The following is a 72,089-nucleotide window of genomic DNA, read 5'->3' on the forward strand; positions in this document are numbered from 1 at the left end:
TAACTCAGTACCAAGATTCATTCTTTGCTGACAAACATAAAGGCCACTTGCCAAAGGCCCAAACAGAATCTCTTACAGATTCCTCCCAAGAAAAGGCAAGCTTGTGTTAAGAGTTCGGAGGTATTGTCCCAGGTAGCTCACTAGTGAAGAGTTCTTCAAACTATCAGGGCTTATGTTTAAAATCCATCTGAATCATATATGTTATTACCATAATGTCTTTGCTTTAACATAAACATTTTCCCCTATGTATACTGTGGATTAAATCAGGAAGTAGGCAGATGCTCCAAGTTTACCCTATGGCCCTGCCAAACTCTCTGGAATAAAATTGAATATCCACAGGTTATGGTTACCACAGCTTGAGAAGAATAGACTTAAAAATAGACATGGGGGGCTTCTCTGGTGGCGCAGCGGTTGAGAGTCCACCTGCCGATACAGGGGACGTGAGTTCATGCCCCGGTCTGGGAAGATCCCACATGCCGCGGAGCGGCTGGGCCCGTGAGCCATGGCCGCTGAGCCTGCGCGTCCGGAGCCTGTGCTCCGCAAAGGGAGAGGCCACAACAGTAAGAGGCCCATGTACCACAAAAAAAAAAAAAAATAGAAATGGGGCGGTGGAGTCAAGACGGCATACTAGGAGGACATGGAATTCGCGTCTCCTCACAACTAGGGCACCTACCAGGCACTGGTGAGGGACCACAGACATCTGATGGGATGGTAGGAACCCCTAGAAACCAGCTTGCAGGATCTTTCTTCCCAGGTTGGAGGTCAGGCCCAAGCTCCTACGGTGGGAGCTCCGAGTCCAAACCACTGGACTAACAGAGAACCTCAGACCCCAGGGAATATCAATCGGAGTGAGGTCTCCTGGAGGTCCTCATCTCAGCACGAAGACCCAGCTCTATACAACTGCCTGCAAACTCCAGTGCTGGATGTCTCAGGCCAAACAACTAGTAAGAGAGGAATACAACACCACCCATCAAAAAAAAAAAAAAAAAAAAGAAATGACAAAAAAATTGTTACAGATGAAGGAGCAAAGTAAAAAGTTACAACACCAAATAAATGAAGAGGAAATAGAGAACCTACCTGACAAAGAATTCAGAGTAATGATGTTAAGATGATCCAAAATCTCGGAAACACAATGGAGAAAATACAACAAACATTTAACAAGGATCTAGAAGAACTTGTTGGACAGCTTGGATAGCTACATGTAAAAGACAACTTGGACAGCTACACGTAAAAGAATGAAATTAGAACACTCCCTACCACCATACACAAAAGTAAACTCAAAATGGTTTCAAGACCTAAATTTAAGGCCAGGCACTATAAAACTCATAGAGGAAAACATAGAACACTCTATGACATATATCACAGCAAATCCTTTTTGACCCACATCCTAGAGGAATGGAAATAAAAATGAAAATAAACAAATGGGACCTAATGAAACTTAAAAGCTTTTGCACAGCAAAGGAGAACTTAAACAAGACAAAAACACAACCCTCAGAATGGGAGTAAGTATTTGCAAATAAAGCACCTGACAAAGGAATAATCTCCAAAATTTACAATCAACTCATTCAGCTCAATATCAAAAAAACAAACAACCTGGGCTTCCCTAGTGGCGCAGTGGTTGAGAGTCCGCCTGCTGATGCAGGGGACACGGGTTCGTGCCCTGGTCCGGGAAGATCCCACATTCCGCGGAGCGGCTGGGCCCGTGAGCTATGGCTGCTGGGCCTGCGCGTCCAGAGCCTGTGCTCCACAACGGGAAAGGCCACAGAGGTGAGAGGCCCGCGTACCAAAAAAAAAAAAAAAAAAAAAACCCAATCCAAAAATGGGCAGAAGTCCTAAATAGACATTTCTCCAAAGAAGATATACAGATTGCCAACAAACACATGAAAGAATGCTCAACATCACTAATCATTAGAGAAATGCAAATCAAAACCACAGTGAGGTATCACCTCACACCGTTCAGAATGGCCATCATCAAAAAAATCTACAAACAATAAATGCTGGAGAAGGTATGGAGAAAAGGGAACCCTCTTGCACTGTTGGTGGGTATGTAAATCGATACAGCCACTATGTAGACCAGTATGTGGAGATTCCTTAGAAACTAAAAATAGAACTACCATATGACCCAGCAATCCCACTACTGGGTGTATACACTGAGAAAACCACAATTCAAAAAGAGTCATGTACCACAATGTTCCTTGCAGCTCTATTTACAATAGTCAGGACATGGAAGCAACCTAAGTGTCCATCAACAGATGAATGGATAAAGAACGTGTGGCACACATATACAATGGAATATTACTCAGCCATAAAAAGAAATGAAATTGAGTTATTTGTAGTGAGATGGATGGACCTAGAGTCTTTCATACCGAGTGAAGTAAGTCAGAAAGAGAAAAACAAATACTATATGCTAACACACATATATGGATTCTAAAAAAAAAAAAAAAATGTTCCTGATGAACCTAGGGGCAGGACTGGAATAAAGACGCAGATATAGAGAATGGACTTGAGGACACAGGAAGGGGGAAGCGTAAGCTGGGACAAAGTAAGAGAGTAGCATTGACATATATACACTACCCGATGTAAAATAGATAGCTAGTGGGAAGCAGCTGCATGGCACAGGGAGATCAGCTTGGTGTTTTGTGACCACCTAGAGGGGTGGGATAGGGAGGGTGGGAGGGAGATGCAATAGGGAGGGCATATGGGAATATACATATGCATATAGCTGATTCACTTTGTTATACAGCAGAAAGTAACACAACACAGTAAAGCAATCATACTCCAATAAAGATGATAAAAAAATAAAATAAAATAAAGGGGAAAATTACTTAATGGAGAAGTAAAATGAAGAGCTTGTTATTTTTAAAAAATAAAACCAGACCTCTTTAAGTCAGGCCAAGAAGAAAAGAGATCTAACACAAATAGCATTAGAGATAAGAAAGGATAACACTCATACCTGAGTTTGACTCTTATTGCTCCAATGGAAGGAATTTTGCAATAATAACCTAAAAAATACATATTATATTTTATTACATTATATTAAAATTTATATTATAAAATTATTTTTTGGCTTGAAGCAGAAAAGATCATTTTTCACTTCTAATTGAGCAATCATCAATAAAATATCAATAACTGACAAATTCGGAAAATGATTAATATATTTACAACAAATGCAAAGGTTTTATGAGAGATTTAGTTACATTTCTTAGGTTGCATAAAATAAATGTACAGTAGTATGGAAACCTACAAAGTACAGTAGTATGGAACCTGGCATCTCTAAAGATACTTTTTTCATTCGAGAAATTATTAAAGATGCATGATGATGGGTATATGATACTTATTATATTTATATCAACTATTTGCCTAAATATAATGTTCAGAGTAAATACAGAGTCTTTGTAATGCTATGTGATCAGTTTATTTTTCAAATAACACCTTGCTTTTTTCTGAGTACAAAGGAAACATGGGCTCACTACACAAAATTTGAATGTCCTATGAATGTATAAGAAGTTTTTGTTTAATTCAACCCCTCAGAGAAAGATGTACATGTATGTCACACTTGCTTATATCTGTTTTACAAAATTCATGTATTCTTTCATTCTAAATTTTTCATATAAGATTATATTCGATACATATTGAATCATTATGCAGTATACCTGAGACTAAAATAATGTCGTATGTCAATACCTCAATAAAAAATGCAAGGAAATGGGAAAAAAATAGACATGGTGAAGCCACTTCTGACACAACAGCATGATGAGCCCCACAGACCCATTCCTCAGTGAAACAGGTGAAAACTGTAAAAATGACAACGACTTAAAGTCTCTGAAAATGGCCCTAAAACTATACAGTAAATATAGATATATTTAAGTAAACCTACAAAATTTGGTAAGAACTGTGACGTTCTGTGATATTTGAACCAAACCCCTCCCTTCCTTCCCCACAGATAAAGAGATGGAAATTCTACTCCACACTGTTTCAACTAAGAGCACACACCATCACCACACAACTCCCAGTCAGAGGTCTGTCTTCCTGGGAAGGGAGAATATTAGCATTTCTCATCCTGCTCCCAGCTATCTGTTAATAAAGTGAAGTTCCAGGTGGGTGTGGCAAGGAGTGGGTGATACCTTCTTCCACTTAGGTCCAGTTTATGGTATGGAGGCTCTTGGGTGCAGCAATGCCTGCCCTGGCTTATGGGGTGGGGTTTCCACAACAAGAGAGTAAGTCAAGGAGACATGGAACTGCTGCTCACCCCTTCCACCAAGCCCTCAGCTCCTAAAGTCACACAGAGAAAAGCACTCCATTGTCCCTAATCTCAGCTCCACGGTCATGACTCAAAGATTCTTCCAAGGGGTGGTGGTGGTGAGGGGGAGAAGCCAAAAAACAGGGAGCTCCAAATCCTCCCCCAAAGGAACTGTTCTTCATTTGTAACAGCATAAGGGCACTCTTCAAAAGAATAGAGGTGTAGGGAAAAGTAATTAGGACTTGATTGAAAGATTTACTGGAGATATTGGATAAACTATAGACTCATCAGGTTCCCAGAAGTAAAAGGGGAAAGAAATAGCTGAGGAGAACCCTCCTGGAGTCACAGCCAATTATCAAACCGTGGCTTCAGGGACTTTCCCTTCAAAGGAACCAGAATTTGATTGGCTTAGTCTGTGAATTCAATACATGTCTCAGGGCACTGTTGAAAATAATAGAGCAACCCTCCTGTAATCAATAGAGGTTAATATCTGGGTGTAGTCAGGGAAAGAGACACTCAGAGATGGCCTTGCCAAAACCACAGACATCACAAGGTAACAGTGGACTTTTCCAAAGCTGCATCCCCTGGGGAGCAACATCAGAGACTTACCACCATGGAAGGAAAGATATCAACTCCCCTAAAATAATCCAACCAGTCACTAAACAAGTAAAGGAGAAAATAATAATAACAAGCTTGGGGTGCTATTATATATTATCAAAAATGTATAGTTTCCAACACAAAATTATGAGACAAGCAAAGAACTAGGAAAGGATGCCCCATACATTAGGGAAAACAAAAAACAACAACAACAAAAACAAGCAGGCAACACAAAGAGTGCCTACATGTCAGAATTAACAGGCAAAAGTTTAAGTAACCATTATAAATACGTTCAAAGCACTAAAGGTAACCATGATAAAAGAAGTAAAGGTTGATATGATAACAATGTCTCATCAAATAAAGACTACCAATAAAGAGATTGGCAATGTATAAAAGAACGAAATGGAAATTCAGGAATTGAAAAGTTGTCATCTCCAGTATTTTCACAGGTGGAGGGAGCCATGCCAGAGGCTTCCAACATAATGGCTCTTCCAGGGAGCCACCAGGGGGAACTGAGGGGCCAACGGGTCTAATAGGGCTGTGTAGATTTATGATGCCCTGATTAAGGTTTGCTTGCACAGTTGAGAACGTCTACTGCTACCACAGATTCTCAATAAATTTTGAGGGTCCTGGAAGTGCACCATGAAAATGATTGGGTAGTTTTCTCAATCCACAGTAGTAAAGGTTGGAGGCACATGTGTAGTCTTGGTGAAGGAAAATTTAGTCACATGCTTTCAACAGTCAAATGTTTGGCCTTGTATTACCAGAGATGGGTCTGAACTACATAAGGCTATCAGCTAGTTAGGGTTGCAATTGGGGCAGTTTAATGACCAATGCCTGGGATTATTTCCACTTCCTATGGGGAGGTTTATGGTTAGGAGAAATAAGCTATTCACTAAAGCCACTATACATTGGAATTTCAGCTGGAACTTGCATATCAAGTGGGTAGGTGTGGTCCAGCAGGGTCAGGGAAGTCTATGACCTGGGGACCATAGCTAACCACCTGATGGGGTCTTCAATGAATATTGAGAAACAAGATGATCAACATTATTTTTCCTTTATTCTTTTGACTAGTTTAGTGATTATGAAGATAACCAGTAAAATATATGACCGGGGTGGTGTTATGAAATTGAGTTAATTAAGGAAAAATAGCATAATACATGAATCAAGAATGGCAAAAAATGAGGAATCAAAAAATCAAATATTTTTAATGTGCTGGTTATATGTCAATCATCTGTGCTTTGTCTAGAATAAAGATAGCAATGTAATACTCTTGCTTAAGGAGCAAATACCATTACTGAGATCCAGAAATAACCCTAAGACATTTAGGCATGGCCGTCTTCATCTCTTGGTAATTTTTTATTAGCACCAGAAAAATACAGGCCATCATTTTCAAGTGTATTTGTAGCCAATTACATAGATTTATCATGGAAACGGCATAATTTAATTATTTTCAAAAATAAAGAAAATAAACATTCTGAGACTATTTCTACATAAAATATTCATAGTTCCTCTTTATTTCAGTAGCTACTACTGTTCTTCAGACAGCCTCATTACCATTACTGTATGCTCAAGAAATCCTTTCCTATATTCTTAATTCATATTCTAGAGTTAACGTGTATTGCTGCTATGTGTCGCATCACACCATATATTTAAAGTAAGGGACCAATTATGTCCCTGGTTATGAATAGTTCTAGCCTTTTCTCTGCAGGAGAGTTGCTAGAATCAAGATAAGACACATATTCTGTTAGGTATTTAATAACAAATATTTTGTTTCTTAGGCCAAAAAGTCTTAATTCTCTTCCAACTATGTTCAACATGTAATTTTAAATAATATTAAAAATGTAAATCAAGTTTGAGAACTAATTTTTTTTTCTAATTGGATGGCAAAACTGATTCAGCTTTGCCCTTAGGTTTGTCCCAACATATTTTTATTATGAAACATTCCATGTATTCAAATTTTAAAAATGTAAGGGGGCTCAAATTATTGGGAAACATGTAAATAATATTATCCCATAAGATTAAGGCATCAAATTCCCCTCGATAACAATCATAGGCAGCATGGCCAGGTGAGCCCAGTTGGTGTGAGAAGAGCGGTGGCCATATGGTTGAGAGTTTAAAGTGGTAAATGCCCCTGGCAGCAAGAAAAGCCATTTAGGAGTCCATTTACTGCCCTGTAACTTAAAGAACAAGGATTTTAAAAGACCATTGTTCTGTTCAATAATGCCAGAGGACCACAGGGAAAATGGGAGTCCCATTGGATACCCTGTTGGAGATCCCAGTGCTGTCTTATGTGGGCAGTAAAATGGGATCCTTGATCTGAGTCAATGATGTCAGGAGGGCCAAATGGGGGCAAGATACACTTAGAAAAGAAAGAGGGTTACCTGCTTTGAAGAGGTGTTCCTGGTGGATGTAACTGGCAGTAGGCCCATAACAGTATCCATACATGTAATGGCTGGCAAAGCAGGTATTATCCACAGATAGAGGAAGCTGCCCTCTGAAATCAACCTGTAAGCAGCTAAAAGGGCAGTCCCCTCCAGGAACCGAAGCATAACAGCACAGTTTCCAGTGCACAGTGAATATATATATATATATATATATATATATATATATATGTATGTATATATGTATATATATATATGTATAAAGATTGAATTATATACTTTAAATAGATGAATTGTCTGCTATGTGTCAGTAAATCTGTTACTAAAAACAGACATGGACCTGAGAAGAAAGGGTAATATGGTCAAAAAAGGGCAATTTATTTTTTTCTCTACCTCACTCTCTCATTTCAGCTTCCCACTTGTGTGAATCCATATATGTAGTATAAACATTCTAATTAGTATTTGCAAGGTATGTGCCCAGAAAGAATCTTCAATGAAGACTATAATAAATTCCTTGTAGTCTTTACTAGGATGAAGTACTTCTCTTTCCACTGGAGAAAGATTCCCATACTTAAGGCAGGCATATACACTTCTTTTTCTTATTTAGAAATTCAGTAGAATGTTAGAAGTTATGTACATTGTAAAGGAACCTTCAGATTTTGAACCTGTTTCTTTATTTCATAGTGGTCAGCAGAGTAATAAAGGTTAGGACTGTAGAGCAAAGCGGCACCTGCCACTCCGTCCACCATCTTAACCCAACCCATAGAGAAAAAGCTTCTGAGAGAGAAAGAAGGACCTAGAGTAGAGAAGCAGTGTCAGCCCCTCCCAGATCCAGCCTCTCTTCGTGAGGCACCACCCTCGTCCTTTTCCTGGCAGTCCACATGGACACATGCTTTTATTTCACATCGGGATTCAAAAAGTTTCCCATAAGAATCAGAGATTTTCCAATTAGTGACTCAGGCTGAAAGGTGACTATTTATAATGTTTGTACCCTGTGTTAACTGGAGAAACCTGATTTATGTGGGTTTTATGTCCCAACGAGAAATGATCTGATTGTTTCTGTTAGAGTGAGAAAAATTTTGCCTACTGTAACTGACATGTGAAAGGCAGGGCACTAAGTACAGTGACTGGAGACTTGAAAGGAAACAATGCATTGAATCTGTTAATAGGATGGTTGAAAATATACATGCTATATATACTAGGTTACATACAAGGAGGATGGTCATTCCCGGGTAGTTATTTTTCATGTTTTTTCACAACTCTAAAATATACACATGCACAACAACTCAGGCTCTCAGAGCATATTTATTTTTCCAAGGAAACTATTTATCACATTGTTTTGGTGTATAATTTATTCTAAAATTATTTGCTTTGAATATATTGCTATTCTATTTTATGTTTCAGGGTGGTAGCATAGACTCAGAATATTTGTAGATTTCTAATATAAACCATTTACAATAAAAGTCTCTTTTTCTGTGGTATGCATATAATTGACTTTACCCTGTCTTCTGTCAGATCAATGTGTTCTCTTTTAATCAGGATATTCTTTTTAAAAGAATAATAAGGGACCAAAAGTAGGACATGACATTACATAATTATAATGTGTAGAAAGCTATGTCTTAGACGCCACAAGCCAATCAAAAAAAGAAGATTTCATCTCCTTTCAATATTGAAAATTGGTTTCCTATTTAATTCTTTTCCTGACAATTAGATACTAAGGAATCAACCCAAGAGGGGCAAAAATACTCAAAAGACATTATTTTTCTGAAACAGAGTAAGAAGGGAGAAGTTTCCTAAGTAGAAATATTCATATTTTCAAAATCAGATTAAAATTTTTTATAGGTATTACACTATTCCTGTTATGAAGTCAGAATTTCATCCTATAGCTTTTGACAATATGTTATTTTACTATGTTTGCCATTAATATTTCTATAGCATCAATATATTTTTAAAAATCATGGCATGTTTGGAACCCACATAATTTGAACTGTTGTTTCTCCTAGAAGAATAAGTATTCCAAAGAATACGTAGCAACCTAATTTAAAAAAAAGAAAAGAAAAGGAACATATGACAACTGGATTAAGAAACTTAGGAGAAAACTAGGAGCAGAATTATTTCATCTATAAAATTTGATTAGTGTATTTAATATTGATTTAAGGTAAACGTTGATTAAAAATAGGGAATAGTCACCTTTGTTAGTAGAAGCATAAGAGAAATATAAGATAAGCAATCAAATACTTGAGGGACTTAAACATTATGCTAAGCTGTGTTGATAGGATATGCAGGTATTAGGGAGCTAGGGATGCTGTGGGGATGGAAATTGCAATATTTAGTGAGAATAACAATATTTCACAGTGTTAAAATATTAAACATATTACAAATATGAAACAAATCAATATTTTAAACACAATAAATTTTAATATTCTTTTTATTAGACCTGAATCTGACGTTTGGCAAATGGTCCTTTTATTACGTTGTTAAATAGTTAGCATTAAATCAATTCAGTTAAAGTAATGTATAAAAGGAATGAGCAAATCATGGTACAGCCAGAAAGGAGGTTGGTGTCAGAGCACAGAGAGATAGATGGTAAGCAATGCATTTAATTTATTTTTATCAAGCTTTCATTGCTTTGTTGTTTGAGTTATTATTTCAAAATACTTCATTAAAAATCTCAAATAAATTTGACTCCAAATGAAATTAGAGCTCCTTAACACCAAAGGAAAAAAAAAATCTCACCTCTTTGATATGAATTAGCTTCAGTTAATAATGTCTTTTGGCATTTTTCTTCAAGATAATTAATTTTATTTGCTTTTGTTTTCATCTTGTTGAGTCTTTTATCTATCAGTTGAATATGCAGACCCATCAACTGACAAAGTTTTATCAACATTTATATTTGATGAGACTTAGACAAAGGAATATAAAAAAATACTTGTCTAAATTCAAGCAGACATAAACCTTACTAGGATACAACATTTGATCTTTCCGACAACTTTGCATTTTTCTGTAGACTCCTACACACCTTTATGATCTCACAGTGGCTAACACAGAGCTATGCACCTGGTAGGTAAATATATTTACCTCAGTAAATATAGGATTTAATGGAAATTTATAACAAATTAGTAAAATGTTAAAGGATTATTAAAGCAATGTAGAAAAGCCATCTAAAATGTCTAAATAGCTCAAGTATGATTCTGCTAAAGTCATTACCTGATAAAGTGGGGGAAGGGATTAAAAATCCTTGGCATAAATTTTGAGGATTTGTAACCAGAAAATATTATTGCAACCTTAGGACTTTTGTAAATGTCCAAACATCTGTTGGCTAACATATACTTATGGTTCATTGAAAAGATGCAAAAGTCACATAGGGGACAAGTTAATGATGCAAAGAAAAGAAAGTCTGACTCGTTAGCAATCATTTAAGACTTGGGCAATTGTCAAGAATTTATCAAAATATAGTGTTTAATATATTTTGGCACACTTTGTAATCACTCAAAATAGACATCAAAACAAGCAACATTATTTACTCTACTATATTTTTATTATTCAAAGCTGAGTGGGAGGGCTTCCCTGGTGGCGCAGTGGTTGAGAGTCCGCCTGCCGATGCAGGGGACGCGGGTTTGTGCCCCGGTCCGGGAGGATCCCGCATGCCACGGAGCGGCTGGGCCCGTGGGCCATGGCCGCTGGGCCTGTGTGTCCGGGGCCTGTACTTCGCGGTCGGGGTGGGGGGGCACAACGGTGAGGGGCCCATGTACCGCAAAAAAAAAAAAAAAAAAAAAGCTGAGTGGCATAGTTATAAACATCCAATAAATTTTGTTTGCCATATGAGTAGGATCTTAGATCTAACTAATTCACTAAACTTTCACTGTAAAATGTCAATCATTCAACAGAGGAAACATAGATAAACTCAAAATTTTTCTTTTAGTATTTTACTGCATAACTTCATTGAGGATATACATGATTGATTTAAGTTCTCCCCACTATCTTTTCTTTTTCACTTTTTGAATTAAGAAATACATGTGAAAAGGTAAAGAAAACATAAATGCACTGTTTAATAAAAATATAAAGAACATGCCTATGTGATACCATCACTGGTCAATAGGATAAATAGAATATTTCAATCAGTCCAGGGGTCTCCTATGTGTGCCTTGGACATCACAGCCTACATGTTTCCCAGAATTGCTTAGAAAACAATTTGGCAGTTGCATATAGCTAAACACATACATAATATTTAAGAAAGCAATTTCATTCTCATGTATATGTCCAAGGATAAGGAAAATATGTGACCATAAAAAGACCTGTATGTGAATGTTTATAGTTGCTGTATTCATAACAGCCTCAAACTGGAAACACCATAAATGGCCACCAACAGATGAATGGGATAAGCAAATTGCAGTCTATCCATGTAATAGAATTCTACTCAGCAATAAAAAGGGTGAACTACTGATATATACAATTAACATGGATGAATCTCAGAAGCATTATGTTAAGCAAAAAAAGCCAAACATTAAAACTGTTATTCTATGTATATGTATAACTGATCCACTTCATTATAAAGCAGAAACTAACACACCATTGTAAAGCAATTATACCCCAATAAAGATGTTAAAAAAACCAAACTGTTATTCTATTTATATAACATTCAGTCAAAGACAAATCTACAGAGGCAGAAATCAGTGGTTGTCAAGAACTGAGAATGTGGGAAGGACACTGACTAAATTAGGAATAGGAGGAATCTGTGTGGTGATGGAAAATATCTCACATCTTGATTTTGGTGATGGTTATAAGCTGTTTCACATTAGTCAAAAATCATAGAACTGTATACCTAAAAAGGGTGAATTTATTGTAGTGAAATTATACCTCAATAAACAACCTTAAGTGGGAAAAAAGCCTGAAGAACACCAGAAAGGTGAGGAACACAAGAAACAATCGGCAAATTTGCCTTTGGTCCTAGGAGAACGACGGCCCACCCACCCCCATGGCAGGAAACCTTCCAAGTGTGTTTACTCCAACACAGGGTATCAATGGCAGTCACACCATTCATTAAAGAAGACTTAAGCCTCCTTTCTCTTGGGACAGAAGAAGCTTATAGTCTCTGTCAAAAGATACATTTCTTTCTTGATAGGAACTATAATTACAACTCATTCATTCCACAAATAGTTACTGAGCACTTAAAAAGTGTCAGCCACTGTTTCATGTACTGGCATTTCAGTGGTAAGCAATATAGGAAAGCACATTATTCTCCAGGAGCATAAATACCGGTCTGACTCAGTTTATGAACGTGTTACCAGACAATGGGCTGAGTGCTTTACAGAATCATCTCCTTCTCATTTTTTCCCAAAATAGAAAATACTTTAATTTTTTTATGATGATGTAAATATGGTCATTTCAAAAATTTAATAAGATCCTAAAGAATCATAAAGAAAAAAATTATAATCACCTGTATTTCTACCACTCAAAGGTAGCCTCTGTTACTATTCTGGTACATCATTTTACAAACACACACATACACACACACTCATATATTCACTTAGCAAAAATATTACCTTGTGTATTGATGACTGATAGGTAAATATGATAAAAATATGGAAAATATTAGCAATCATGGGATCTAGGTTAAAGGATATTTATCATGTAGCTTTTTTAACTTGAAAAATTTCGTACCAGTTTTGGTAAGTTATTTTTTTCCAAGAATTTTTCCATTTCATCTAAGTTGTCAAATTTATTTACAAAAGGCCATTCATAATACCCCTATTATTTTTTTTTCAGTCTCTAGACTCAACGTGTTATCTCTTTTTTAGTCTTTAGGCTGGAAATTTGTCTTGTCCTCTTAAGATAAAGATCGGCTTCCCCCTAGAAAGAGAGAATTCTATCAGCAGCCTGCCTTCAAACTCAAGCTACAGCAGTAACTCCTTCCTGGATATATTCAACCTCCCAGTCTGCTTTTCAGATTTTGGATATATATATATATTTATTCAATTTATATATATATTCAATTTATATATATATTCAATTTATTTATATATATATATAAAGACTATATAAACTCTATAGTCTTTTGTGTATGACTCAATGCACTTAATATTTTTGATATTCACCCATGTTGTTGCATGCTTCAATAGGTTTTTTGTTTTTTGTCTTGCGGTACGCGGGCCTCTCACTGTTGTGGTCTCTCCCGCTGCGGAGCACAGGCTCTGGACGCGCAGGCTCAGCGGCCATGGCTACGAGCCCAGCCGCTCCGCGGCATGTGGGATCTTCCCGGACTGGGGCACGAACCCATGTCCCCTGCATCGGCAGGCGGACTCTCAACCACTGCGCCACCAGGGAAGCCCTACCACAGATTTTTTTTTTTTAATCCATTCACCTGTTGATAAGTATTTGGGTTGTTTCCAGTTTTTGTTTTTCTATTTTGAAAAAAAAAATTCTAGGAATTTTAAAATCCAAGGCTTTGTGTAAATGCATGTTTTCATTTATATTTTTGTGTTATATTTAGGTCTATGATATATTTTGAGTTGACTTTTGAGTATATATGAGGTAAGGTTTGTTCTTCACATTTTTGTATATGATAATCCCATTGCTCCAGCAAAATTTGTTGAAAATACTGTCTTTTCCCTATTGAACTATCTTGGCATGCTCACCCCAAATCAACTGACCACATCTATTTGGGTCTATTTCTGGATTCTCAGTTCTCTTCAATTGATCTGTGTTTCTATCCTTATGCCAGTAGCATGCTATCTTGATTAATGGAGCTCTCTAGTAAATCCTGAAATCAAATAGTCTAAGTTCTCCAACTTTATTGTTAATTTTCAAAATTTTTGTCTATTATAAGCTCATTGAATTACCACATACATTTATGAGCAGTTTGACAGCATACACGAAAAGGTATATTGGGCTTTTAACTGGACCTATAGATGAATTTGTGGAGAATTCAACAATGCTGAATATTCCAACCTATGAACACAGTATATTTATCCATTATTTAGATCATCTTTATCTTCTCTCAGGAATAGTTTGTATTTTCAGTGTACAGAACTTGTGCATTTTTAGTTAAGTTTATCCCTAAATTCTTTATGCTTGATGATATTGTAAACAGTTCTTTTTCTTTTTTCAATTTTGAATTATTCTTTGATAGAATGTAAAAAATAACTTCTTATGTAAGATCTGTTCTTTACAATGCATTGACTCAGACTTCCTACTCCTTTAAAACAATACTTGCACTTCTCTAAAGTTATAACTTACTAATAATTCATTCATTTAATTTACCAAAATTTGCTGCAGCAGCCAGAGGAAACTAATACACTGACGTTCTCATCCTTTCTATGCCCATATAACATGATAAATTCAACACATTTTTCAGAAATCAGTATGATTATCACAGCAGAACATCAATTAATTATTCAAATAAATGTTAAAGAGTGATAAATCATGCAAATTAAAATTCACATTACTGAAGAGGATGTTAATGACAGAGAAATAAATTTATTAAAGTAAAAATATATAATTTAAGTGGTTTTCATTGATTTTTCTATGTAACAATTTAGAAAAAATATTAAACTGCATCAATACTTCTTTTCCATTCATGGAATTCTAATTTCAAATGATTTTTTAAAATGTGAAACCCAATAATTATGTTATTTCTTGATATAATCTAATTAATTTTGTATTAATGAATTTTTTTTTACATCTTTATTGGAGTATAATTGCTTTACAATGTTGTATTAGTTTCTGCTGTATAACAAAGTGAATCAGTTATATGTATACATATATCCCCATATCCCCTTCCTCTTAAGCCTCCCTCCCACCCTCCCTATCCCATCCCTCTAGGTGGTCACAAAGCACTGAGCTGATCTCTCTGTGCTATGAGGCTGCTTCCCACTAGCTATCTATTTTATATTTGATAGTGTATATATGTCAATGCTACTCTCTCATTTTGGCCCAGCTTACCCTCCCCTGCCCTCCGTGTCCTCAGGTCCAATCTGTATGTCTGCATCTTTATTCCTGCCCTGCCCCTAGGTTCATCAGAATCATTTTTTTTTTTAGATTCCATATATATGTGTTAGCATATGTTATTTGTTTTTCTCTTTCTGACTTACTTCACTCTGTATGACAGATTCTAGGGCCATCTACCTCACTACAAATAACTCAATTTTCTTTCTTTTTATGGCTGAATAATATTCCATTGTCTACATGTACCACATCTTCTTTATCCATTCATCTGTCGATGGACACTTAGGTTGCTTCCATGTCCTGGCTATTGTGCATAGAGCTGCAATGAACATTATGGTACATGACTCTTTTTGAATTGTTGTTTTCTCAGGGTATATGCCGAGTAGTGGGATTGCTGGGTCATATGGTAGTTCTATTTTTAGTTTTTAAGGAACCTCCATACTGGTCTCCCTAGTGGTTGTATCAATTTACATTCTCACCAACAGTGCATAGAGTTCGCTTTTCTCCACACCCTCTCCAGCATTTATTGTTTGTAGATTTTTTTGTTGATGGCTATTCTGACTGGTGTGAGGTGATACCTCACTGTGGTTTTGATTTGCATTTCTCTAATGGTTAGTGATGTTCAGCATTCTTTCATGTGTTTGTTGGTAATCTGTATATCTTCTTTGGAGAAATGTCTATTTAGGTCTTCTGCCCATTTTGGGATTGGGTTGTTTGTTTTTTGATACTGAGCTGCCTGAGTTGCTTGCATAATTTGGAGGTTAATCCTTTGTTAGTTGCTTCATTTGCAAATATTTTCTCCCATTCTGAGGGCTCTCCTTATGTCTTTTTTATGGTTTCCTTTGCTGTGAAAAAGCTTTTAAGTTTCATTAGGTCCCATTTGTTTATTTTCGTTTTTATTTCCATTTCTCTAGGAGGTAGGTCAAAAAGGATCTTGTTGTGATTTATGTCATAGAGTGTTCTGCCTGTTTTCCTCTAAGAGTTTTACAGTGTCTGGCCTTACATTTAGGTCTTTAATCCATTTTGAGTTTACTTTTGTGTATGGTGGTAGGGAGTGTTCTAATTTCATTCTTTTACATGTAGCTGTCCAGTTTTCCCAGCATGACTTATTGAAGAGATGGTCTTTTCTCCATTGTATTTTCGTGCCTCCTTTGTCATAGATAAGGTGACCATATGTGTGTGGGTTTATCTCTGGGCTTTCTATCCTGTTCCATTAATCTATGTTTCTGTTGTTGTCCCAGTACCATATTGTCTTGATTACTGTCACTTTGTAGTATAGTCTGAAGTCAGGGAGCCTGATTCCTCCAGCTCCGTTTTTCTTTCTCAAGATTGCTTTGGCTATTGGGGGTATTTTGTGTCTCCATACAAATTGTAAATTATTTTTTCTAGTTCTATGAAAAATGCCCTTGGTAGTTTGATAGGGATTGCATTGAATCTGTATATTGCTTTTGGTAGTATAGTCATTTTCACAATGTTGATTCTTCCAGTCCAGAAACATGGTATATCTCTCCATCTGTTTATATCATCTTTGATTTCTATCAATAGTGTCTTATAGTTTTCTGCATACAGGTCTTTTGTCTTCTTAGGTAGGTTTATTCCTAGGTATTTTACTCTTTTTGTTGCAGTGGTAAATGAGAGTGTTTCCTTAATTACTCTTTCAGATTTTTCATTGTTAGTGTATAGGAATGCAAGAGAGTTCTGTGCATAAATTTTGTATCCTGCTAATTTTCCAAATTCATAGATTAGCTCTAGTAGTTTACTGGTAGCATCTTTAGGATTCTCTATGTATAGTATCATGTCATCTGCAAACAGTGAGAGTTCTACCTCTTCTTTTATGATTTGGATTCCTTTTATTTATTTTTCTTCTCTGACTGCCATGGCTAAAACTTCCAAAAGTTTGTTGAATAATAGTGGTGAGAGTGGGAACCCTTGTCTTGTTCCTGATCTTAGAGTAAATGGTTTCAGTTTTTAACCATTAAGAATGATGTTGTTTGTGGGTTTGTCATATATGGCCTTTATTATGTTGAGGTAGGTTCCCTCTATGCCCACTTTCCGGAGAGTTTTTATCATAAATGGTGTTGAATTTTGTCAAAAGCTTTTTCTGCCTCTATTGAGATTATCATATGGTTTTCATTTTTTATTTATTTATTTTTTTTGCAGTACATGGGCCTCTCACTGTTGTGGCCTCTCCCGTTGCAGAGCACAGGCTCCAGACTTGCAGGCTCAGCGGCCAAGGCTCAAGGGCCTAGCCGCTCCACAGCATGTAGGATCTTCCTGGGGCATGAACCCATGTTCCCCTGCATTGGCAGGTGGACTCTCAACCACTGCACCACCAGGGAAGCCCTATCATATGGTTTTTATTCTTCAGTGTTAATATGGTGTATCGCAGTGATTGATTTGCCTATATTGAAGAATCCTTGCATTCCTGGGATAAACCCCACTTGATCATGGTGTATGATCCTTTTAATGTGTTGCTAGAGTCTGTTTGCTAGTAGTTGTTGAGAATTTTTGCATCTATATTCATCAGTGATATTGGCCTGTAGTTTTCTTTTCTTGTGACATTTTTGTCTGCTTCTGGTATCAGGATGATCTTGGTCTCACAGAATGAGTTTGTGAGCGTTCCTCCCACTGCTATATTTTGGAAGACTTTGAGAAGGATAGATGTTAGCTCTTCTCTAAATGTCTGATAGAATTCACCTGTGAAACCATCTTGTCCTAGGGTTTTGTTTGTTGGAAGAGTTTTAATCACAGCTTGAATTTCAGTGCTTGCGATTGGTCTGTTCATATTTTCTACTTCTTCCTGGTTCAGTGTTGGAAGGTTTTACTTTTCTAAGAATTTGCCCATTTCTTCCAGGTTGTCCATTTTATTGGCATATAGTTGCTTGAAGTAGTCACGCATGATCCTTTGTATTTCTGCAGTGTCAATTACTTCTTTTTCATTTCTAATTATGTTGATTTGAGTCTTCTCCCTTTTTTTCTTGATGAGTCTGGCTAATGTTTTATTAATCTTGTTTATCTTCTCAGAGAACCAGCTTTCAGTTTTATTGATCTTTGCTATCATTTCTTTTTCATTTACTTCTGATCTGATCTTTATGATTTCTTTCCTTCTGCTAACTTTGGGGTTTTTTTGTTCCCCCTTCTCTAACTGCTTTAGATGTAAGGTTAGGTTGTTTATTTGAGATGTTTCCTGTTTCTTGAGGTAGGATTGTATTGCTATAAACTTCCCTCTTAGAATTGCTTTTGCTGCAACCCATAGGTTTTGTGTCATCGTGTTTTCATTGTCATTTGTTTCTAGGTATTTTTTAAATTTTCTCTTTGATTTCTTCAGCAATCTCTGGGTTATTTAGTAGCGTATTGTTTAGTCTTCATGTGTTTGTATTTTTTACAGTTTTTTCCCTATAATTGTTATGCAGTCTCATAGCATTGTGGTCAGAAAAGATACTTGATACAATTTCAATTTTCTTAAATTTACCGAGGCTTGATTTGTGACCCAAGATATGGTCTACCCTGGAACATGTTCCATGAGCACTTGAGAAGAAAGTTTATTCTGTTGTTTTTGGATGGAATGTCCTATAAATATCAATTAAGTTCATCTGGTCTAATGTGTCATTTAAAGCTTGTGTTTCCTTAGTTATTCTCACTTTGGGTGATTTGTCCATTGGTTAAAGTGGGGTGTTAAAGTCCCCTACTATTATTGTGTTACTGTTGATTTCCCTTTTATGGGTGTTAGCATTTGCCTTATGTGTTGAGGTGCTCCTATGTTGGATGCATAAATATTTACAATTGTTATATCTTCTTGGATTGATCCTTTGATCATTATGTAGTGTCCTTCTTTGTCTCTTGCAGTTGTCTTTATTTTAAACTCTATCTTGTCTGATATAAGAATTGCTACTCCAGCTTTCTTTTGATTTCCATTTGCACGGTATATCTTTTTTCATCACCTCCACCTCACTTCCAGTTTGTATGTGTCCCTAGTTCTGAAGTGGGTGTCTTGTAGACAGCATATATATTGGTCTTGTCCCTCTGGTGGGCAGGGCTGCATCCAGTGATTTGTTTTTGTTTGTTTCTTTTGTTTTGTTTTGTTTTGGTACACGGGTCTCTCACTGTTGTTGCCTCTCCCGTTGTGGAGCACAGGCTCTGGACACGTAGGCTCAGTGGCCATGGCGCATGGGCCTAGTCGCTCTCCAGCATGTGGGATCTTCCCAGACCGGGGCATGAACCCGTGTCCCCAGCATCGGCAGGTGGACTCTCAACCACTGCGCCACCAGGGAAGCTCCAGTGATTTGTTTTGAGGTGTCTGTGAACTTATGATTTTAGGCAGCCTCTCTGCTAATGGGTGGGGTTTTGTCCCTGTGTTGCTAGTTGTTTGGTATGGGGTGTCCAGCACTGGAGCTTGGTGGAAATTGGATGGAGCTGGGTCTTAGCATCGAGACGGAGGTCTCTGGGAGAGCTCTCGCTGATTAATATTAGATGGGGCCAGGAAGTCTCTGGTGGTCCAATGTCCTGGACTCAGCTCTCTCACCTTGGAGGCTCAGGCCTGACAGCTGGCCGGAGCACCAAGACCCTGGCAGCTGCATGGCTTGGAAGAAAAGGAAGAAGAAGAAGAAAAAAAGCGAACAGACAGAACCCCAAAATAATCGGTAAAAGCAAAACTAAACAGACAAAATCACACTAAGAAACACACTCACAAAAAGAGAAAAAAGAAAAAGGAAGAGAGTAACCAAAACAATAAACAAAACCACAAATAAAAACAATCGATAAAATCTAAACTAAGATAAACATAAAACCAAAAAAAAACCAAACACAGAAAGAAAACCCGAAGTCCACAGTTGTCCCCAAAGTCCAGCACATCAATTTTGGCAACACTCCTTGTCTCTTCAGGTATTCCACACACGCAGGTTTTATCAAGCTGATTGCGGGGATTTTGTCCTCTGCTACTGAGGCTGCACAGAGGAATTTCCCTTTCTTTTCTTTGTCTGCACAGCTCCTGGGGTTCAGTTTTGGTTTTGGCTCTGCCTCTGCAAGTAGGCTGCCCTCAGGCGTCTGTTCCCTTCCCAGACAGGAGGGGGTTAAAACAGCGGCTGATTAGGGCTTTCTTGCTCACTCAGGCCAGGGAGAGGGAAGTATATGGTAGTCACAGTTGGAATGTGGGGCATGCCTGTAGCAGCAGAGGCTGGCATGATGTTGCAACAGCCTGAGGCATGCTGTGTGTTCTCCTGGGGGAGTTGGCCCTGTATCACAGGACCCTGGCAGTGGCGTGCTGCACAGGCTCCAGGGAAGGTGTGGGTAGTGACCTACGCTTGCACACAAGATCCCTGGTGGCAGCAGCGGCAGTGGTTAGCAGTCTGTTCCCGCCTATGGGGTCTGAGATGATAGCCGTGGCTCGCGCCTGTCTCTGGAGCTCACTTAGGCAGTGCTCTGTCATCTGTGGCACACAGCAGGAATCCCCTCTCCTCACGTACCCCAAGACAATGGTCTCTTGCCTCTCCAGCAGGTCCAGACGTTTTCCCGGCCTCCCTCCCGGCTAGCTGTGGTGCACTTTTCAGGCTGTGCTCACACATCAACCCCAGTCCTCTCCCTGGGATCTAACCTCCGAAGCCCGAGCCTCATCTCCCAGTCCCCACCCATCCCGGCGGGTGAGCAGACAAAGCTCTCGGGCTGGTGAGTGCTGGTCCTCACCCATCCTCTGTGCGGGAATCTGTGCTTTGCCCTCTGCACCCCTGTTGCTGCCCTTTCCTCTTGCTCCAAAGCTTCCCCCCCACCACACCCCGTCTCCACCCACGAAGGGGCTTCCTAGTGTGTGGAAAGTTTTCCTCCTTCATAGCTCCTTCCCAGAGGTGCAGGTCCCATCCCTATTCTTTTGTCTCTGTTTTTTCTTTTTTCTTTTGCCCTACTCAGATACGTGGGGATATTCTTGCCTTTTTGGAAGTCTGTGATCTTCTGCCAGTGTTCAATAGGTGTTCTGTAGGAGTTGTTCCACATATAGATGTATTTTTGATGTATTTGTGGGGAGGAAGGTGATCTTTACGTCTTACTCCTCTGCCATCTTGGAGGTCTCCCCTTTATTAAAGAATTTTAAGACTAAGAAGCAAAAACACCAGCCCTTTTCATTTACAGTTAACTACGAAGTATGCATAGATTAAAAGTGATGAGTTAACAAAAAGTTAATACATATTAAAACCATGGTTATCACTCAAACTTACATAGCCTAGTTTGTTTTAAAAGCAATTTACATAAGCACTCATGGACTAAAATAGGTGGTAATAGTTCATGAATTGATATTTCACAAATTAGCAGAAAGTTAAATTACGCTTTAAAGTATATACATCAATAAGTAATTTTATTTGTGTTGTAAAATCTAAAGGAAAAGCTAAGAGGGATTTCTCTTACTTAGAATATAGAGAGAAAATTTTATTTTTAAAGTATTTTAAAGTGTCATAAATACATAAAATTAAAATTTGTAAATATGACTTATTTGTTTCTTTAACAAGTATTTACAAATCTGCTTCTATGTGACAAGCTTTGTTGGGTGTTGATGTAGACACATCAGTATACCAAACAGAGCACGTGCTTGTCCTCATTGTGTTTATACTGCAGTGAATTACAAAACCAAAATGAATCTTAGAAGCATAAAAATTAGATTTACTTCACTGAGAAATAATTTAAAATCTAATCTCAAAGGACATTACTCTTTCTGTTAATATCATTATAATGTTTCTTTTAAGATAATTGGGATTTTTAAATGATTCCTTTATATTGTATGAATGACAACTAGACCACTCATTTGTCACACATCTCCCTTTTCTACACTAAGCCCTACTTCAACATATATGGAATAATTACTTTCAGAGACATGGCTGACATTAGTGCAAATCAGTGTCACTGAGCTAAAATCAAGGGAATGGCAAAAATGCTCTTCTACCAGAGGCTCTAGGGGAGAATCAGTTCCTTGCTTCATACAGCTCTGGTGGCTACCATCATTCCTTTGTGGTCGTTCCAAATTCTCCCTGTCTTTATAAAAACAAATTTTCAGTAAGAAAGAGATCCTAAGACTTCATAGACAAAAATAGTGGCTAGGTGGTAATGAGCTAGTCAATGACAGTGAATGGGACACAATCATCCTGACAGCAAGATGTAAGTGGAAAAGGGGTTAGTTAATTGGAAAAGGCAATTAAAACAGCAACACTAAACATAAGTCACCTACTTCATTCTTCACTTGAGAAGTACTCACTCCCCAGCCTGGTTACCAAACAGTTTTAAAAGAACAAAAGAACAAAAATGAAGATTATCACTGTTTCAGTCCTGTTCATTTGGTACACTGACATTTCTGTTAACCAGGGGTTTGAAGAAAAGTCACTATTTTGCATTTTGTGTATGCATAAAGTTTCATCTAAAGATGTAGGTTAAACATTTTAATAATGTTATATTCTCTAGATTCAGAACTGTATTAAATATTCTTCTAATAATTTAGTCATGTGTTCCACATCTTTTTATGTAGACAAGTAACACCATGCTGTATTTAAAATTCTAATCATTCATAAAATAGTAAGAGTGCAATAAAAACTTGTTGGTTACATATAAATAAATCTTAGTTGTGGCTCTTTATTTCCTAGGAACTGTATTTTTTGTTTAGTTTTGTATTTCTTTGTTTGACTTTGTTTTTATTATATTTTCCAAAAACCTGAAAAATTATTGTTAAATCATATAATCATTTATGTATCTTAAAGGATTTATAAAAGGTTGTTTTTGCAGGGTCTCAGACAAGCGGCTTGTAATTGTCATTGTCTTAGAAAAGGGGGGAGGGAGGCTTCCGATAGGCATGAAGTCAGTTTCATTTGCTGCTGGCAGTTCTAAGCACAACACTGAAATATAGGACTTAATCAAATAGACTGAAATATTTATAAATTTTGTTGAACAAAAGAAAAACTATTGGATGTGCTATGTACTATTATTTAAATATTCTATAAAGCAAAGCAAAGAGGATTTCATGTAGAATTAATTAATAACACTATTGCAACAAAAAGTCAATTTATTCCTTCAACCGTAGCATATTTCTCTCAAGCCTCTTACTCAGTCCCATAGAAGATTATGGGGAAGATGAGACACAATGATAAGCTTATTCATTACCTCTGAAAAGCTGATCTAAGTAAAAGAGATATCGAGATCAAATAATACAATGGATTCACTATATTATACTCCTGTGATTTGTGAGGAAAATTCTACTAAATGTTTTTGTATTAACATTTAAAATAGTTATCCTTAATATTGAAAATGGAACTTCTATTTTTATTAGGCTTCAGATTTAAAAAGCAATATTCAGAGCTCAGTTTAAATTGATAACTAGCAGACAGTCTGATAAAACTTCTCTTAAGTTCTAACCATAATGCTTATAAAAACAAAAAGAGAGTTGGGTTCCCACATATTTACCTCAAACAAAGACTGCCACAGCCCATCACCAGAATGGAGTAGGATTGTCCTGGGGGGTTTAAATTCCATGAGATTAAATTTTGCGATACAAACTGTGACCTACTCATGGATTTTCATGTGAAACAAAATAGACCTGTCATACAGAAAGAAGACAAAAGGCATTCAATCCATTCTACCTTGCTTTTCCTTTGGCTGAAAGACTTTCAGTCTTTAATAACCAAACCCTGGCCATTCATTCCTGCTTTTCACCTACACATATGTGGTGAAAGGTAAGTATCCATTCATTCTTTCTCCCTCCATTCAGAGAGGGAAAGTTTCAAAAATAACTAGCCGTAAGGAAATAGACTGGGAGAATGGTGAACTATATGATATTGATTCCAGTTTCCACATACCCTTAAATTAGTAAGTTAAGTAGAAATGAAGCTATAGGAAAACCAAAACACAGAACAATACAGATGAAGAGATTTAATGCTGCTATTAGATCTAAAATGGGCTGTAGCCTCCTCACTGTAATATTCTGGGTTTTGCTGTTGTTGTTATTGTTGTTGATAGGAAAGAGATATATCAGCAACAATGAAGACAAATGATAAGGATCAATGTAAGTTAATATTTGTTTGGAAAATCTGAAGTTCACATAAAGCTTTTCCCTTTTCAACAATGAGTAAATAGGGGAAAAACAAAGCAAACACAACAAACAATCTTAGAATTAATACCATCCCATTATGAATTAAAAAAAAAATAGAAAGAACAGTCTACCATGAAAAGTGAAATAGTGGAAAAATAAGCAGCAAAAACACTAAAATATGAGACATAATTAAAATCATCCTCATAGACAATAATGTTGGAAAAGGCAGAGTGGTATATTAGAAAATCAAACCAAATTTCACTCAAAATGCAGAGAAAAAGGATATTAGGGTGAAAACAATGAAAGTAAAAATAACAGATATCAAGGGGAGAGAACTGATACTTAAAGAAAGTATTTTTCTATTACTGAGAAGGAAAATAAAACTGTCTAGACCATAAAAGAAAACAAAGAAACATTAAACAAAATATTCTAGGCTTTAGAAGAGACATCTCTAATTATTTTTTAGATTTTCAGATACTGTCACAATATTATAGAACTTGTTACCAGACTTGTTACCTTTTCTTCCAAAAGGAAGGCAAGGCTTCCTTCAGTTAGGATGGGTCAATTTTTTTGAAGTAACACATTTTAGGCAAAACTAACGAAGGACACCCATTTTATTTACCAAAGGTAAAATTTTGAATTCTAATATTAAGAAACAAGTTATAATCACAAGAGATAGGAGGAAAGTTACCAGTAGAGGATAAAAAGCAGTCTGGCCTTAAACCTGCTATCTTAAAGCTTAAAATGAAGAATTATTTAAGAAGTATTGAAAGGGAAATTGTGATTCTAGAATTGTATATTTCACCAAGTTGTCATTCCTCTATGACAACAACAGGCATGTAAAGGCTTAGACTTACGCATTTTTGAAAACAGTAATAACAAAAATGAATTCTACTTGAAAATGTACATTTTAACAAGCTGAAATTCTGTATTTCAAATAATATAAAGTGGCTTGCGGTTAACACTGACACTATTTACTTTCAAGATTAAGTTAAATGTGAAACAGTGTCTAAAAAACTAAATAAATATACCAAAATAGTTTCTGAAATGGAAATTTTATAGATCAGGAAACATTAAAATAATAATATATGTGGAATGTACACTTACATGCATAAACTAAAGGAAAATATCATTTAATGTCAAAGAAGGCATAATTTGCAAAAAGAAATACCATGTATGTCACCTAAAATTTCTGACCACAAATCAATTACAAGTAAGATTTAATGATAGGGCTTCCCTGGTGGTGCAGTGGCTAAGAATCTGCCTGCCAATGCAGGGGACACAGGTTCGAGCCCTGGTCTGGGAAGATCCCACATGCTGCGGAGCAACTAGGCCCGTGAGCCACAACTACTGAGCCTGTGCATCTGGAGCCTGTGCTCCGCAACTAGAGAGGCCGCGATAGTGAGAGGCCTGCACACCACGATGAAGAGTGGCCCCTGCTTGCTGCAACTAGAGAAAGCCCTCACACAGAAACGAAGACCCAACACCGCCAAAAATAAATAAATTAATTAATTAATTTAAAAAAAGATTTAATGATAAAATATTAAATCTAATCCTTCTGTAGATTTCATATTTAAAAATATTTTATAAATCTATTCAATCACAAGATATTGTGCAGTAATGGGCTATGTATAAATCAACTTATCAAACATTATGGAAAACTATAGAAACTGTATTTTAGTCCACATATTCATTCCATAGATTTATTGGTTTACCAAATACTTTTAAGTACATACTGTATTCCAGGCATCATTCTAGATTTTCCTATACCGTGTTACGGAATAGAATAATACTATCTTGCCTGATACAGTGGAAACACATAAAATAGAAATTATAATTCTGGGCCTAACTTAAGTTTGGAACTTGGAAAAGTAATGTGTATGTTGTGAAAGGTCAATATTAACAATGCAGCTTTTTGCTGGTATTACTTTTTCTTTCTGAAAGTTCACAGAAATGATGGGAAATAATTTCAGATACTGTCACAGCATTATGGATATTTGTTGCTTTTTCATTCCATAAGGAGGGCAAACCTTCCTTTAGCCAGGAAGAGTCAATATAATTGCACTTGAGCTGGAGTTTTATAATAATAAACCATACATAATTATGATGTTATGTAACTGGTGGACTTTGTAAAATAACAACCTATATGAGCTCAAACTTCCTTCATAGGGTCAATTCAAGCTGTTTCCTTTTTTGGTTCAAGTTTCTTAGGGCTTTTGTTTTGATGTGAAATAGTAATAAACTACAAAACAGTGTAAAAGTATTATTTTTATTACCAATTTAATTGTTGTTAATAATAGCACAAAACAACACAATACTGTGTTGCATTACATGTGTTGCAATATAAACTCTTACATCAGATGTGAATGCAAGCCTTCTAGGACCTTGAAACTGGCCTATAAGGATAAGTTGAATTTGAATAAGACAGAGAATGTAGGTTATTTATATCCAACAGAAACAAAAACTATAATAAAAACCATAAAAAGGGTCAACCAAATTTGAATTAATGAAATTGACCTTAGATTTAAGGAAAGAAACTATTAATATGTTAACTATGTGGTGACCATGTTAATGCCCCTTGCAGAATTCTTACTACAGTATGCAATAATCCACTCTTAGTGCCTGTATCAGAGGACAAGAAGTGAAAGAGATAAGTAGAATATAACTTTTTAAGGGAAAAAATGTTTAAAATAGTAGGGAATAGAAAATTATTCAAGATGATTCAATTATTCAAGATGAGCATTATAGTGATGAGATAGATTCATTTTAACTAATTGAATTTTCATGATAATAACTGTAATACATATTTAATATAGAGAACTTAGAAAACAAAAGAATGAGAAAAGGCCAAAAATATCAACAAGAAAGAAGAGTCATCATTAACATTTTGGTGTATTTAATTAGTCTTCTTATAAATGCACAGTTTTTGAAATCAATTTCATAGTACAAAAAATACATTTTACTGAAAATATGTTTCAGGAGTAGGCTGCAATAAAAAGCATGTAAGAAGAATTGGGAAAAACAAATAACGTGCAAGAAGTGAGAGTTTTTTAAGGCATTGTTAATTTTTCAGATTTCGTTTAGAAGGTTTAAGAATCATTTTATTCTTTATGGAAGATTTGATCATCATAATCATAGTAGAAATGTAGAAAATTGAAAGATAAAAAAGAAAAGATTGGTAGAAAAATCTTATGTCCTTTTCTTATGAGCTCTGAGGAATAACTTTGTAATATATAATAAAATTATTTCCACTCAGCTCCCAAGGAGGGTAGATTCAAGTTCATAGAGCCATGCATCATAGAAGTGTTGGTGCTCTGTGGGTAAAATGATGACATTTGTTTCAAAATGTTGTACTGTCAGTAACAAAAAAAAAAAGTTTTGGGGTTTCCCTGGTGGTGCAGTGGTTGAGAGTCCGCCTGCCGATGCAGGGGACACGGGTTCGTGCCCCGGTCCGGGAAGATCCCACATGCCATGGAGCGGCTGGGCCCGTGAGCCATGGCCTCTGAGCCTGCATGTCCAGAGCCTGTGCTCCGCAACGGGAGAGGCCACAACAGTGAGAGGCCCGTGTACCGCAAAAAAAAAAAAAAAAAAAAAAAAATTCTAAAAGGTATGCTTGAGAAATAGTTAGTTAGGGATATAGATTCATTTGAAGTAAGCCTATGACTATTAATTATGCTACAGATAATACTGACATTGACTTCCTCAAATGAAAGCAGTCATTCTAATTCTAATATTATGACTGTCTTAAGAATGAATGACCTTTTAAGTTTAATTAGGTCCCACTTGTTAATTTTTGTTTTGATTTCCATTACTCTAGGAGGTGGTTCAAAAAAGATCCTTCTGCAATTTATGTCAAAGTGTGTCCTGCCTATGTTTTCCTCTAAGAGTTTTATACTGTCTGGCCTTATATTAAGGTCTTTAATCCATTTTGAGTTTATTTTTGTGTATGGTGTTAGGGAGTGTTCTAACTTCGTTCTTTTACATGTAGTTGTCCAGTTTCCCTCACATCTCTTATTGAAGAAGCTGTCTTTTCTCCATTGTATATTCTTGCCTCCTTTGTCATAGATTGGATGACCATATGTGTGTGGGTTTATCTCTGTGCTTTCTATCGTATTCCACTGGTCTATATTTCTATTTTTGTGCCAGTACCATACTGACTTGATTACTGTAGATTTGTAGTATAGTCTGAAGTCAGGGAGCCTGATTCCTCCAGCTCCATTTTTCTTTCTCAAGATTGCTCTGGCTATTCAGGGTCTTTTGTGTGTCCATACAAATTGTAAAATTTTCTGTTCTAGTTCTGTGAAAAATGCCATTGGTAATTTGATAGGGATTGCATTGAATCTGTAGATTGCTATGGGTAGTATAGTCATTTTCAAAATCCCACACCTCCTTTCCCCCTTGGTGCCCATACATTTGTTCTCTACTTCTGTGTCTCTATTTCTGTTTTGCAAATAAGATCATCTATACCATTTTTCTAGATTCCACATATGTGTTAATATATGATATTTGTTTTTCTCTTTCTGACTTACTTCACTCTGTATGACAGTCTCTAGGTCCATCCATGTCTCTACAAGTAACCCATTTTCATTCCTTTTTTATGGCTGAGTAATATTCCATTGTATATATGTACCACATCTTCTTTATCCATTTGCCTGTTGATGGACTTTATTGTAAATAGTGCTGTAATGAACATTGGGGTACATGTGTCTTTTTGAATTTTGGTTTTCTCTGGGTATATGCGCAGGAGTGGGATTGCTGGGTCATATGGTAGTTCTATTTTTAGTTTTTAAGGAACCTCCATACTGGTCTCCATAGTGCCTGTATCAACTTACAGTCCCACCAAGAGTGCAGAGGGTTCCCTTTTCTCCACACATTCCCCAGCATTTATTTTTGGTAGATTTTTTGATGATGGCCATTCTGAAAGGTGTGATTTGATACCTCCTTGTAGTTTTGATTTGCATTTCTCTAATGATTAGTGATATTGAGCATCCTTTCATGTGTTCGTTGGCCATCTTTATGTCTTCTTCGGAAAAATGTCTATTTAAGTCTTCTGCCCATTTTTGGATTGGGTTGTTTGTTTTTTTGATATTGAGCTGCATGAGCTGTTTGTATATTTTGGAGGTTAATCCCTTGTCAGTTGCTTCGTTTGCAAATATTTTCTCCCATTCTGAGGATTGTATTTTCATCTTTTTTACGGTTTCCTTGGGATGAATTGAGAGATTGGGATTGACACATATACACTATTGATACTATGTATAAAATAGGTAACTAATGAGAACCTAATGTATAGCTCAGGGAACTCTACTCAGTGCTCTGTGGTGACCTAAATGGGATAGAAATCCAAAAAAGAGGGGATATATGTATACGTATAGCTGATTCACTTTGCTGTACAGTAGAAACTAACACAACATTGTAAAGCAACTATACTCCAATAAAAATTAATTAAACAAAAGAATGAATGAACTTGATTGCATTCCCTAATCATTGTACTCTTTAAATGATTCAGAGAAATTGTATTAAAAAACAAAAAAAAGATGGATGTATGGTAACAGCTTTGTGTTCTTTAGATACAATTAATACATAGTTGAACATTTTAGTTATCAGAAAATTTACTTTAAAAAAGCTAATAATGATATTTATTAGACTTAATGAAGGATAGTATGAAAATACAGGTGCCATTAGAACTAGAAACATTATGTGCAGTGTTCAAATAGAGCAGTGAACGCAAATTGGAAAAATCCTAGTGATATATAAATATACTGTATTCTGTGGAGGTAAGTGTTATGAAGAATGTAAGCTTTCTTTTCAATCTGATTTGATTCTTTCCTAAACAGGTTTTTTTCTTTTTTTCCTGTCACTTTGGCTTTAGAAGTCATCTTTCATCCTTGAAGTGAGAGTCATAAATTTTGGGATGAATTTTAAATCTCCTCAACAATGACATCTATTGAGTCTTCTTATTTGAGAAATGATCTTGCAGCTTGGAAGTGTAATAACTAAAATAAATGAATCTTGAAAGCCTTTAACAGGCTTTTGGAAATTTGGCTTTCCTCAGTGTAGAAATGCCATTCCACTGATTAAGCACAAACAAGGAATATGAAAAAAATACATAGCTTTTTCTAATACTCTACATCTAAAATCTTTATTGTTTGAAAATATGGCACTTTACTGACCTTTTCATAGGTACTTTCTACTTTTCTTATATCAGATTCTTGACTCCGAAGTTTTCAAAAAAAATTTAATGTTATTTACCAATTTTTCCCACAAGCAAACAGAAATACCTCCACTAGTTAATTTAACAGAAGGAGAAATGTCTGGTTAAAGAACTGGTTAAACAAGTGTAAGAAGACCAAAAAATCAAGAAGAGGGTCCTGAGGTAACACAGATTATAGCTGCAGGAAGCAGTTGAACCTCTAAGAGTGGAATATAAAGGAAAATGTTGCTCTTTCAAGAACCTAGAACATGAACACAGGTTCCTTCGGGGTTGAGGTCCAGATCGCTGAGAATAGAGGCTGCCTCTCTGCCACTGGAACTTCAGAGGGTCTAATGGTGAGAAAGGTTCTGAAAGTTTTCTAGCACTAAATGTTAGATCTGAATGCTGCTGACAGGAGGAAGTGCTTGTGTTAGGGCAATGCCTACAAGAGCTCAAAACAGGAAAAGATTAAAGTTGTCCCCCTCATCTTGCCTTCTGGTCCCTTATTGGCAGGTAGGCAAGAGGTAAAGGAGAAATCTAGTTTACAGAGTCCCTTCTCCAACATCTCACAGTAGAATCCAGATGATAGATTTGGGCTGAAAGACAATAGCTTATGACTTTATCCAATTCCTTTGAATTACTATTATTATTCACTGTTTAAAGTAATAAGGCATGCAGTTTTTCTGCTCAGGCTTCAGTGAAAGGGATCTTCCTAAGTCACCCTTGTTATTTCAAGATTTCCATCAATTTACTCTGGAGCTGCTTGTTAAATTATACCTATTTTAAAAAAAAATCTTATCTGTTAATCTTCTTTCTAACTTAAAACAGATGAAAAATGTGACTCCTTGCCAGGAAATTTGGAAGCATATGCTGTGTTTTCTGGATACTCTTTTATTTTTTCCGGCAAGTAAACGCATACTTTCAAGCTTTACCTATTTGCAAATATCACCAAGTATAAAATCAAGGGCAAAAATAGACTCTGCCCTGGTAAAAAAAACTGACACTGGTGTCTTCTCTTCATTAGTGTCACTCAAATTAACTCAGTCCTTCAAACTTCTGGATTCACCTGCTTACACCCTGGCATTCACGCTCAGCTGGTTTCCCTGTGTTTGAATACTGTCTTCCTACCCTTATAGTACTTGGAGGATTCTTCTCTTCCATGCCACTTCCCGGGACTTCAGAATTTCCCTTTTTATGTCTTCCAGTCTTCTGCATAATCACTTTTATTCCAAGTCTCTCTTGCATCTCCTCACTCCTCTGTAATGCTAGTGGGAGAGACGCATTCACTTCCCACTCAATCAGGCAGGTGTTTAATTGCTTTCTTAGCACTTTCAAGTAGCTATTTTCCTATAAGAATTTCCCTCCCATTTACTCCTACTTGCTAATATATCTCTTATCTTGTGGAAAAGCAGAAAGACAAGGACATTTAAATCACCATAAGGCTGCTGATGTACATAAAACAATTGATAATTCTTTCCCTAGCCAAAAATAAATCTCTTCCTGTTTTCATGGAGAGGAAACCACATACCTTCTATTAGATACTGAGTGCAGGTTCCCTAAATGGTTGAATTAAAACTAAAACCACAGCAATAAACATTTTAATTTAAGTATGTTATATAGTAGTTTATTGGCAATGACCTCGACATCTTTTCACTTTACTTACCTAGCTATTGCTGGTCTACTTTTTTTTCCACTTACAACAGTTCTTGACCAGCAAATAAGATTTTAAAATAAAATGGAGAATAATTTCTTAGTGTGCATGTGTTTATGTATGTGCTATTTGTCTGAACTGTGCTAAATAATACATATTATACATCTAAACTATATATTTGCTTTGTATTCATTTTCATTTGTCTCTGTGCTATGTAGAAGGGCTATAGGTTATGATTAACCTACAAATGCTTACTAAATGCATTAACTTATTGAATCTTACAAATATACAGTGTTGAGCTGTTCTTGATATTTTAAAGCACCATGCAAAGTAGCAGCCATGATTCACGGATCACGGTCCTAATAGGCAGAGGGCCAAACACTCAATAAATGTGAAATCTCTGCTCTAGATAGTAAGTCAGAATTCATTTCTTTCCTCTATTCACCCATTAAAACCTTTAGCTACTAGTAAACCATTTCTCACTTTTCTGAACTAGATTTGCATTCTTTTGTTCTCTAGTCTCTCCTTGCATCCTTTTGTGAACCTGTGAAGACAAGGACCATGTCTGATATTTTTAATCCCCCGCAATTTCTAATCAGTTTTCCTACACATACTCAGTATTTACTGGCTTTAGCTGCAATAAGACAAGAAGACATGATGGGACTGTTTAGCATTCTTGGATATTTTTCTATTTTCATACATGAATTTTAGAATACTTATATATTAGGCAGTATCTCTAACCACAAAGTTGCTACTTTATTTGGAATAGCTTGATAAGTTAAAATAATATTAAAATCTTTCTATTGAGAGGAATATTGTTGATCTAAGTAGCTAATTTTACAGTCCTTTATCTTAGCCCGACTAAAATGTTCATATTAGAAAAAACATTTGTGGTTGAACTTATAATCAGAGAGTTTATCCAATCAATTCAAGTAATAATAAATAGCAAACTATTAAATAGAGCTTATAATGGCCAGGTACTCTTTTAAGCACTTTTCATAAATGAATTCATTTAATCTTCAGGACAACTTCATGAGGTAGATATTATTATTATCCCCATTTCGTAGATGAAAAAGCCAGCTCTCTGGTGACAAGTTTGAATCCATGTGTCCAGGTTAATAGGCTATGATCTTCTGCATAACATGGGTTCTCTTAAAATGATAAAATTATTTTGCTTATTGCTATAGAACATCCAAATTGGAATAAATAGTAGCATCCTATTTATATTCTAGCATTTTAAGTAAGCTTCAATTTAGCTCCATTTTCAAAGATTCCAAATATGGAAATGGAGCGGGCAGAGGTTAGGAGAGAAAGGGCAACAGAAAACTAGAGGTTCTTGAACTCCTTTTGCCCTGGGTTCTTCTACTGGGTCCTATGCCCTCAGCAATATTCAGTGAGTGAAAGATTTATGACTGAAATTATGAAAAGAACAGTTTCTTTGGTCCCAGCAGTCACTAAATTGGGAATTCAGCTTTCCAAATATTTTGCCTTAACTCTCACCTTGCAAAAATACCAATTCTGAATATTAAAAAGCCTCTCTGAAGAGCATAGACTACAGCCCGAGAAACAAAAAGGAGAGACAAGTAAGCATATTTATATCCTACAATGAATTCCTGCAGATTTTAAATGTTTCTATAATTTTCTTTTGTGTAGTAATAAAAACAAATTAGGCTCATGTTGTTTTTATTGACTTAGGGCTTAATGGAACTGCCACTTTTCAATAGGGTTTCACATAGGTGTCCAATTAACTATTCACTTAGACAGAAGGTTACTGCACAAATGTATGTAACCTTACCCAGACCATTTGTTTAATGTTTCCTGCCATGTGACAGCACTTATCTGATTACCAGCAGAAAGCAAGCAAGTCATGATGACCAAAATAACCCTTCATGTGTTCTTAATAAATGCTACTCTTACGATTCTGGTTTTAGATAAAACATTGTGAAAATTACTATATTGCACAATGACTATATGTACACATACACCCACTCGTGTATACAAATACAGGACAAATTACCATTTATTTTATTTTTCCATAATAATAATATATGAGAGGAAAGAGTGGAAGAGGTTTATACGGAATCTCCCTTATTAATTCAGATAAACACTGTATTGCTTCTAATTTCTGGATACGTAATTCAGTAATTAGAATTTGATATATCATTAACACACAATTGTATAGCTTTAGGGAACCTGAAACTTACTTTTTTTCTTTTCCTTCCTCCCTGTCTCACTCTGTGTTTGCCTCTTTCTCTCTTTATTCTTTTATTTTCTTTATTTTAAATGATTGTATATCAACATAAACCAATTAAATATATACATTTGCATCCAATAAATCATATAGAAGCTATGAAATTTTACATGTATTTCTTAGATTGTTGCATTCATTACAGAGATTAGAAGCTAGTCACAGAAAGTGTCCATATTTACATGAACTACTGAAATCATAGGAAATTATCACCATACATTAAAATTAGTACTTATATATCTCTCACATATGTGTCATTAGAATCAAGATAATAAGAAGCATATACAGATTTATAGAGATTTATCATTAGAATAAACTTTAAATAATTTCTTGAAAGGAAAGGTGCTTCTCTACAGATATGTGTGTAGATAAATTCATATGTCCATATGTATACATGTTTTGACTTTTGATAATCACAGAATTAAGCCTGAGTTTATGAGAAACCCTAATATTTTCTGAAAATAGAGTGAAGCTTAAGAGTAAAGAGAGCTATTTCATGTTCACTATATCCAGAATTGTTCAGTAGCACAAGGAAAAAAAAAAGAAAAACAAAACATTAGAGGAGTCTAGGTGAGCTCCTGAGACTGAAGCCTGTCCAACAGCAATTAAAAAGTCTCCAATTTGTAATCATTCAAGTGCAAATATGAAGTTTTATTTTTTTATTTCATTGGATATTTTAGGTTTTATAAACTATACAAAGAATGCCTTATATAGGAATATCTCTGTATTCTTACATATTAAAGAAAGTGATTTTTTTGATTAGACAAATAAATAGGTTCAGGGTTATATTCAGAAATAGAATCAGCTGAAGTGTAGAAATACTATTATTTAACAAGTAAAGGCTGTTAATTCTCAACTCTATCAATACCAATATCAGATATAACTATCATTTTGGCACAGGTATAAATCAGCAATTATAATATCTATATTTCCTTAAACAAAAGCTCTGTTTAGATGGTCTGCTTGGGGTATTTAAGGACTTCTTTAAACTTTAATTACTTCTTTTCAACTTTTTAGTTAGAAATTAATTTCTTTTCAGAAGAAAGATATAATTTGAGTTTTCTCAGAAATAAACAGAATTAAATAGCCTAAATATATACTTCCTTTGGAACTCTCAATTCAAAATTAAGCTTGTTGAAATGTATTGTCAGTTCCTTATCTATATATTCCACAAAAGCATGCTGATGGGCTATAGATATCATTCAGAGCACAAAGGTAACTTTAAAAATGCTCTTTGTGAATTCTCCTGTGAAACCCAAGAGAACAAATAGTTATTTAAGATAGAATAATTTCAAAACACACATTCTACACTTCTTCTGTTTTGATAACACATTTTCATCATGGAACTTTTAAAAAGATTATTTGAAACATATTTTTAAGTAAACAGCTTTTCAATTATTTTTAAAATTTTTAATAAAAACATGGAATCCCTCTCTTCTATTCTTCTAATTCAAGCTGCTACATAGATTTTTAAACAAAAAATAGAATCCTTGCATTGGAGTTGGGAGACAGGAGTCAAAGTTGAGGATATTAGTGATAAAAAGCCCAAACAGTCTAAAGAGTGAGTCTAGAAAAGTACATGCAGGTCTAACTTCTGCAATGATTGTAAACCTCATCGACAAACTTTAGCCAACAACATTTATGCTGGTGAGACTAGAATTATGCTAAAATTAACACAATTCAAAGCAATTGTAGGGGAAGAAAGTACTAACAGGATGAGAATTGTGTGCTTTTTTTTTCTCTCCAAAAATCCAAGAGAGGGGAGCTTACAACAAAAACAATATTATAGTATGGAGAGTTGAGATACGTAACTGACAGTAAGCATCTCACCATGGATGGATATTAACTGATATATAAATTTTTTACTGGCATCCTCCCAAAGCAGCTCATGAGAGAGGAGAGGGAGAGGAGCATAGGGACCTTCTTCATGTTGGCAGGGTTATTTTCCAAAAATTCAACAAAATGCCTCAGGAGATAAAGAGCCAGGGATGATGGATATATCACAACAATGAATTTGGGAGCTAAAAACAAACAAACAACGAAAATCAACAAACCCAAAAAGCAAAATCTGGTAAGTAAAAAGATATTTCTTCTTGCCCTTGAATGCTTTCCCCCATCTAGAAGCAAAAAGGAGAGAAGATATATCAAGAAGAGTAAGAAACTTACATGCCATAAACTAGAATCATGGTGGTAGAAACAGGGATGAGAATGGGAGATTAGGGAAAAGAAAGGGAACAATTTTGTATGTAACGGGAGATTGATTTTGGGTTTGCTTGTGTTTGGCTTTTAAATACCTGAAATATTATTCCAAAAGACAAAGTGACTGGAAGAACTTTAAAAACTGCCTCACATATCTTCCAGACTTGGGGAAAGGAAATCCAACAGAATGTGTTTAAGGGCATTAAAAAGAAAATAAAGTCTCTTCATTATAGTCACTGAGTTCTATCCATTTAAAAGCCCTTTATATTTTCTGAAGTCAAATTAGGTTCAAAGGATTTGTTGTTGGGCTTGTTTTCTAAGAACCCATTCTCTCTTCTCTCTCTGTCTCTCTCTAGTCATTTTTACCTGGTTTCTCTCCCTTTATATGTAACACAAAAGCTTTCAGGGGAAGATGGCACCATCCCTGGCCCTAAACATTGTACACAATCCCACTTCTCAGTCACAGTCATTGGTTCAAGCAAAGTTATGTGATCAAACTTGTCCCTGAGATGCAAAGGGAACAAAATGGGGGTGTCTGGGAAAGAGGCTTTCTCATTCTCTGGCCAGAGCTTCCAGAAGATGTCTTTCTCTCTAGATGAGGATGAGAATGAATGTACGTTCAAAAATATTGACAGTCATCCTGCAACCAGCTTAGGGCAAAACTGACACAGCAGAAGGAAGAAATGGTATGAGATGGGTCTTTAATAATGCTGTTGAGCTAGTGAATCAGATTAACAGTGAATCCTATCCTAAATCAAGACTGCTCTCCAGTGTGAGCCAATTATTTCCCTTGACTAAATAGTAAGTTACTAGGGTTACCTTTTTAGTATCTCACTACTTATTATACAAACAGAAAACCCTGCACTCTAGCCACAGAGTCAGAATCCTCTACATTTTTGTTGTGTCTCTTTCACCGCTGAGATTAGTTAAACCAAGAGAGATCAAGCACTGAACACTCCAGTTCTCTGATTACATTGATTAGAAGCAACTTGGCCAAACAGTTTTTTTGGGTTTTGTTTGTTTTGTTTTGTTGGCTTTTTTCCCAAAAGTTTGAGCTGGATTTGGTAGAAGAATAATATTATCCTCTTTAATTTCCAAGTATAAAGCATACAACCCTGGAGTTCTTGGTGGACATGGCGAAACCTTTAAGACAATGACCCCAACACTTGGAGAGAAGCAGGGACCAGATAAAAATAAGATTCATGATGGCCCCACAGTAACTGTTACCAGGAGTTTTTGACTTTTGTGAGACTTGAATTTGCAATTCTTTTTTCATTTCTTTGGTCTGGAATAATACTTTGAATATGTCTCTGCTTGGAATAACTCATCAAAGTTATTTTTGGTCTCTTGCAATTACAGACTCCTAGTACTCTTGCTAAGCAATGCCCTTCAGACTTCTCTGCAACATTTTTTTCACCTATGTGTATGGCAGCAAGGTGTAACATTTCAACTATAATCTCCTAATAGACAATACAGTTTTACCCCAATTTAAAAAATTGCTTCAGCTTATTTTAAATATTGCCACACTTATTATGCTAAACATTTAGTTATTTCTAAATATTTGATATTAGACACAGGATATGTTGAATACAGTTGACTATAAATATGTATATTTTTACATGATAAGTACCCAGTGTAATATTTGGAGGTCAAAAATCATTTTAAAACATTTATAGAAACTTCCAGGTTGCCTCAAATATTTTTTTAACTAAATAACAATGAACAATTTGTAAAATGTCCAGTTTCTGGAAACATTAGCAACACTGGAGATATATGTATATATATATATTTTTTCCCCCTCTTATATCAATCTGATGTGTTAACAATAGTATCTCCTTTAAATTTGAGATCTTCTGATATGCGTATTGACCATTTATATTTCTTATCATGGGAATCATCTCTACTTTATCAATATTTACTGGAGTTTTTAGGCTTTTATATGTGACAGAATGTTTAGTATTTTCTCCTATTTTTATTCTTTTTCCTTTGATTTTATATCTCCTATCCTATATATATTTTAAATATTTACATAAGTATTTTGATATTTTCACTTACGGGTTATGGTTTTCTCTTATTCTTGAACTGATGAAGCACAGTACCAAATCATTCATGCATTCTCCTTTATTTTGTTTCAGTTTTTTACTTTATTCAGTAAAAAAAGGCTAAGCTCACATACATTTCATTGGCCAATCCTTTTGGTTCATTTATTTCATTTTATTTCCTAAAATTTTGTTTTTAATTTTTTTAATCTTTAATTTATATATATAAAATACTCATGTGCTTTCAAAATCAAATACCAAGAACAAGGTATATTCAAAATCTAACCATTCTATGTAATTTCTCTACCTGATTGCCACCCTCTACTTAGAGGTAACCATGTTTTTCCAGTATAAAATGCATAATGTGGTGTGTAATGTACACAGATCTCAAACACAAGCCCCACATAGATGTACAACTTTGTGTTACTATCTCCAGATTGAGATATTCCTTCTAGTATTTTAGATGTTTTAAAATAAAATTAAGATAACTATTATTAAATTTATCGATAGTTAAATAGATTTAAAATATGATCTGAGGATTTTCTATGAATATTTTCTTGGCAATATATAATGAAACACATATACATTTACTGCATAAGATATATAATGCATATTAAATATGATACAAAATAGCTCTATTACTTTTTCTTTCCATTAGCTAGTTAAGTGTTTAAAAAAATATAAAGAATAATCAATAATCTATTCTTTCACCCATTGTTATGAAATGCCCTCTTGATCATTTCTTAACTACCACATACTGCTATATTTCTTTCTGATTTCCCCTCCCCTTCCTTTAAATTATTTGTATGTTCCTTGGTCAAGATCATTTATATCATTTCCATTACAGTAGGTTTATGTTAAATATTAACATCTTCTAGGCAACTGTCAAATCATTAATTTTCAAAATTGTTTTCTGCATTATTACCCATTTATTATTTGCCATAAATGTTAAATAAATACTTAAGGGTATTCTTCAATGGGATTTATTTTAATATTTCTTATTTCAAATAATCAGAAAGTTATTAAAAATAAGCATCCACATTCTTTGTTCTCATCAAAATAATAACATTTTGCTATGTTTCTTTTTGAATTGTACTTAAATTTTAAAGTATATTTCTTGTTTAATTGTCTTATACATCCCTCCTCATAAGCAACCACTTTTATGAATAGGATTTGGATCATTTGGATGTATTTGTATAATTTTATGGACTGCTATAAATGTATGTATTCACAAACAAAATATGGTAATTTTGCAAGTTTTTAAACTTTAAAAATGCCTGCACATATCATTCAGCAACTTGGTTTTTAAAATATTTTTGAAATGTATCCTTTTTTTATATGTGTAGCTCCAGATTCTGTAACTTCTGCATAGTATTTTCTATCACGATTTCTACAGCATAATTTACTTGTACATTTCTTGTAGATGAGAATTTAGTCTGCTTTAGCTTTTCTGTTTCTATTTTGAACCATCTTTACTTAACAGGAATCCATCAGCTTTGTTCTTTTTGGAAATTATTTGCTCAAAATGTTTTTGTCCATTTATACTCCTAAGGACACAACAGTTCTTGTTACTCTCTATCTATGTTAACCCTTGATGTTATAAAGATTTAAAATTTTACCAATTTGATATATGTGAAATAAAATCTCAAATTTCTAATTTGCATATTCTTGAGTATTAGTGATATCAAACATTTTCTTTATAATTTTTTCACTTCCCAACTTTATGAAAACTCATTTTCATATATTTCCCCTTTCTTCAATTAGGTTGTTTCTCCTTTTGATTTTTTGGCAATATTATTGAGTTGTAGCAGCTCTTCTCTTATAGATCTGTAGGAATTCTTCATAAATGTTTCATAATAAACATAATTTGACAGTTAGTTACACTATCTTCCACCAATTGTAATTTGTCTATAAAATTTATTTATAGTGTTATGTTGACCAGTAGTATTTATTTTTTGTAGTTGAGTACAGTGCTGCTTTTACATTTTTTAAGGACAAAAATTGACAAAAGAATACCACACTATGAAGTATGCAGAAATAAAACTAACATGGACTTTAAGAGGCTTTCTATCAAAGACTTCATATATGATTTAAAATGATAGGGATGAATTACATTCTTCTCCTTGAGAAGTAATAGTATATATAGCATCAAGATAAATGTGGCAAAGGGGATAGCTTCAACACTTTATTAATATATTGCATGTAGTACTTTTTATAGTCAAATTATGAGTCATTTTTATGATAATTGTATATAGAAATGTTACCGTATAGTAAGCAGGTATAAATCTGACATAAACACTCTTCTTGATATTAAATCAAGTATCTTCCAAAGATTTCCAGTTTTAAATCATATCAAATAATCTATAAATGACAATACTTTGCATTGTCATGTCTCACCTTCACACATCAGTTTTTATCCTCCTGAATTTTTTTCATTAAAAACTGCTAATTAGTAGCTTTTACTAATATTTATCTACAGCAGTTGAAACTGTCATAAATATGAAATATTTTCATACTTCAGGTTCATGTATAAATTCTCCTATTTTATTCCAAAGACAGTTATGTCTTTAACTTCACTGTAGAAAGTACAGAAGAAATATGTATGGTAAGCATCTAAATTTATTTGTTTTTCCTATGATTAGCCAATTGTCCATGTACTGAATAGTCACATACTGTCTTTGCTGATTTATAAAGGCACATTAGTATATGCTAGGTGCTCTCTGCAACACTGTTAGTCACTTTGTCCACACCTGTACCAGCACTGTAATTATTATAGTTTTCCGTAAGTCAGGCAATTGCCCCACTTCATCCTTGTTCTTCAAAACTGTCTTGATCACAACTGGCACTTAGTTTGTTGCAATGAGTTTTGAAATGGGATTGGATTTCTAGTTTACCTTAGAGAGAATGTGTCACACTAACAATTCTTCCAATCTGAATTTAGTACAACTCTCTATTTAGATCTTTATTTATCCTTCAGTACGTTTTTTTAATTTTCTTCAAAAATTCTTGCACATCACTAACCTCTTTCATTAGGTCTAATAGTATATATTTACATTCTCTTGCATTTTCTAAGTGGACCATTATGACGTGAAAAAAAACTGACTTTATTCTTCTTTTCATTTTTAGTGTTTCTTTATATATTTTCTTCACTTGTGCAGGAATGATGAATAGTTGTACGCATAATATACATAATTCTCTTATCCCAGATTTTAGTGAGAATGTTTCTACTCTCATAATTAGTATTTCATTTGCTGTAGAATTTAAAAGATGCCCTTTATTAGATTAAGGAAATTTTTTTTATTGTTTGTAAAATTTAAAAAATAGTTTCGATCAAAAGTGAAATTGTATCTTTTAAGATGATCATTAAAATGTTCTTTATTTTATCAATATGATATATTATTTTAACAGATTTTTTAAATGTTGAACATCCAAACATTCCTGGATGAACTGTAATTGGTCCTGATGTGTTATTCAACCTACTTCTGCTTAATCTCAGATTTTTCATCTGAGAGTTGTAAGTTAGCTTGATTTGTGATTTTATTTTTCTGTACTGTCTTTGGTTTTAGTTATAAGGTTAGCCTTGTAAAATGGATCAGATAGCTTTGTTTATTTCCCAGAATCAGATAGGAAAAAATTCTAGAATATCTGTTGGAATTTTTAAGAAAAATAGGCCTGAATATTTGTACTTGTGTATGTATTTGAGGCAAGAAATTTTGAAATTTTTGAGTACACATTCAATTATCTTAAAGTAATTGCTTAACGAAAGCTTAAAACTTTTCATGTTGATTTCATCTCTATCCACTGAGTTATTTAAGTGTATATTTTTAAATTTCCAGACACATGTGATTGGGGTGGGGAGCTATGTCTGTATGGCATTCCCTATTTAATTGTGTTGTTGTCATAAAACATATTTTGTATGACATTGATTTTTTGAAATTTGTTGAAATTTTTGTGACCTAGTACTTAGTTTAATATACACTCAAAAGAACGTATATTGTCTACTGGGAGCAAAATATGCTTGTCTCTTTGATAACCTATTTTTATGAGAAACAAATACCTTACTCCATGAGATATCTATTATTTGGTACCTATTATTTTTTTGGTACCTATTATTTTTAATACTCATTTTCACTTTTACTTTATATATGACTCTAAGAAGTAGCATAGAACTGATTTTCTAAAACCAATATGATTAAAGTTTTAACAGATGCATTTAAAATATTTTTATTGATTTCTTTACATATTTCTACCTTATTATTTTGTATTTAATATTTATTATCCTGTTTTTGTGCTTCTCTTTTTCTTTCCCCATGTTCCATAGGATTGATTAAATACACTATAACCCTTTATTTTCCTTGACTGCTTTGTGAACAAGATTTTATTTCTATTTATTTGTATATTTCCTTAATTATATATTTAAGTTTAATATAATTATTTAGAGGGAATTTTGCATGCTTAACAACTTTCTCCATCATACTATTGTTTATATTTTAACTTTAGCTTTCATAGACTATACATATGTGTAATTATTAAATATATTTACAGTCTATCATTAATTTCTGAAAACATTTTATCAAGTATTATTGCCAGTATTTTGCCTATAATCCATACCTCTCATCATTGTATCTTGCTACTGGTGCACAGGCTTCTCCGGTGATTTTAATGATGGTCTTTGGGTGATAAACTTTCTTAGCTTTTGTCTGAAAACATCCTCACTCACCTTGTCCTCACTCATGAATGAAAGTTTTACTGGGAATAAATATTTGGTTGCTGATTGCCAACAGAGTTATTTTCCTTCAGCATTTTGAAAATATTACTAGTGATATGGGTAATTTTCCTTCTTTGAAGGGGAGGTGGGATTTTTTTCAGTGCTATCTTTTAAGAAAATTTTTTTATTGTTGATGTTATATAGCTTCATTATAATCATTCTAAATGTGGATTTACTTTTATTTGTCACAATAATCATTCAAAGTGCTATATTTACGCATTGATCTATCTCTTGCCTTTGCAGAATTTTCAACAACTATTTAATCAAATATCACTTCTAGCCCATTCTCTCTAATGTCTTCTTCTGGAACACCTCTTAAACGAATGTGTTTTTTTGTTAATCTACATTCTTTGTACTTTGAATTCTTTTTCTAATTCATGTCTCAACCACTCTTAGTTCAATCTTCTGAGATCACTAATTTACCTTTGTGTACAATATCATCTATCCTATGGTTCATTTCAATGACTACATTTTTCATTTTGAGATTTCTAAACTTTTTTTTAATTCCATTTTGTTTCATTTCTGATGTTTTTGTTTCATATTTATTTATTTTTAAAATAAATCTAAGGCCTCATTATATTTTTACTAACTCTTTGTCAATTTTTTTCTGTAAAAGAAATTTAACTTAGATGTGACAATATGTATTATTTTTATTTTGTTGACTCTCTTTCTCAGCCTTATATTTCTTTGTGCATTTTGGAATTTTGATTTGGAGGTGAAAAGATGGAAAGATTTTATGATATGTCTCCCTTTTCCTGTACCTTGCTTTTTTCTCTTGTTCTTGCTCTGCTACATGTTTCCTCAGGTATATCTCTTCCCTCTCTACTTGTTTTGGGTTTCTAAGTGGAAACAGGAATTTAAGATTGATTAGGAATTATTGTCACCTGGGTTACTAGGGCTATGGTAGAAATAAGCTAGGCCCAGAGCTTCTGAAAATGGCACAGTACCTGGCAGTAGGTTGCACATCTTTTGTTTGGTCCCCTTTCACCAGCAGAGTAGCCCCACTCAAACCCTCAGCCTCAGTGTTTTAACCTGGCTCCCCCTCCAATCTCCCTTCACCATGCATGAGCCAATCCTCTTGCTCCCAGTGCTCAGGAAGTCTGTAGCTTTGGTCCTCGTTAGTGTTCAGTGTTTCTCATTTCTCATCCACAGACACATTCTGCTGACTATGCCTTTACTTATTAGTTAGCTTACTTTTGTTTTGGTTTGATGTTTGGTTTTCTCCTTATGTTTGTTAAGCTGTTGTTATATTATTGGATTAAAGGGAATTTTCAAAATGCATATTATTTGTACCATTTTTTAAAGAGTTTAATTTTTTAGAATATTTTTAGGTTCACAGCAAAATTGAGAGGAAGGCTCTGTGCTATTTTTAAAAACAATTTTCCAGGTTTTTTAAAAAAAGCATTCTTTTTCATGTTATTAATTCTATTTATTTCAAAAATATGATATATTTTACTTATTTATAGTCAGTTTAACCCCATTAAAGGACAATTTTCAAAAAAGATAAAATCAAGACTCTCAAACAAATATAAAATAAACTCATAAAAGAATTGTCTTACTCATTAATTAACGAAGGAACAAGTAAGACATTACAATTTGTTCAAAGAACAGTTAACAAAGAAATATTAGGATTATAATTATTGCTGGGTAAGATGCAAAAATGGTTGCATCCCAAATGAAGTATAACTATGATGGCTAGCAGGGCTATAAACAGCAAGCACTGGTCTATCTCTTCTACCAAATGGAAATTACTTGCTTCTCCACCAGATAAAAACCTACAAATTCACCTCTGTTCCTGTAGATTAGCCAATTAGCCAAGACAGTACCATATCGATTCCAATACTCTGCTAAAACAATACTCAGAAGTCCATTTTGTCTATTCAAGATTCTCATGATTTTTTGATACCTGTATATATTTGCTTTGCCATAAAGATTTAGTTACTGATGAGTAATCTTTATGCTATCTGGGAGTTTTCCCTCTATGTCTATCCTTCTTAGTACTGTAACAGGAATGGCTGGCATAGTTTGTCAGTGTTTTTAGCGCATCAATGATAATGCAATTCTGTTTTTCTTTTCTTCCTTTATGTATCAAACTTTATTACAATGAGAGATTTGTCTATTGATGAAAGATCTTGCATTTGAAAGAGAACAAAAAATAAACCTACTGGATCACATTGCATTATTCATTAAAACAGAATGAAAGAGGGGAGGGTTGAATAGGTCAAGCACAGGGGAAATTTTTAGGGTGGTGATACTATTTTGTATGATAATATAATGGTGAATACAAGTCACAAGTATTTTTTAAACAATAGAACTTAATAGCATACAAAACAAACCTTAATGTATGCAATTAAAAAAAATAATTGATGAAGTCTGGGGATCCCAGGATAGAATGCAGAATGTGATAAAAGACTCCACATACATTACAAATGTATGAAATAGTCTTACTAAGGGTGGTTGGTGATTGAGGTGCTGTCCTAAATAACTGTGGGTATGAGTGGAATCTGTAAGGCTAAATGCAAAAGAAAATGTTCTTAAGCCCTATACTCTAGTTGGTAAAGTTTCTTCCAATGGGGATGGAGATTTATGTTTCTGAAACCAATATACATGTGTACCAAATTGAACAATTAAATAAATAGATGGTGAATAGAGGGAGTCAGGTTTCTCACTTCTGCAGAGGGAATTTACAGAGAAGTAAGGAGTATAGGTGGGAAGGATCCTTGTGGTAATGGATGAGAGTATCAGTATGAACTCATGTTTAGCTTACTGAAGATACTGATGGTTACATATAGAAGCACTTATAAATAGGTATATACACACAGATTAGTGTACACATATCAACCGTGCTCTGTCAGCTTAGAGGGCCTAGAAGCAATGACACTTCAGTTGTAAGAAGGATACCTAACATACATATCTTGTTTCTAATACCGCTCTCCAGTAAAAGGAACCAGAGCTATTCGGAGAAACGCCTGATAGGACAGGGGAAGGAAATATACAAGATGAATCTGGAACATCTTGTAGTATCAGAGAGTTAGAAAGTGCTCAACACACACACACACAAACATACATACAATAACGCAAGTGTGCCAAAGTATGTCAAAATAGTCAAAGTGTGTCCAGAAAGCAGTATTGATTTATAAACCAAAGTACAAAATAAATGACCATGAGTCTACACTCATATAAGTCAATTATTGAATAAGTAAACAAATGAGGGAGAATAGTCAAATATCCCATGCAGAAGAATACCAAATAATTTATATAGATATTCTACTACAAAGAGCTGAAGCATAATCTCATACTCCTTAAATATGGGCACTGCATAATTATTTCTTCCACTAAGTTCAGTAAGAAAAGAGAGAAAAAGACTAACTTTACAGTAGAGAAACCTGAAAAACTATTTCAAGCCAGGTGATCAAGGTTAACATTAATAATAATGTCCTGCTGATAGTAGGCATCCTTGATATGATACTTTTACCTTTGTGATCTTCCTCCCCAAAACACATTTGACTAATTTCATCATAGGAAAAACATAAGACAAATCCCAATATAAAGACATTCTACAAAAGACCTGGACACTAATCCTCAAAAACATCAAGATGATCAAAAGCAAGCAAACTTTGAGAAACAGTCACAACTAAAGGGAGTCTAAAACTAAGGGAAGAAACAGTTATAACCAAGGGGGTAGGGGGGAGATCTGGCTCTTAAATGTGTTTCCTAAATGGGATCCTAGAACAGAAAAGGGACATTGAGTAAAAACTAAAGAAATCTAAATAAAGTAGGGAATTTAGATATTAAGTATCTATTAATACTGGTTCGTTAATGTATTACATTAAATGACAAGTGTACCACATTAATGTTAATAATAGAAAAAACTGGGTATGAGGTATACAGGAACTCTCTGTACTATCTTTACAATAATTCTGTAAACCTAAAACTGAGCATTAATTCCAAGGGGCTGTTCTGGCTGTTTAAGTACAACTTCAATACAAGTCCCTTAAAACTAATTTCCAGCTAAATTACTACTATTAATTCTTTTATGTACAAGTTCTGGTTTTTCCAGTGGATGTTAAAATATAGATAATTTTTCACATTATTTTCCAGTACTAACCTGAATTACACGGTCTTTTCTCCTCTTTGTTTATAATATCTGGTAAAGTTCAGCAATTTTTTCTGTAAAGGGCCAGATAGTAAATATTTCAGATAGTAAATATTTCAAATTTTGCCGGCTATACAGTGTCTGTTGCAAATATTTAACTCTGATATTACAGCTTAAAAGTAACCATAGACAATATTTGAACACATAAATGTTATTTTGTTCCAATAAAGTTTTATTTCAAGAAACACATGGCAGGCTTGATTTGGCCTGCAGGCTGCGGTTTGCTGACTCCTGCTATATGGAATAAATATTTGATTCTCTTACCTCAAATATTAGATATTTTTAGTTCTCTTAAAAAAGTATTATTTCTTTAAAGTCTCATACTAATAAATATATGGACTCTAAACATACGATTTTGAAAATGTATAGTCTTTAATTTTTGAATATTTATTGCACAAAATGTGTTTACAGAGAAAAGTCTGAGTCTGGGATGTAGAGACTTCAAAACTTTTATCAGACTCTGCTGAAAAACCAGTAACACTTTCTAACATTTATAATAAAAATAAATAAGAAACCAAGGCAGTTTTCACAACTGGTGGCAATTTTATAGACTTTACAATTTTTAATAGAATAATAATGTTTGATCAGGTGGATGGATTAATACTCAGAGACGATTTAATCTAGTCCTTTCATTTTATACAAAAAGTGAACTCAGCCCAGGGAAGGTATTGTTAAGATACTTATTCAAGGCATTTGAAAAGATTATTCTATATTTTTCTAGATTTTATGTTTAATAATACATTTCATTAGGATATCATTTATGCAAGATTTCAGGATCCAGTGACTGTTATTTTTGTTTCCTTATAAACTGAAAAAAAAAAAAAGAAAGAAATAGAGATTTCCATGTACAATCATAAAGTTCTTACAACTCTGGCCAATTACAATATATTACTTCTAAGTTTTATTAACATATACATGAACAGCCCTGAGTTAGTGTGGATCTACAGTAAAAAAAAAAAAAAAAAAAAAAAAAGTCTGTTTTCCTTTTTCTACTCTTTGTCCTGGAGATCTGGTGTCATGAACATTAGGATAAAACACAGTGTTTGTTCCCAAGTTTATTAAATGTATGCACTAATGAAGTTTCAAAATCTAACTGTGGGATATTTTATTAAGGTAGTCAATTTTTGATAGATGTTTCTGAGGAAGTGAAATGGTTATAGTTTCAAAATGAAAGACATGATACAAAAAATAGTCTCATGAATTTACAATGCCATCGTCAAGCCTGTGCTGAATAGTTTTGATTTGAAGTGGTCATGTAGGCTGTGCCCTGGAGACTCTGAAGCTTTGACTTTTGCCATCTCTGCTGATTCATGGTTTTGTGCAAATTGAAGTGATTTTCCCCCATGGTTCAAGAATATGGTGGTAGATTACCTAACTTGGAGGTAGAAATGTGTAACCTCTTCATAAAATTTTGGAAAATATAAGAATTTCTACTCTGAATTAGCACCATGTCTCTCCAGCTCAAGAGAAAGGATAAGTATGAGGGAAAATACTGAGCTAAAAATCAGAAGTATTGGATTCTAGATCCCTCAATTGTGACTTTGAACAAGTTGTCAAAATTTATCTGTAACATAAGTTAGCAGTACTTGGTGACAATCACAGGTTCTTTCTAACCCTGATACTTACTAAATACGATATGTTAAATTTTACCTTTTTTAAAAAGAAATCAATACCTTTATATATGCCAAAGCCAACTGTAGCTTTAAAGTTTTACTGTTATATCTTACAATATGGTTCCACCAGCTCTGAGAAAAACCCAACAGTATGTTCTGAGTAGTTTCAAAAAGTCTTTGAATACAAATCAGATTTATTTTCAAAATGTGGGCAGGTAAACTAGTATAGAAAAAGTATAATGGACATATTAAGAACAAATAAAATCATGAGTTAAAATCTTAACTCACAATTCCAAAATTTGCATTTTGAATGGTTTAAGATAAAACTTACATTTATTAAATTTTAGCTATTTCATGCCTTTTAAACCAGGATTTTGCCATCATAGTTATACTTCATTTGTGAATATAATAAATTCTGACTAGTAGAGTGGAGAAATCTCTCATTTTTCCTAAACATATGTTTTGAAGGGTTGAATACAGAATGGTCTCTATATAATCCATGATGCTTTGGAAAGGCTATGGCAGAGGCTTTGAGTTTTTTCAATGAGACAGTCAAGCTGACTCTTAGGATCATAGGAGAAACAAAGACTCTAATTGTTCTTGCAAGAGAGGTACACATAGCCACAAGACTTCACTGAAAATAATATCCTGCTTTGTTGTTTGAGACCTCCCTCAAATTCTCTAAGCTCTGTCATATGATCACCAGAACGCTGAATGAGTTAGACATACCATTTGGCTCTTGATTTAGGCCAATTACTTGCACTCTAAAGAGGGCACAGATAGACAGCTGAACGTAAGGGGGGCCCCAGCCACACAATAAACAGAATGTGGCCTTAGTTTGGGGAACAGAGGGGCTTATTAAAAGATGAAAACTTGTAGTGAATAGGAAGCTTAGAAAAATATGTAGCCATGAATCCTCTCTCTAGTGCTTTCTGCAGTTTCCATTGTATTTTGTTTTCTGCATAACCAAGTGACCTCTAAACCCTGTAAATAGCACACAGAACTTTTCTCTTTCTTCTCTGAGTGAATGACTATTATTATCCTTTCATCTTGAAAGGTCATGGGGTATCAATTGAAGAAGTACACCACTTTGCTTTTGAGTGTCTTCTCTGTTTGAAGTGATTTGTCTGTTTGCTTTATAAATGGTGGCCTGTCCCCAAACAAATGGAAAATTAATTAATCATCTTTCCATCTCTAAATCATAGATATTTTGACCTGAAACAAAACTAAACATACAATAGAATAGAAATATTTCAAAATGTACATTTCAGTGATGCAGTAATTAGTAAAGTTATTAAAACATTTTACTAGAAACTGATAAAGAATATTTTTATACCGTACAATGAGAGAGTAGGCAAGAAAGTCTATCAATTAAATAGTAGGATAAAAATTAATATTTAGATAAAAATAACATGTGCCTGATTTTGTACATTTCACATTCTGTGAAAGGATATTCCCAAAGCAAAATCTAGTCATTGATGAAGACTCTGAAATCCAATAGCATGTTTATGAAAAGAGTGGAAAACAATAAGTCTTTTATAATTGTTTTCAGTATGGAGGTTATTCTCTGATTTCACATTTTAAATCTTAAACTTTTTAAAATCAAAATTGAAAAAGTGTATACTAGAACCTCAGTATAGAAGATGAAGGCTGAGAAAAGATATGACAAATGAATTCAGGAATGATGGATAATTGAATATGGAGGGACCTGATTAATAAATTTTAGAATCATAACCCTAGGGCATAATCATTGAGGGAGGCAACGTTAGGAAAAACAAAATTAGTAAAACCTAATTTGTTCTTATTAAGTTCATAAGCAATGCTTTTAAAGAATACTTTTTCTAAAGGAATATTAGAAAATCAAAATATAGATACTTGTGAGAAATTCAGATATTAATGATTGATTGGATTTTGGCTGATTGGTAAGGGAACCTGACAATTCTTTATCGATATCATTGTCTTTGTAGCAGTGGGAACAGATTCATATTAAAAAACATTGCTTACAAAGTAAAAATGAGGTCATTATTATGGGCCCTAATTAAGTATGACTAGTGTCCTTATAAAAGAAGGAATTTTGGACACAGAGAGCAGGCACAGAGGGAAGACAATGTGAATAGAAAGAGAGAGAAGATGGCCATTTGACCTGAGTGATGCATCTAAAAGCCAGAGAATGCCAAAAACTGCTGACAAACCACCAGATTTTAAAAAGAGATAAGGAAGGATTCTCCCTCTACTGATTTCAAAGGGAGCATGGTTCTGCTGACACTTTGATTTTGAATATTTATGTGTTCAATTTCAGCCTCTGTAAGTTCTTAAATTTAAAACAAGTCTTTTGTATATAGCATTTAGTTGGATCTTGGTTTTTTTTTTCTCCATCTAGTCAGTGGCTCTATGTCTTATGACTGAGGAGTTCAATCCATTTACACTAAAATTGTTACTGAGAGGGACAAACTTATTGCCATTTTGTAAATTGTTTTCTATCTGTCCTATAGCTCTTTGTCCCTATTTTCCTACTTGCTCTCATTCGTTGTGTTTTGTTGATTTTTTTGTAGTAGTGTGCTTTGATTCCTTCCTTATTTTTAAAAATATCATGTGTAGGTATTTTCTTCAACATATTACCATGTGGCTTACATAAAACATCTCATAGTTATAACAATCAGTTTTAACCTGATAACAATTTAACTTCAACTTCATACAAAAGTACACTGGTTTACTTCTTCCCCACCCCACATGTGCTCTATATTATTAGTCACTTATTTTATCTTTTTACATTGTATATCCATTAATTTGTTTTAGAGTTATAGTTATACTTTTGTCTTTTAGCTTCTATACCAGAATTAGAAGTGGTTAACACACTACCATTACAATATCACTGTGTTCTGTATTTCTCTATGTATTTATCTTATCAGATCTTATCAGCAAGCTTTACACTTTCATATGCTTTCATGTTGTCTAGCACCTTTTGTTTCAACTTAGAGGACTCTCTTCAGCATTTCTTATAGGGTTGGTCTACTGGTGATGAATTTCCTCAGCTTTTGTTTTTCTAGGAAAGTCTTCATTTCTTCATCATATTTGAAGAACAATTTTGACAGATATAGTATCTTGGTTGGTAATTTTTATCTTTCAGCACTTTGAATATATCATCCCACTCCCTTTTGACCTGCAAGTTTTCTCCTGAGAAACCTGCTCATAGTCTTATGGGAATTCCATTGGATGTGATGAGTCATTTTTCTCTTGCTTCCTTCAAAATTCGTTCTTTGTCTTGGTGTGGATTTCTCTGGGTTCTTCTTAGTTGGATTCCATTGGGCTTCTTATATCCAAATGTCCATTCTTCCCCTAGATTTGGAAAGTTTTCTGACATTATTTCTTCACATAAGCTTTTAGCCCTTTACGCTCTCTCTTCTCCCTCTGGGACTCCCATAATTTGTTGGCTAAGGAGTGTCCCATAAGTTCTTTAGGCTTTCTTCATTCTTTCTTGTTGTTGTTGTTGTTGTTCCTCCACAGGATAATTTCAAATGACCTCTCTTCAATTTCACTGATTCCTTTGTCTGCTTGATCAAATCTGCTCTAGAAACCCTCTAGTGGATTTTTCAATTCTCTAGCTCCAAAATTTCTATTTTGTTCTTTTTACATTTTCTGTATTTTGGTTGTGACTATCATTTTGATCATGCATAGATTTCCTGAGCTCAGTGAGCATCTTCATGATATAGCTATTTTTAATTCTTTGTCAGGTAATTCAGTACCTCCTTTTCTTTGGAGTCAGTTTCTGGAGATTTATTTTGTTCCTTTGATTGGGCCATATTTCCCTGTTTCTTCATGTGCCTTGTAACTTTGTGTTGAGATCTGTGCATTTGAAAAAAAAGCCACCTCTCCCAGTCTTCACAAACTAGTTTTAAACAAAGAAAGGCTTTCATCAATCAGCACAGCTAGAGATCCTTGTGGGGGGGGGGGGCGCCTCTCAAAGCTATTCTTTGAATGGAGTAGATTCTCTGCACTTGTGTGTGCAAATTCCCAATTAGAGATTTACTGGTTTATTTTTTTCTAGGTGCTCATAATCTGTTGTTCCCTCTAGTGTCTGTGGTACCACAGGTTCTCTGGAGTTGCAACAAGTTGCCCAGCTTTCTTTGTTCTCAGTGGCCCCAGGCTTCCATAGTATGCTGGGTCACATCATTGCTCTAAATCAGTGAAGCAGAAACCAGTCTCTTGGTCAGCATCTTGAACATGTGCTCCAACTTTCCCACCCCAGGGAGAAACTTGGAGTTGGGGATTTTCTCCCACTTATTATATGCTAAGCTGGGGGGAGGAACTTTGGTGAGTGAATATGTGCTAGTCCAAAGTATTGCCTTTGTTCTCAGTGGCCTCTAACCTACCACGCTTTCTTATCATTGGTTAGCAGGCAAGACAGAAACCAGTCCCTCAGGCTGTCCCCTGAAAAGTCTGAACATTGAGCATATGTTTCAGTCTTGCCTTTCCCTCCCCAGGAAGAAGCCAGGAGCTGAGAGTTTCCTCTAGATTGTGCTGTCCTGGGAGGAGGAGCTATGGCAAATGAGTGCCACACATTTTCCTACTGGCTTTGGCAATACTAGTTTCATGCTTGCCTTGGCTACAGGAGCCTCTTACCTGGTTTCTGAATTTCTCACAAAAGGAATTGGTCCATGTATTGCTGTTGAGTTGGTGTCTCCTTTAGGGAAAGGAGGATCTGGGGCCTCCTATTCTACCATCTTCTAGATTAATTTTTAAGTGGCCATTTTTTTTTTTTGCGGTACACGGGCCTCTCACTGTTGTGGCCTTTCCCGTTCCGTTGCGGAGCACAGGCTGCGGACGCGCAGGCTCAGCGGCCATGGCTCATGGGCCCAGCTGCTCCACGGCATATGGGATCTTCCTGGACCGGGGCACGAACCTGTGTCCCCTGCATCGGCAGGTGGACTCTCAACCACTGCGCCACCAGGGAAGCCCTAAGTGGCCATTTTTATGATTGATTTTTAAAACTAACATCTTTTTAAAAACATTCCAACCACTGTTTATTAAATCAAATTGGAAAGATTTTAGGAACACATCATGACTGGAAATCGTTGCGTCCTGTCATATTGTAATGGCCTCCTTTGAGGTTTAAATTTCAAATAATTGCATACACATTGTAAAGCACCCACCTGTATCATTCTTTTAAGATTTAGAAATCCTAAAATGTCTAGGCTACCTAAAACATGCTGGTTACATGAGTTGATAATTATTTATATAAGTCTTATGAACTTTTTTTATTGGTAATACATATGAAGGGAAATTAAATATCAAGGGGAATGTGAGTTTTTAGTTTTTCTTTTTTTAAATTCTTTTTCTTTTTTCCTGTGAAAAAATGCTAGGAAAAAATAAGCCAATAAATTCTTTTACCATTTTTGTAACTGGAGTCCTGAATGATACAGAAACTGGAATAATATGAATTTTAATTCTGTAAAAATAATGTGTTTTCTTTTTTTTTTTCCTGTGAAGAAATGCTGGGAAAAAATAAGCCAGTGAATTCTTTTACCGTTTTTGTAACTGGAGTCCTGAATGTTACAGAAACTGGAATAATATAAATTTTAATTCTGTGAAAATAATGTGTTTAAGAAACATTTTTTTAAAATAAATTCTCCAACAGCTTCTGCAATGTTTTAATTAAAAGCAAGTGTGGTTTTAGGCCAATCATGAAACAGATTGGTCCTTACTAAAATTATGTCATATATCATTATCTTGTATAATTTGAACTAGAAAGTAAAATTTGATAGTTTAGAAGATACAGCTTTGCAATGAAATTTAAATCAGCCAATTAAAGTCTTCCAAACATATACCTAAGTTGTAGAAAATGAGCAAATAAAACTTACATGGCAAGACATAAGAAGGGGAAGGAAGGAAATTACAGAAAACCTTAAAGAAATAATATTTTAGCCAAAATAAAGAAGCAAAGTAAAAAAACTGGCTTAAAAAGTGGAAACAGTTCACAATGTAGATGGAAAATAAAAGTAAATGGAAGAATACAAATAAGGAATAAGCCATGATAAAATTTAAAATAAAACAAAAGATGTTTTATTTAATGTTGATATTTGTAACAATGGTAACCAGACACTGCCAACTTGAAAAATAAATACATTTAAGTGAACCCTGATGTAATGATTCCATATGTTTATGATTCTTTAGAGTGTTTTTTTTTGTACTCCAAGGATCTGCCACTGAACACCAAGCTGGCTATCAATGGACAAGGCCCCTAGCCAATGAATCCCCATTAAATTGAAACATTCTATCCATGGAATAAAGTTACTGACCCTTAGGGCACAATGTTGTTTCTTGCAGCTTGCAAATCCTGCTGTTTTTTCCAAAGGGAACCTTTCAAGGGGTCATGTAAGTGAGAGAAAGAATTTAAACATTCTCTCTTTTTCAGTCCAAAGGTTTGTTTCTTTATTTAGAAGCTTTCAAAAGTTCTCACTACCCCAGGGATATTCTATTACAACTTTAAAAATGAGTCCTTTAGAATTCTGGGGAATGGGCTTGGAGAGAAAAAGATAGGAGAGAGGAGAAAAAGAAAAATTCATTCAGTTTAAATAAAATCTTTTAAAGATTTGTTTCTAAAACTTCAGTTCCCAATGTAGTCCACAAAGTCACTTTTTTTTTCTTTCAGTTTCAGTAAGATAGAATAAATAGAAAAACCCAACTTCTCAAATGTTTAGTGGTCCACTGAGATTGTATAACACATAGAGAAGATAACATTAAGAAGTAACAGCTAACTTCAAATACATTTGTTCTTAGGGTAGTTACAGAATTTATTTTCATGGAGCTTCTGAATTACTAATATATCCCTAGTGTAGCAGAATGCCAAATTTAAAATGACATTTGCAAATAATAATTGAAAAAAAAGTTTGATATGTGTATATGTCTATTTTCTGTAGATTCATTCAATTTTAAATAACTGAAATAAGAAATACCCAACAGTATTTAATAGTTTGGAGCTCTGTAATATTGGACGAACACATACATGAACTTCCCCCCAACCATCCCCCAGAAGAAGAGAATATTTCCAACTTTTACACTATGCATAGCATACTACCTTCTGGGAAAATAATATAATTTTAAAAATATTTTTCCAAAACCCTGATACTAAACTAAACAAGAAGAGAAAAGGAAAAGGAAACTCTAAATCAATCTCATTTATAAGCCTCAATGCAAATAAAATTCTAAATAAAGTAAATTAAAGCCAGCTGCCTATTAAAAGAATAATGTATTATATACAAATACTGCACATTCCTACACATGACCAGGACTGTTGCACATTACTCCTTAGTGGCCAAAAGTAACAGGGAGAATGGTTCAGTTGTCCATAGCTGTTGGAATCACAACAATCCCAAGTCAAGTAACAAGCTGTCAAGATAAGAGATTCCCTCATCTTTCAAAGTATGTGTGCCAGTCTTTACAATATATATAAATACAGAAAAAACAAACAGGGATCTCTGAAGTTAGAGCCATTTATTTACACTTGTTACAGGGTCACTGGGAAAAACAACAGGTCAACTGAACCACAATTTTTTTAAACTGTTGGTTTGAAGTTATAGTTATCAAACCCACAAATTTGTTTCTTTTTTTGTTCCTTCCTTTGTTTTTCATATTCTGTTTCCTCTTTTGAAGTCGACTAAGTTTCAAACCAGCACCTCTAAAAGGTTAACCAGTATAACCTCCAGGATATTTCCAAAATGCTGTCCACTTCGTGCTTATGTCATCACTATATGGGATGATGTAGGATTTTGACCTAGGTCATTTACTTCCAGCTTCTTTTCCTTTAATCACTATACATCAAGGAACATTTCCTTGTTGGTGAAACATTAACTAATTAAATAATTCTATTCAAGTGAAGAACAAAGACAATATGATCCAAGCTAGAATTACTACTAATTTTTTACTTGTTGAAATAATCAATGTATTAAAAAGAATAAAATTAGAAACATAAATTTTGGAAAAGAATAGGTGGATATTCATGGTATAAATCTACACGGAAAACAAAAGGGAGTCAAATGAATCAACTTAGGAACAAATAGAAATAATGCAAAACTTTATCAGGTTGCCAGATATAAGAGCAATATATCACAGCTAGTTGACTTTTACGTAATAGTCATTGTGAATAGGGTTACCATATATAATACAGGATGCTCAGTTAAATTCAAATTTCAGATAAATTATGAATACATCTTTTATATAAGTATATCCCAAATATGGCATGGGACCAAAAAAATTACTCATTGTTGCTAAATATGATGACTTTATTGTGCAAAATATCATACTTATGAATGTATACGTGTATTATATCAAAATAAATACTTGTGCTCTGTGCCCATCACACAGCTTAAGAAATAGGACATTACTAGATATTTTAAATTTCACTCTGTGCCTCTGCTGATTGTATAACCCCAACCCTCCACCTCTAGATAACGAATATCCTGAAATATTTATGCCCATATTTTTCACATATAAGCTTACCAACTTTTTATGTATCCCTATGTAATGCATTGTTCACTTTGCCTGTTTCAAAAATATTATCATAAAGGTTTCATACTGGCTATATCCTTTATTTATTTTTCACAAGAGTAATTTTGGGGTATTTGTGCATGCAAAAACATGCACCTGGAGTTCATTATTCAATGTAATAAAATAGTTGACTTGAATGTACCAAAAATTATTAGTAGATTCTATCGCTTATAAGACAATATATGATTTATAATATATTCTTAAGAATTATGATGTATTTAATATATAATATTCCATATATATTATATATTCAAGGTACATGAATAAATATAAAATATGAGGTATGCATATACACACACTTTCAAGAAACACACAAGTTGAAACTGTAATCTCCTTAAGGTATGTACATGTTCAAATTTATAGGTATACCGTGGAGATATTGCAGGTTCTGTTCCAGACCACTGTGATAAAGCTAATATCCCAATAAAGCAAGTCACATGAATTTCTAGTTTTCCAGTGCATATAAAAGTTATGTATAAGCTATAGTCTATTAAGTGTGTAATAACATTACGTCTAAAATAACAGTGTACATGCGTTAAAAATACTTTATTGCTAAAAAATGCTTACCATCATCTGAGCCTTCAGCAAGTCTTAGCAGTAACATCAAAGATCGCTAATCCCAGATCACCATAACAAATAAAATAATAATGAAAAACTTTTAAGGGTTTTAAGAAATGGCAAAATGTGACACAGAGACATGAAGTGAGCAGATGCTGTCGGAAAAATGGTGCCCATAGACTTGCTCGTCACAGGGGTGCCACAAACCTTCAATTTGTAAAAAAGAATGCAGTACCTGTGAACTGCAATAAAGCAAAGAGCAATAAAACAAGGTCTGCCAGTATTAGATAATATTTTTGTAAGAGTGATTGCACCAATTTATACTACATGTAGACTTGTGTTAGTGAATGTTATGCCACCTCCTCAGTAGCACATTTCTTGTTGAAACAATATTTATTGAATGTGTTAAAGTAATTAAACAAAGAGGCCCTAATGCCTCCATAGTGTACCTAAGCCAACCAAATCCTAACTCAGATTCAATGCACATGAATCTGAGAAAAGGAAACTTAAGAGCAGCCAATCACAAAAGACACCTAGGCTTTCCCAAATAAGGCAACTGCTTAAGCTATTGTCAACCAAATAATTTCCTTACTTTGCTTCTGGTTTTCTCTATAAAAACCGCTTCCCCAGCTCCTGTTGGTGGAGGGCTCCTAACCAGCTTTGGTCTGATTCTGCCTGATTCCATTTGATGTATGCTCAAATAAACTCTTGAAAAATACCAATCTGACTCAGGTTACCTTTAATCAAATGTTTCTGTGTACCAGGAATTGTTTTAGATACTATTTTTTTTTCTTTTTTTTTGCGGTACGCGAGCCTCTCACTGTTGTGGCCTCTGCCGTTGCGGAGCACAAGCTCTGGACGCGCAGGCTCAGCCGCCATTGGCTCACGGGCCCAGCCGCTCCGCAGCATGTGGGATCCTCACGCACCAGGGCACGAACCCGTACCCCTGCATCGGCAGGCAGACTCCTGACCACTGCGCCACCAGGAAAGCCATAGATACTAATTTTTTAAATAAAGTTTTATATTGGAATAATTTTAGATTTAAGGAAAATTTTCAAAGATAATACAGAGAACTGTTTTTTCTCCTCATCCACATTCCCCTAAAAGGCACTTATTTTAATATTGCCAGTGTGGTGAATATGAAATTGTATTTCACCTTATTTTGAATTTTCTTAAATAATAATATATTTAAACATTTGTATATATGTATGGAACATTTTTGTTTCTTTTTGGTGCAAGTTATTTTTATGCATTTTGAGACATTTTCTATTGGTTTCTCTTTCTATTTTTTCATAGATGAGAATACATAAAGAATATAAATCTTTTTCAGTTAATTTTTATAATATCTTCTTCTGGCTTAGAATTTGTTTTTTAATTCTATTTTAAAATTTGTAACATATGTCTCTCAATTTCATCGTCATGAACAAATTTTCTAATGTTAAACCTTGCTTATCTGAAATAAAACAGTTGATCATTATGCACTGTTATATACATATGGGTTATATTATTCAAGTTAATATTTTATTAAGTATTTTCATCTATATTTATGAGTGTCCTTGTCTGATTTAGGTACCAAGGTTATGTCAGTAACAGAATATAAGTTGGAGAGTATTTACTTTGTTTTATGTAAGACTGAAATTACTTGCTTCTTGAAAATTTGAAAGAATTTGCATTTAATCTCATCCAGGCTACAGAGTCTGTCTCTTTGAGAGTAATAGGAAATTTATATATTATACTTTTTTGAGTATATTTTGATGATTTACATTTTCTCAAAGCTGTCTCATTTCACCTAATTTTGTAATGTATTGACACAAAACTATTCACAATATTTCTATCATTTTTCTTTGATAGAAGTGTGCTTTAAGCTTTTTACAATTTTTCCAATATTTATCTTCTGCCTTGTATCTTTTTTTTTTTTTTTTTGTGGTACGTGGGCCTCTCACTGCTGTGGCCTCTCCCGTTGTGGATCACAGGCTCCGGATGCGCAGGCTCAGCAGCCATGGCTCACAGGCCCAGCCGCTCCGTGGCATGTGGGATCTTCCTGGACCAGGGCACAAACCCATGTCCCCTGCATCGGCAGGTGGACTCTCAACCACTGCACCACCAGGGAAGCCCAGCCTTGTATCTTTTAAAGTGATTATTTATATGAGAATTTTCTCAATGTTAATTTTAATTCCAGAGAACCAAGTTTTTATGTTGTTGATTTTCTTTAATATATCATTTTTGCTTCACTAATTTCTGTTCTTATTTCCTTTCTTCCATATGATATGTGAGATCTCTTTCTTTACTTCTTACCTTATTTGGGGAATTCTAAGTTGGATACTAGCTCATTCACTTCCAATTGTTCTTTCTGCCTAATGAAGGCTATACTCTTATTTATAAATATTTCTATAACTGCAAAGCATATATTTTGGTGTGTAGTGTTTTAATCTATCAATTAAAAGTATTTTTTATTTCTATTATAACTTGAGCCATAAATTATTTAGATGCATATTTTATTTTATGAAAATATAAAATGTACAAGCTGCTTTTCTCTTTTTCCTATTTATTATATTTAACAGTGTTGTGGTCAGTAAATACAGTATGTCTGCTACCAGTTCCTTAGAGTGTATTGTTACTTGCTTTGTGTCCTAGTATGTGATCAATTTTCTTAAATGTACTACGGTACCAAAAGTAATGTGTATTGCCCTGTGTGTGTGTGTGTGTGTGTGTGTGTGTGTGTGTGTGTGTGTGAGAGAGAGAGAGAGAGAGAGAGAGAGAGGGAAAGTTACACTATGCATATCAAATCTAACGTATTGACACTTGGTCTACTTGATATTTGACTAAGAGAAATTATATCAAACCCCAATATGCAAATTTCTCAATTTATGCTCCTTCAGTCTCTATTGAAGACATTTTATTAAAGGCATGCTGATGAATATATCTGGATTTGTTTCATCCTATTTTTACATTTTCTCTCTCACACATTTCTCCCACTTATCCTCCCCATGCCCCATATTTCTTTCTTACTATTGGTTTCTTTCAGTTCTTTTTTTCTTTAGGACTGTCTTGTTAAGCTTTTATCCCTCTACTTGTTATAAGATCAATTTTTAATAACCGAGTGGTTACTTTATAAATTATCTTATTCATGTTTAAGATAAAAATGTATAGAGCGATACTGTAGCTCAACTTCCCTCCTCCTCAACCAAATACATTTGAACTATTTGAATCAGAATGTCAAATTTAGTGTGTTCTTCATTAAAATAACACCTGCACAATTCAAACATTATTCCTATAATATTACACAGTCGTATTATTTATATATAACCACAAATTTACTGTTAGAAAATCAGTATTCCTTTTTGTATCTCAGACCCAGCGACTCTGATCATATTTCTTCATTCCAATGTACATTTTTAGAGCTGCCTTTAATGATGGTAAATTTTTTGTTTGCCTGAAAAATGATTGTATTATGCTCCCCTTAGTAAGTGATATTTTAGCTGAGATTACACTTCTTGGATGACAGTTCTTTTTCTTAGCATTTTGTATATCTTGTTCCGTTGTCTTCTATACTTGCCATCGATAGTTCTATTGTCAGTTTCTGGTTCCTTTGTGGAAATATTTTTTTTCTTACTCTTTTTTATATTTTAAAATATTGTCTTTACCTTTAGTGTTTTCCACTTTAAGTTTGAAGTGCCTAGATGTGTATCTCTTGCTCACCATTCTTGTGATTTTTTTTTAAGGATTTCTTTAATGCAATTTTATTTATTTATTTAATTTATTTATTTTTGGCTGTGTTGGGTCTTTGTTGCTGCATGCGGACTTTCTCTAGTTGCGACGAATGGGGGCTACTCTTTGTTGCGGTGTGTGAGCTTCTCATTGTGGTGGCTTCTCTTGTTGCAGAGCACAGACTCTAGATGCATGGGCTTCGGTAGTTGTGGCATGTGGGCTCAGTATTTGTGGCTCCTGGGCCCTAGAGCACAGGCGTAGTGGTTGTGGCACATGGGCTTAGTTGCTCCACGGCACGAGGGATCTTCCTGGACCAAGGCTCAAACCCATGTCCCCTGCATTGGCAGGCAGATTCTTAACCACTGTGCCGCCAGGGACGCCCCATTCTTGTGATTTTTAATGAGCCAAAAAGAAAAAAATCATTGTTCCTAGCTACAAGAAATTTATAATCTAGAAGTGGAGGAAGATTTTAAGAAAGTAATTATACTTCTATGTGTATATGATTAGTTTATATTATTTGACTTTTATTTTTTAGATGTAATTTAAATGTTTATGTTTAAATTTCACAGTAAATTTTAAATATTGTGATGAATTCTATGAAGACAAATAACTAGATTCTGGAGGTTAGAGTAATAGAAGAAACTATATTTAGACAGATGCATTAGGAAGAGCTTCTGGCATTTTTCCTTTGGAAACTTGAAACTGGTGATAAGATGTCTCAATACATCTCAGTAAAACTCCAGGATGTGGAGATGAGTATGTTCTGTCTGGCATTTAGTAAGAGAATGAAGTATATGAAGAAGAGGTAACTGGTCATGAGTCTTAAGTAGGTGTGATCTCTGAATACCAGGTTGTTCCTAAAGGCCCTTATACGTCAGGAACACTCTGTCTGACAACCTCATTACGAATAATGGATTAAAAGAAAATCATACAGGAGGAAAGTAAGAAGGCTCTTTGAAGAGATAATGGAGCAGGGACTAGCAAACTGTCGGTAAGGATGAAGTATAATAGATGGATTTAAAATCTCTTTAAATGGTAAATTAATCAAAATGAAATAGATTGGCTGTAAAGTGAGAGAAATTAAGAGTCACAGATGATGCCAAGGCTCCTGGCATGAGTAGCTGTGATGATACTTACTAAGGGGGAAATGAAATGCTGAGAGCATGGAATGTTGGCTAGAGACTGTGTATGGTGGTGTGTGGTGGGGGGTTGTAGGAAATGAGAAATCCATTTTGAAAATGTTGAGGTTAAAGTATTTGTGGGTATCTAAATACTGATCTCTGGAAAGCAATTCACTTTACTAGTCTGAAGCTCAGGAGAGGGATTGGGATGTAAATACAGATTTTGAATTCATCTGTATACAGTATAAATCTAATTGCAGCCATGGGAATGGATTAGAGCTCCTAAAAACTTTTGTAGAGTAAAAACAATCTCCATGAAAGAAGCAAGGATTCATGGGACTGCAGAACCAAAAGACATTTAAAAGGTCTGGCAAGAAGTAAGTTAAGAGAGCATTATATCAGCAAAGAGAAGGGAAGAGGGCTTCCCTGGTGGCGCAGTGGTTGAGAGTCCACCTGCCGATGCAGGGAACACGGGTTCGTGCCCCGGTCTGGGAAGATCCCACATGCCGCAGAGTGGCTAGGCCCGTTAGCCATGACCGCTGAGCCTGCGAAAAAAAAAAAAAAAAGAAAGAAAAGGGAAGAAATATTTTTCAACAAGACAGGAATTATTCAAAGGGAGGATAGAAGACATATATATAAGACTGAGAGGTTCTTCTTGACCTGCTTCTCAGGGAAGGTTCTTTTGATCTGAGTAGAGATTACTTAGGTGGATAATAGAAAGAAATGTGTGGGTTTTCTAGATAAAGACAAAGGCTGTACATTATACAACAAATCATCAAATCTGTTCACCACTGTACAAAGATATATTTGTCAAAGTGAGGTCTCTGGACCAGCAGCATTAGCAGTGTCTGTAAACTTGTTAGAAGCACAAAATCTGGGGCTCCACTCTAGAGAAAATGATCATAAAGTCTAAGGTGGGGTCCATCAAGCTGTAGTTTAGCAAGCACTTCAGGTGATTCTGATGCCCACTGAAGTTTGAGAGCCACTAGTCTAATATAAAGCAATAGTATTTGCCCATTTCCTCAAACTACTGTGTTATTATATAATGCTAAAGATCACATTTTTTTCTCATCCTCCATATCTAATAAATCATTGAAACCTAGTTTTCATTTTAAAGGTCACTAAATTAATCTTATTTTATATTTTATAATATTTATAGCATATATTATGTTAATATATAAATATCTAAATTAATATTAAACTATATAATATTATATATTATTTTATATATACAAATTTTAAAAGATTTTAAGTTGGTTATATGTTATACATCACAAGAAACAGCACAGCATAAAAGCCATTGAAACTTTTTATGTTCTCATCCCTAACGATATTCTCCTGTATTTGAGTAATAATTTTTCTAAATATTCTATTTATCATCCCTTTCTTCATTTTAAAATTATACACCTATATGTATAGCTTTATTACATATAGGTGTATAGATGAAAACATGAATGGAAAAATAAAATATACTGGTAGGTAGAACACTTAGTGTATAAGTAACACAGAAGAAGCATTCAGTAATCTATTATCTGTAAGGCAACTAAATCAACCAGTAAGACATAGATTCAAATTTAGTCCTTGCTACTTGATAACTAGCTAATTTGGAGAATATCCTATTTGGAGAATATCCGTTTGAATCTCAGTGTCCTCATCTGTAAAACAATTATAGTATTACCTACTTTAAAGCTCTGTGTAGATAACAAAGTTAACACGAAGAGCACTTGGATAACTATCTACCATAAAGAACATAGATGGCATATGGGCTCAATAAATCATCTTGAGTGAGTGATGCATACAGGGAGATGAGACTATCTGGTCTTAGAATATTTGCTGTTGCCTCCTCTGCACATTGAAGAGTACTTGTTGTCTGAGTGCTTAAAAACCATTTGTTAAAAGAATGAATTTTCACCACTCTTTGCTTTCCTGCTTCTCCAGACAAAATACTTTGTCTCTCAAGCCCTCTTGTCTTCTCTTTTCCATTAATCTTTAATGACACATAACATTGTTTGGCACTGAATAAAATATATATTTTTTCTCACCAGAGAGGCTGAGCACCTTGTCAATGTTTTTTTGCTGTTGCTGAAATGCTTTTTTATTTTTTCCCCATTTTTATAGTAAAACTTTTGAAATTAATTATATTTTACAGAAATGTGCATAGATGCAAAGTGAGCAAATTGATGATTTCTCATAAAGTTTGAATTGTTTATCACCACCCAAATCAAGAAATCACATATTTCCATCTCTCTGCAAGTAACATGTTCTCTCCTCTTCCCAGTAATAACTTCCTTTCTTCTCAAAAATAACCAACAGTAATTTTGCATGCTTTCAAATTCATATACTCTATATTTTTTGTGTCTGATCTCTTTCATATGTTAATCTTTTTGAGATTAATTCTTTTTTTTTTTTTTTTTTTTTTTTGCGGTACGCGGGCCTCTCACTGTTGTGGCCTCTCCCGTTGCGGAGCACAGGCTCCAGACACGCAGGCTCAGCGGCCATGGCTCATGGGCCCAGCCACTCTGTGGCATGTGGGATCCTCCCGGACCGGGGCACGAACCCGTGTCCCCTGCATCGGCAGGCAGACTCTCAACCACTGTGCCACCAGGGAAGCCCCGAGGTTAATTCTTGGAGTGGATTATAGAAAAGTAAATTCCCTCTATAAAATATTACAACACAATAACAATCCATAATTTATAAGTTTTGAAGCAGTGTTCAATTAATGTTGGCTCTAAATCTAAAGCTGCTAGGAACATTATTTAATATATACTTTGGGGACTACATTTAAGAAACACATTCTGTCAAGTATACGTTTAGGAGTGGAACTGTTGTGTCATAGAGTTGGCTTATGTTTGGATTTATTAGATATTGCCAAACAGTTTTCCAAAATGATTTTACAAATTTCTATTTGTCTATAGGTGCATTTATTTTGCCCTTATCATCAAATGGTAATTTGGTTGCCAGCTCTTTGAATGTATTATTCCTTTACCTCCTTTTGTTGGCATTGAGAAATTGACTGTCAATCTAATTGCTTCTTGGTAAGCAATTTTTTTCTATTTTTGTAAGTGCTATGTTTCTTTTGTTGTTGTACTACAATATGTCTGATAGTTTTGCAAGACTCTGACATTTGAATGCACATATCTTGCATTAGTTCTAATAAATTCCCAGCTATTCTCTCTTATCTACATTCTTTCAGTCCAGAAGTCCTATTATATAGAGAGTATTATCTTATTCGTTTTCCAATGTCTCTTACCCCCCTCTCTTTTTACATTTACTTTTCTTTGATGTTTGCAATTTTAGTAGTTTTACAGTTTTAACTTCTTATTTATTCATTCTCTCTCTTACTATGTCTATTTTTCTGTTTAAACCATTTACTGAAGTTTTAATGTCAGTGACTGCTCTGTTTTTGTCATTTCTTAAAGATTTTAAAGTTATTTTTACATCTTCCTGGCTATTTGATAGACTTTTTACCCAAAAATTTCAATACCATCTTATTTTTATTTTTATCATATTAAATATGTTTTACATAGTCTTTAATATACATGTGTATGACATTTTGGCGTGAATAATTTTGTTTCAAACTCTTGCTCACTCTGGTTAATGTTTTATATGCTGAGACTCTACGTTCCTCAGGGCTTTTTCTTTGGAAATACAGTGAGCTCTAGATTCCATCCTTCCAGAAATATTTTTATATTTGTTTCCATTAGGTATCCTGGGACATTTGCAAGAGAAACAGATTCTTAAGTTATTATCTCATTTAATGGGTTCCACTATCACTGAGAACCCAAAACCTAGTAAGAATATTTGCAGATGACTTGCAAATACGTTTGTTCTTTTCCCCTTAGTGTTCAGATCAAGGCCAAGAAAAAACGTCTTCCTTCCCACCTCCCATTCCTAATGAGTAGATTTTTTTTTTAGTTCAGCTCTTAACTAAACACGTCACTATTCACATATCCTGGGTGCATGTGAAGGTATCAATTATGATTACAGCCTCAAATTTGCCCAAGGCTTTTCTCCTGAATGTGGAACCCTTAATTCCCAAGTCCCTTAGTTACAGTGACTGGCAAGTTTCCCCAAGGCAGGCAAAAATCTTAGCATTTACTAACAGCTCTAATTTTTAGTTTTTCTCTCTCTTAGAGATTTTCCTTAGAGATTTTCTCTTAGAGATTTTTCTTAGAGATTTTCTTTTAGAGCCTTAGAGATTTTCCTTACTCCATCAGCTCAGCTATGTAGTTTTTTTTTTTTTTTAAGTTTCATTTTATGTAGCATTTTAGTTATTTTGTAATAGGAGGTTTTCTGGCTCTCTAGTCCATTTCCGGAAAAAGAATACTCTTAATAGTCTTAAAGCTCTTTGGGAATCAAGATTGTTTCTGATTTTCCTTGTTCTCCTGGGGTCAGACAAACTGCCAAGTGAATAGTATCCAATAAATATCAATCAGTTCCTGGTTGATGGAATGAATAAAGTGACCTGATTTATTTAGGGAGCAATAAATAAGTCAGTAATGTTAGAGAATAAGATGAAGGTTGGGATTATGAGAAGCTAAATATCAAAAGGTAGGTAGCAATCAGATGAAAATAAGTCTTTCAGGTAATTCTAAGGAATGTGATTTTAAATAAGGAGGAGTATCTCTGAAGGGTTTAGGATTAACTGATATGGCAAAGCTCATGGGAGTGGGCTGTAGTATTCAGAGCTCTGTGGAAAAACAGAATCAATAGGAAAGTTTATATATAAAAACACATCATATATATATAATATATATGCACATATACATATGTGTATTATATATACATTTATGTTATATGTTTATATTATACATGAAATATTTACATTATTTAAAATAAATATAAATATATTTAAATGCATATTATATATATGTATATACACATATGTAGCAAGAGAGAGATTTTAAGGAACTGGCTCACGTGACTGTGGGGATTGGTAAGCCTGAAATTTGTAGGGAAGGTTGGCAGACTAGAAATTCAGGTAAGAGTTGATGTTGTAGTCTTTGGTCTGAACTCTATCTGCAGGGCAGGTGAGCAGGTGAGAAACTTAGGCAGTTTATCTATGCTTCAGTCTTGAGGAAGAATTGATTCTTCCTCCAGAAACCTCCGGCTTTGCTCTTAAGGTTTTCAGCTGATTGGATGAGGCCCACCAACATTATGGAGAATGTGTTCTTTACTCAAAGTCAACTGATTGTAAATGTTAATCACATCCGAAAAGCATCTTTAGAGCAACAACTAGACAAGTATTTGATCAAACAACTGGGCACTATAGCTAGCCAATTTTACACATAAGTTAACCATCACAAGGTCTAAGCCTGATGGCAAACAAAACAAACATAATCAGAAGGTAATTTTAACAGGTAGGTAGAAAGTGAAAGATAACTGGTGTTTGAAACCATTTCTTTCAGAACACAGATAAGCCCTAAATGACTTCTCAACTCAGTGTTCCACTAGCCACTATCAACTAGTCATATTCATTGTGTAAGATGAAAACCAACAGCTAAGCTTGCTGTGTGAGGTTGACTTATCTTAAAATAGCTAGATAATATTTCAAAATATCTAGGGCTCTGACCGAATATATAAATTTATTTGTAATTATATAAATATAAAAATGTGTGAAATATTTATTTTAAAACATAATATAGTGTATATATATATATATAATATAATATAATATAATATTGCAGTACAATTTGGGCTCTAGATTTTTCCCCAAATGTTTTTTTTTTTTTTCTCTTTGCTGTATTTTAGTTCTTTCACCCATGAGGATGAAAGAAAGCTTTAAAACGGTGTTTCTCAGTAGAGTATCATCAAGTTTGAATACTTAAAATGACGTTCATGCAGTAGGAAAAGCAATACACAACTGGCTTCAAGTCTTTGAAATTCTGCTGGGATTTGAGGAGTCTACATAACACCACATGCTATCATGTCATTTTCACTACTCAGAGACAGAAAGAATGTTCCTTACTTTTCAGTTATCATTAATCTAGTATTCTTTTTGCATAAAGACTTAAACTAAAATCCTCCAAGGAAAGATAATCTGTCAAGACGTTTTTCCTTTCCCCTCTTAAAATACTGAATATAAAACATGAATTCTTAGATTGAATCTGAGGAGTTAACAAGCACGGGAGCAATTTAAGAAAAACAAATGTTACTTTTTTACAAGGAGTGGCTAGCATACAGAAAGAAAGTCCAAGTCAGCAGTATATTTAAGCAATCATACACAAAATTAGATGTTGATTCAAGTTGCAACTGAATATATTCTTGCAGAAAGAATATTGCCGTTTTTAGCATTTGGAGAAGGTGATAGGGAATAAATTCAGACTTAACTTCAAGTATCCCCATGCAAAATCATAGAAAAGAGGGAATGAACAGCTATGTTCCTGTTTAATTCAATAAGCACTTCTCTGTTACATTAGGGTTTATTGATGCTCTAAGGTAAGAGTTCTATAAGAACTCTTTAGTTAGTATTCTATACAAGAGTTCTATAAAAGAAAGAAAAGGATGTAAAGATTACTAAGTGAAAAAATCAAATCTATAGTAGAATAATTTGATATCCTTTGAGATTACGACAATATAAAATAGCTAACTGGCTTAAAGCACATCTGTGCATCTATAAACCTAGATTATAATCATCTGTTGCTTCATTGAGGACTTCAGGTTTTTCTTCTGTGGAGAAGGAATGCTGAATAGAAGAAGCTCGCTCTTTCTTCTCAGGAATACTACCAAAACTTGAAAAATAGTAGCCACTCTAAGTCGCTGGAAAAGTCTTAATGACTTTGTTGGCATTTGTTTCAGATTAAAATATGTGATCTGAGGATGTCAAAGAGGTTTTTTTTTTTTTTTTTTGCCTTTAAAGCAACACATGTGCCCATAGTATTCTCCCTCTCAGAAATTTCCCATCCTGTGTCATATATTACTGTCCCTTTTCTCTTTGACCAATGCCTTATCTGTAGAAAATATGTCTAAATCCATCTGGACTTCAGTCTAGCACCGTGACACCTGGGAAGTTGTTTTGAATCATTGTAAATTTTGGCACTGGGAACATGGAAAGAGGCTACTCTGATTTCTCTCAAAACCTCTAGCCTGAAAAACTCAGATGGAATGTATACTTCTTTCAGTTACTATCATATTTGAAAACCCAGAATCTCTAAAACTGAGCTTGAGTGTATCAAGTATTCACTGGAATATTTTTGTCCTTATCTAGGCTGGCTATAATGCGATAGCAGAAGAGATTCAGCTGATTGTTCTTAATAAAGCGTGAAACAAATAAAAAAGAGAGAGCGAGAATGAGAACGAGAGAGAGAGAGAGGTGGAGGAGAGGGAGAAGAAAGGAGGAAGGAAGGAAAGGAGGGAGGGAGGGAAAGAGAGAGGGAGAAAAAGGAAAGAACAGGAAGGAAGGAAGGAAGGAAGGAAGGAAGGAAGGGAGGAAGGAAGGGAGGAAGGGGGAGAAGGGGTAAAGAAACACTGGGCAGCTATTCTCCAGATCTGGAATATTCTGCCTTAACAGTTTGCATATATTCTGCTGGAGGTTTCTTATCTAGCAGGAAATGTACTTGTATTCTTACCCTTTATAAATCAAACTGGCTCCTCATTTATTTTGCCTGTTTTGTTTTTTGTCTTGTTTTATAAATAAGAAGTCCTTTAACCTGTTCATGTTTGAAAATCCAAATGTTTTTCATTGAGCTTTTGATAGCTTTGTTTCTCTGTAGAATAAATCTAAAAACTAAACAGGAATTCAAATTTCACTTGACCAGTATCGATTAGTCTATTTTGTGTTTTGGGTGGTGTGCTTTCTGTATAGTGTTTAGATCATTAGTGTCAAGGTAAGACAATGAAGTCTTCATAGCTATCTTGGTCTAGCAGAGATCAGGTGGCTCTATAAAATCTCCATGTGTGAAATCATAACTATTGAAGGCTTGGATTGTTTTGGACTTGCTGATATTTGTGGAGATTTCAGCTAGAATTCTTTCAAAATGTGTATATTCCAACAATTTTTCAGCTTGATCTTTAATTTATCATTGACTAGCAACTCCAAGAGGAATAAATCTATTAATCTTTCATAGAAAGAAAAGACAAAGCTTGTTTGTTATTGTTTTTACAGATTGTGTAGAAAGGAATTAGGGAAGACAACAGAATGGGGGAAGTGAAGATGGTGTTAAGAAATAGAAAATGAAGTGTTCCCTTAGAAATCATCTGATGGAAGGCTAAAGAAAGGAATTGTTGCGGTTCAGAGACCTCTTTCTCCTATAAAAATCAAAGACAAGAAGAGATCTAAATTTAAAATTTTACTATTTGACGATCTGTCAAAAATTAAGAATTCCTCTAAAGGCTACCATGGAGCTTTGGGTATGCAACATTGTACTTATGCCTTCCCTCATTGCTAGCTGGACAACTACAGCTGGGGCAGACCCTCCTGGACCTGAAACTGAATGCTTCCTAGCAGGAGCTCAAGTTCATTGCATTGTGTGATATGCTCCAAGGAGAATCAGCTACACCCACGGATTGTTTACTTTACTTTGAACCTTGCACTGATGTTTCCTGGTTTCAATAACCTCCAAGGGGAACTCAGCTATGATATCTTTTATCTTATTCTTCCCATTATTGTATATTTTCCTTATCATAATTTATCGTATATGGTTCTTAGCTCATTTGATGGATTGTTCTTCGTGGGCAAGGAACCAAACAATATTTCTCAGTTCCCTCCCTGAGTATATGCTTAATAAATATTTTTAAAATTGTATAGATGTTATAAAGTATTCTTGAGAAAGGCCTTAGGTCACAGTGAATTCCAAGGGAAAAGTAGGGGAATTTTATTTTAAAACCTGAGTAAAAGAGTTTCAGGAAGGTAAACAGCAAGTTAAAAATACTGAGGAAAAAAAAAGAAAAGAAGAACAATGAAAACATCATGAACTTGACAGGAGATGAGCAGGACTTTAAAAGTCTAACCAATGTACAGTAGCAGGATGAGATTTCTCACTTCTTCTTCCTGATCTGCATAATAAGGGATGCATGGATCTTTCTTAAAGCATGTGGATGGAACTGGACTCTGAGGAACTGGGCTTCAGCAGTCAACA

Source organism: Stenella coeruleoalba, assembly GCF_951394435.1.
Source record: "Stenella coeruleoalba genome assembly, chromosome: 12".
In the NCBI taxonomy this organism is placed as follows: Eukaryota; Metazoa; Chordata; class Mammalia; order Artiodactyla; family Delphinidae; genus Stenella; species Stenella coeruleoalba.